The sequence below is a fragment of a genome, unplaced genomic scaffold (assembly GCF_019419815.1).
Source record: "Pyrus x bretschneideri cultivar Hongxiangsu unplaced genomic scaffold, Pyrus_bretschneideri_v1 Contig8, whole genome shotgun sequence".
Lineage (NCBI taxonomy): Eukaryota > Viridiplantae > Streptophyta > Magnoliopsida > Rosales > Rosaceae > Pyrus > Pyrus x bretschneideri.
Genome location: NW_025999820.1, coordinates 3,780,736 through 3,848,131, shown reverse-complemented (window position 1 = coordinate 3,848,131; position 67,396 = coordinate 3,780,736). Strand labels below are relative to the sequence as shown.

The 67,396-nt window shown below is 36.4% G+C and overlaps 5 protein-coding genes and 1 pseudogene across 5 annotated transcripts in view; 4 read left to right on the top strand and 2 right to left on the bottom strand.

Moving 5' to 3' along the window:
* LOC103967743 (LOB domain-containing protein 37) overlaps window positions 1-532 on the bottom strand; it is a 1,318-nt gene extending 786 nt beyond the window's left edge. Inside the window, exons 1-2 of the mRNA XM_009381039.3 lie at window positions 198-532; window positions 1-110 (exon numbers count right to left, since the gene is read on the bottom strand). The exon at window positions 1-110 is cut by the window's left edge and continues 786 nt beyond it. Of these exons, the coding sequence (XP_009379314.2) occupies window positions 1-110; window positions 198-381 (294 nt within the window). The 5' untranslated portion in view covers window positions 382-532. The remainder of the gene's footprint in view (window positions 111-197) is intronic.
* Window positions 533-11,256: 10,724 nt separating this feature from the next.
* On the top strand, window positions 11,257-12,732 carry LOC125473059 (annotated as a pseudogene).
* Window positions 12,733-15,053: 2,321 nt separating this feature from the next.
* Window positions 15,054-18,141, bottom strand: LOC125473060 (queuosine salvage protein-like). The gene is given in 8 exon segments (XM_048575329.1): window positions 15,054-15,448; window positions 15,724-15,755; window positions 15,758-16,051; window positions 16,158-16,266; window positions 16,428-16,505; window positions 16,806-16,903; window positions 17,559-17,699; window positions 17,853-18,141. Coding segments are annotated over 8 exon segments (915 nt in total). The 5' UTR covers window positions 17,923-18,141; the 3' UTR covers window positions 15,054-15,355.
* Window positions 18,142-31,274: 13,133 nt separating this feature from the next.
* On the top strand, window positions 31,275-37,593 carry LOC103929359 (casein kinase II subunit alpha). Its single transcript, XM_009338549.3, is given in 11 exon segments — window positions 31,275-31,400; window positions 31,402-31,649; window positions 31,791-31,920; window positions 32,371-32,565; window positions 34,191-34,348; window positions 35,139-35,229; window positions 35,626-35,691; window positions 35,949-36,031; window positions 36,149-36,212; window positions 36,294-36,362; window positions 37,193-37,593. Coding segments are annotated over 11 exon segments (1,275 nt in total). The 5' UTR covers window positions 31,275-31,289; the 3' UTR covers window positions 37,253-37,593.
* A 2,219-nt stretch (window positions 37,594-39,812) lies between these two features.
* On the top strand, window positions 39,813-42,522 carry LOC125473159. Its single transcript, XM_048575588.1, has 2 exons — window positions 39,813-41,203; window positions 41,438-42,522. Exons 1-2 carry the CDS (start codon window positions 40,815-40,817, stop codon window positions 41,625-41,627), a joined length of 579 nt encoding a protein of 192 aa, XP_048431545.1. The 5' UTR covers window positions 39,813-40,814; the 3' UTR covers window positions 41,628-42,522.
* A 13,134-nt stretch (window positions 42,523-55,656) lies between these two features.
* On the top strand, window positions 55,657-56,636 carry LOC125473147. The gene is made up of 4 exons (XM_048575556.1): window positions 55,657-55,810; window positions 55,901-56,053; window positions 56,141-56,305; window positions 56,404-56,636. Exons 1-4 carry the CDS (start codon window positions 55,657-55,659, stop codon window positions 56,634-56,636), a joined length of 705 nt encoding a protein of 234 aa, XP_048431513.1.
* The last annotated feature ends 10,760 nt before the right edge of the window (window positions 56,637-67,396 follow it).

Below are 67,396 nucleotides of genomic sequence, written 5' to 3'. Positions count from 1 at the left end.
GACGGCGGCCTGGCAGACGTGCCAGTTGCCGGTCCAGAGCAGCCCAACCGCTCCGTTGACCGGATTGACCGTTCGGCCGCAGGCTTCAAACAACAAGGACTGAAACAGAACTGAAAACAAACGAACAAAAATCAGAAACGAAAACATGGGGAAACGGAGTCGTGAAAACGAAGGGTATAATCGGAAAAATAACGAACCGGGTCGTTGGGAATCGGGGACGGCGGAGATGAAGGACATGAGGCCGGCGCGGCCAAAGAACTTGGCGACGAAGACGGTGGCGTGGCCTTGGGCTTCGGGGGTTTCGATCCACTGGAGGCAGGGGCGGAGCATGCATGACTCGCTGCAGCCCTTTCGGAGAACTCGACAGCCGTTGCAACTCATGATAATAATCCTTGTTCTTGTCCTTCGGAGATGTCTGCTTGTGGTGTTGAATCACTCAAAATTTCATGAGATATCTTTCAGTCCAAGGAAAGTACAGAGAGAAACAGAGAGACTGGGGGAGAGGGAGTGGGGGAGAGAGAGAGCAGGGGAAATTAAACTAAGCTGGCCAAGGAGGGCTGGGGAGGGTGTTATATAAGTGGAGTGGAGAGAGAGAGAAAGAGTGAGGTGGTGTGTTGAGAAGTGGGGGTGTTTGGGTACGGGTGTGAAGAGAGAGAGAGAGAGAGATGAGGAGATTCCAAGGAGTTGGGCGAGAGCGGCTCCGTGTTTCCGCGCAGGATGTTCCTCCGCCGTTGGATTCTTTGCTTTTGATTGTGGGAACACTAGAGAGAGGAACGTGGATTATATTGTGATGGGATTGGATAATGGGTAATGGTTGATGTTAGAGACTCAGAGACTGTATATTTAAATCATAATTTGTAAAATTACATCGATTGATAGTTACATTTTTGTTTAAATATTTTTAAAAAATAAATTTAACCAACAACCGCTACATTATATAATCTATAAATTAAAAAAGCCACTAGTTGCTTTTCTTTTCATTTCATTTTTGGACCCTTTGATTTGCCCTTTGGCCTTTGGCTTTTCTTTTTATAATCTTCCACTTGCAACAAAGGGTTGCGTCCCTCACAAAATAAACAAAACCAATAATAAAAAATGTATGGATAATTGGATTGGATTCTTCGTTTAACAATTTAAATGAAGGGAAAATAATTTCCAACCGCTCTTTCTATACTTTTCTTTATTTTTGAATTTGGATTACATAAATTAAAAAAGAATTGAGAAATATAAATAATAGAGATGTGCAAAAAGAGAAAATAAGTGTGTGGAGATCATTTCGTCATTGTTATTTTTTTCTCTTAAAAAGAGAACAACTGGTGACAAGTTACAATTATCTACTAATTTTGTCATTGTTGACGTTCAAGAAAAGAACATTGCTCGACTCTTCACTTGCAAAGCATATTTTTGAGTCATTACTTGCAAATTGCATTTTTCAATCATTATCCGCAATCCAAGATTTAATATACACCAATAAATAATAGATTAAAACTAAAATTTTGAATCGTATGTCGAATTGTGATTTGCAATTAGAAAGCCAAACATTTGTCAAATCATAATAATTAATTGTGATTAGTTTCATTATTATCAAGAGAATGAAATGGATTGGTCCATGACTGATTCCATTGTAATTGTATGGCATGGGGTGCACATGTAGGGATAATATTTAACCATAGCATCTAATTAGTTAATTAGAGAAGATGATTAATTATTGCCTATTTATAAAATAATATTAGATGGCATTTGGTAGTGGGGGAGGTCGAAAGGGATATGGTATTTTAAAAGGGGATTAATCATTGAGGGCTTTGCTTTGTGCGAGATCAGGAAGCAGAGACACACAAATAAGCAATATCGGCATTGTTTAGGGTTTCGACGAGTTTTTGAAAGCTGCAATTAAAATTAAGCATGTATGACATTGCCTGGGTGGGGGTGGTATGGGTGCAAGTCAGCACTCAGGGTTCGTATTTTGGTGTCACGCTACCAAACATGGAGTAACATGGAGGGAGGGAGGTGCATATGATTTAGATTCTCTCAAGCTTTAAAATCTTTTCTGTCTTCCATAAATTTTAAAGTCACTTTATTCTTTTTGAGGTTTCAAGTAATAACAAACATTTAAATGAGTTTTTAAGAACATCTTGGAGTCTTTATATAGGGACAACTACCGTATAAAATGAGTATAAAACAAATATAGGGACAAAATGAATCTTTAATGGATCGGAAAGTGAGTCCCTAAAGTATAGGAACTTGCCGAATACTTGGTGTATGTACCCACATATAGGGACTCTATAAAGACTCTATAGGGATTGAAATGGTGGACCCAATAGGACAATTTAAGTGGAAAAACAGGCGTAGATCTTATTCACATGGCATTGTCTTTTTTTTCTTTTCTTTTTAACCGTTTAAAATGGAGGGTCCAGATTGATTCTTGCTTTTCAAATTTTTTTACCATTGAAAGATCACCGGTTTCAATTAAATAACTGTTTCAATTTAGGTTGCCTTCTCATGTTGGTTTTCAAATTGTTTTGTTTTCTCTTTTCATAATACCCCCGTTGAAATATTAATATTTTCAATTTGGGTTACTCTTTCATTTTGTTCTCTCATCATTCCTATAAGTACCAAATTATCTAACCAAAACTTACCACAACTTCATCTTCACTCGTACTCAATTCACTCATTCTAATTACGTTATTGTGAAGAAAAAAATTAGTGTCAGAATTAGAATTTTCTTTGGTAAAAATGTTCACAAAAATATTTTACGAGAACGTAATGTTAACATAAACAAAAAATGCGCACCTAATCAAATTATCACATAAAATTGTAAAAACTTCAAATTTAGGGATTCTACTATAAAGACTCTCCCATTGGTGGCAATATTCCTTTAGGAACACAAAAATTCCCCTTAAATCCTTAAATGAATACTCAAAATTGGTGTTAGGAGTCATTGGAAATGCTTTAAGTAGTTGTTTGGACCTGAAATATAGGATTTGGACCGCAGAAAGATAACTAGTTGGAAGGCTATGAGTCTCGACCCAATGTTGATTTCTCAGACGAGTTGGGTTTCAACCCCAAAAAAAAACATGATTTGACCGAGTCTTAATATAAGAGGGTTGCTAAGGGATTAGACTTAGATATGGCTCGGCCAAGTCCTTGTTGAATTAAATTTACCAAAGATCATGTTAAGTTCTGATAAGATTTGAATTATTCCAGGAATCGAAACCTATAGTTTCAAGTGCCCACCCCTTTTTGGAATTAAGATTGGATTATAGAATATCATTGTCAATAAAAATAACCTAGGGATATGATACTTGAGTGAAGCAAATTCGACCAAGATTCTAGGTGGGAATTCTTTATGATGATCTTAGAGGACATTAATATAAATTTTATGAGATTAAATATAGTACTCTTCAACACATGAACTTTGACTCGAGTGGGTGTTTGGTGGAATGGGTTAATTAAGGGTTAAATCTATGTAATATCAATCTTGATACAAGGAAAACCAATATGTCAAATATATTGAAGGATCAACTATCTAGAAAATCTAACATTATTAGTTGGTCTAATTAAATATCCAGTCTCTACTTTATTGAAGTCGTTCTTAAGTTCAAATCTCATAAAAGATAGTTGTTTAAAAAAAAAAAAAAAAAACTAATTAAAAATAAATAAATATTAGGAAATTCTTAATTCTTCTATATCGGGAAGGGTGAAGTTAAAATGCTTAAACTTGCACGCACTTCAATCCAAAGAAGTTTACAAAATAAAAAACTTTGGTAAGATGCATGCATGCATGATAGCAGCTGGCATGTTTATATATCCTCCTACACGTAACACTGCGCTTTTCCCATCCATCATGTTTTAAGTGCGACGTTTTATCTTAAAAGACCTAACTTAAGACTTACAACTTCTATATTTATGATGGAACAATTATACTTGAATCTTGATCCATAATTTGTTACAATTACGAATGGGAAGTGTTATTAGTATTCTAAAAATCTCATTCTACACTTCCTATAAGTGTATTTTTTCTTTCCTAATATAAAAAGTTTAGAATGTAGAATGTGATTTTTAAAGTACTAATAACAATTCTCTTACGAATAAGATATATACCAAAACAAACTTTCAATTTTGTATATATGCTGTTATTTAATTGACTTTGTTCTCTTCAAAACGCAGTGCCTTCTTCGTCAAGGTTTCCGCATCATCGCCGCAGCCTCTAAAAAGGTAAGGGCATCAAATTATAACATGTAGAAACATATATAATAGTTCTCTCCTTAAAATATTTAGAAGAAAAAAAGGTTCATTTCATTTAGAAGAAGAAAGCATCTAATTCGAAACTAAAAATGTTTTGTTTCATCAGTTTGAAATTGAATAATATAAGAATTCCACTTCTCCGATTATACCGTGAGTTGGTTGCACACTTATCATTCTGACATTTTGACATCAACTTGAGTCATAACACACCCTCCATCCATAACCCAGCTTTTAAGTAGAATTAATTTTTCTGTAATTAGCCAAATTTAGCTAAAAGAAAGCTTGGATCCTCAAATATGGATGAGGAGGAGTTCCTCCTCAAGATACTTTGTGATTATTCTAAATCACTCTCTAACTATTATCTCTATAAAAATAAATTTAAAATAAGATCATTTAGTCAATCAGCTGTAGCAAATAGATAGATAATTCATAATACTTTTACGATATCTGACCAAATGAACGATAACTATCTAAATTGTTTTTCGTTATTTGGACCTTGTTTAATGAATGTTCTCTTAACAAAGAAAAAGACTTGATTCCCCCTACGGCTTTGGTCCTTTGGTGGGGTATCACATCAGCACAGACCACAATTTGTTCAGTATATTTATGGCACAAAATCCAGTTCTAGCTACCAACAAAATGATCAATTTATTATTGTCCTCAGTCGAGATACGTATCTTTTTATGAAACATTTTTCTGCACAAAGGATCTGCACTGTTTTGGAAAAATCTACGTAGCTGAGCTGGTATAAATGATCAATGATCAATTGCTTCGATGAGATTAGCCTAGAAAAGGGGCACCAGTTGGTATTTGTACTCCTGCAGGCAGAGGGCACCTGCGCAAGCCATGCATTTTCCATGAGGGGTTCTACACAGATGACCCCAAATGACCACTACCCTTTACACCACTCAATCTCCTATTGATCTCACCCGGTGTAACAACGGTTTTAATCATGAATCATGACGCTTTACCGAAGTGCATTGCATCATAGGAGAAGAACAAAAAAAATGGTGCTCGCGTCACTTGTCTTGTTGGACACCGCTTACAACCACATGAGATCTTTTAAATTTTTGTCTCACATAGTCTCACGTTAGTTTCACTTAATGTGAAAACTACCATAATCAAGTGATCATGTTGAGGTGCATTACATAATTAACAAAAATAAAAAGTACGGAGCCTGACAACATTATCCATCAAATACCTCTCATAACAGTATTAAACCTCTTATATTTAGTCTCACACTATCTCAGACCGATCTCACTCGAGATAAGAACTATCTTAGTCAACTGGCCTCATCGAGCAATTTCTCTCACATCAAAGGTATCAATGATGGGGACAAGGTTCTAAAAGGTGTTGGGTGTAGTTAGGCAGCAGTCAAAGGCCTAGTGCTTAGGCGTCTGAACGAGGCTTAGGCGGTTTTTTTAGTTTTAATTATAATTATCATATACCATATAAATAAACGTTTACTTATGCTTAAAATACGTAATTATATTAGGATACGTAATTTTCAAACGTCTAAAAATTAATCGAAACGGTGATTAACCGTTTAATACTTAAGAGAACCTAAACAATAATAGCGAAAATTTTTAGAACAGTAGATATGCACCTAGTAGCTCGAATTTTTTTTCAGCTAGAAAATTTTGGATGCTGGGACATGCGATGTATTAATTTAACACTGCTTCCTTTATAGTTCTTAATAGAAATGAAGTGATTAATTAAGCAAATTAATAAACAAATTTGACAAGGACTTGAACTGTGATTTGACATGTAAATCCATCCAATCATTATTGGTAACCGGTAAGAGTGAAAGAAAATGTTACCGAAAAGAAGGGGTAGTCTGATGAGACGTGGCGTTCTTATCCCTAGCGCGAGGCATGTCACCCTCCAACTTGCTGGTGCCGACAATTTCCAAGCAAATCACAACATGGTACAAACACCAGATTATCCGATATAAATAAAAGCATATCTATTAAGATTTTGCCGTTGTATTGCGAAAGCAATTTATATAAAACAAATTTATTATTAAATGACGTTTTAATTCAAAAGGTATTGTCATTTATTATGTAAATTTTTTTTTATACATAATAATATATTATTTGTCTGAGATATGTGGAAAGGGCGTGTAATTTGGATGAGTAGCTTATGTCTATTGCAACATTCAATCATAAATCTTCTTAATTTTCTATCGTCATTCCAATGAGTTGAAGAATACCAAAAGAAAAAATGTGGAAATGGCGTGTAGAATTTCCACCCTTTATTTATACAAAAATAGAAACAATTGATTAGCTTAACTCCTCCCCTCCCTAGGGATGTCACTTTCGAGCCTAACTTAAGAAACATTACTCCTGCAACATTGCAAACAAAACAAAACAAAAACAGAACTAAGAGGAAGTCAAGGTTAGCGGGAAGGTTAATGGGTTATTTTTAAGGAAAACTAATGAAAATGGTTTGAAAACATTGAGTTTTAACGATAAAAACAAAATAAAAGATAAAGTGAATAATACTAGGATTGACTTTTTAACATATCAAACAAACTTATTACACCGCGAATGTCACTCTAGTAGTGTTCAATCACGTAAAACCAACTCCAAGGCAAGACTCAAAACTCAAATTTTTGGCTTTTGGACGCGAACTGAAACCTAAATTTGGGTTTGTATTTGGCTAACTCAAATTTTTTGTGCCCCGCCATTTTTAAAAAAGCGACGGCTGGAGAATTTGATTAAGTGGCCAATAGTTGGGTTCCAGCTGGCAGAGGGCCCAGCTGCAGAACGGCAACGTTTTAGGGGATTGCAAGTCATTCGATTTCTAGTTCGTTAGCATCTTTTTTGTTGGCAATCTTTAGATTTTGATCTCACAGTTTATATTTGTTTTTTCCAAATCCAAAGTAAAAAAAAAAAAAAAAATCCAACTGTCAAAATAATAAAATAATTTTTTTAGAACCGATCCACTTTAAAAAAATTATTTCAAACTTTATTTATATTATCATTTATTCGTTGGTTGGTGTGTGCATTGCAGTTTGGTTGGTTGGTTTGTATATTGAAGTTTGGTTATTGAAGTTTGATTGGTTGAGTGGTTGGTTGGTGTGATTTGTTCGATTTTGAAATTTTTATCGGAATTTAATTTTTTTAGGTTAAAACATTAGTAAAAAAAAAGTTAAATTAAGATAACATAACTCAAAGATACAAAAAATAAAAAATAAAAAAAATAAAAAAAATAAAAAAATAAATCCTTACCTAAAAAAACTAGGGTTAAAACCATTCCACAACAATTAATCAATTTTAAGTCTTAAAGTTTAGGTTTTGAGGCTGGGTGACATTCAATGTTCACATACCTAAATTCTGTAGTGGACCTAAATATTTGGGTTTGGATTCAAGGATTGAAGTTGGTCTAAAGAATTTTTTAATATGATGGTGCTTTTTTTGTATTTATGTATCACTTGGTCTATATGCAATGACTAGACTCTTTTGTGTGTGGGTCAAGCTATTCACTTGGACTGACTACCAGACACAAAAATTTCTACACTAACGTATTATTTTGCGTATCTATTTTACCATGTAAAGTTGATGATTAGCTTAAAATACTACTAAAACTTGCATGAAAAGAAAATTCCCTTCTTGTCATGGGCTTGAGTTTTGGCCTTTGGCTATCCTCAAAAGAATCTGCATGTTAATTTAGAAATTAAACTCTTAAGCTCAAATTGGACTTGTCACTTAGTATTACGATTTAGTGATATTCCTCTTTATTTGTAAGTAAGAGGTCTTAAGTTCAATTCTTGTCAAAGGTGAATTTGAACAAAATTATTGCTAACCCATTATGAGGTTATCGATTTAAACATTTGAATGACAACAATTCCAAGCTTATGCTGCCATGCATTTGAAAATCTTATATTTGTCATCAGTTTTATTTGAAAACTTAATGCACTGGGTTGTTTATATATGGATTTTGGACAAATGTTGAGTGTAAAGGTTACAACTGTGATACTACTAAGAATTGGATTAGAGAAGCAAATTCACCTTTTTTCTTATTGTCTTAACCATGCGAAAGCAAGGAGGTGAATTGAACATAAGATTTCAAATATGTAAATGCTCTTAACAATTTGAGCTACAAATTCTTGGTCGAGACAAACTAATTTTATTTAGGCCCCCTCTTTGACATCACTTTTTCTCAATTACAATAGTGGATAACCAAAGTTGTCATGGTGACCTTAGCATTATTGAATTTAATCTTAACCCTAATTCTTATTATTTGTCCTTCAAGCCTTGTTAAGAAACTAGAAATTCAATATGTATGGTCTTGGAGATAACACGTATTGAAAAATATGGAAAACATGTGTAGGAGCATCTAATCTAGTACTTACAAGTCCAATGAAAAGAAAGGTGAAGATTGGTGATATCATCGTACTCGATTAGAACATATTCGGATTAATGTTATGAAGAAAATCTACAATATTACCTTGTAGTCAGGTAACATAAAATCAACATATGAGATTAAGAAGAAAAATCATACATCTTTATCATCTCGATTAACATAAATTGATATTAAGCTTCATAAATGGTTTTTTTTTTGTACCACGTTTCTTCAAAGTGAAATTGATCTTCTTTGTTCATCCCCATTCACTCGATTCCTTTTGTTTCATCAATTTTGTCCGTATTCTCTTTTTATTCTAAGAAAAGAGAAGGGAATGGATCTTCATCAATGGATCTCTCTTATTCGTGTTTAGTCCCCTTCGTTTCGGAAGTTGTTTCTAACACGACTATGCTATAATATACAATCGGGTCAGCCGCAAAGAGTGAAGAAGTTGGACTGTGGTCCTGTTGGTCAGTCACAACAAAACAAAGAGAAACTCTAATTTGGTGAATTGATTACTTATCTCTCGGTAGATAGATAAGGTATTTGACAACAAAAAGTCGAAGTCCTTACACATACCTAATCTATGAGATAATGTTTGACATGTAGTTTACTATTGTTGAGCTTAGCAGATCGAGCATGAAGAATAAGTTAAGCGTATGAGAGATTCATTATCACGCTCTGCTTTAATGCCAAATTAAACGTGTTTAAGTCCTTAAGTTTAGTATGCCACAACCCACTACAATTAGGCGCGTGCAAACTTGAATGTAGTTTAATATCTATTATTTTAATCTAAAGGATATATTCACATTAAGACCAAACCCAACCCTGGGCTATTTGCCAAATTTCCCCATTTATTCTCTCCCAAACCTAACCCAACCCAAGCCAAATGCCAAACAAAAGCCAACTACCCCCTAAGAATTAGCCCAGGATTTGGTGTGGACCCCATCGGTGTGATTGAAAAGTGGGTTATGAAGCCCACTTGCCGATCCCTCACTTGTCAACGCACGGAACACGGCAGAGACAATCACAACGGGATCCCACCCACGTGGGCTTGTCCCCCGTGTGTCGGATAGCCTAACGGCTACATTTGTGATCCAACAACCAGATTAAATGGGCCGTTGGTTAATCTAACAGCCTAGATTCAAACAAATTTTTTTTTAGTTTTATATTTATATATTTATTGAATCCAAAGGCTGAGATCAAATATAATAAAATGTAACGGTAAAAAAAAGATTTAATGGTCCAAATTTAAATCTAACAACTCAAAATAATTAAAAAAATTATTTAACTCAAGAATAATTTATGAGATAATGTTTGAAATGTAGTTTACTATTGTTGAGCTCAGAAGAGCAAGAAGAATAAGTTAAGCATATGAGAGATTCATTATCATGCTCTGCTTTAATGCCAAATTAAACGCGTTTAAGTCCTTGAGTTTAGTTTGCCATACCCCACTTTTATTAGGCAGGTGCAAACTTGAATGTAGTTTAATATCTATTATTTTAATCTAAGGATATATTCACACTAAGGGGGTGAAGATCTTGGCAAACTTGATACAAGACGAGTTGACCACAATACTTTGATCATACTTATCATCTACGATAATCAAATCTAAAACCTCACTTACAAGTGAAAGAAAAAATATCACCAGATCGTAATACTAAGTAAAACGCAAATTACTATTAAGTCTTATCTAATATTTCATGTATTATGATATAATTGACGCAATAAATATATCATTTTATCATCCATCACTCATTAGGATAAGTGGCATGCACCATAAAAAATCTAAACAAAAATTAAGATAATATGATGTAATAAATAGAATGATGTAACATGTCGAATACTAAGATAAGATTCTTAGTCTAATTAATCATGTCAGTAATCCCAATTCTCAGTAGTCTACACATCATAATCCAAATTCCCAATCAAATTATTACAAAAACCCTACAAAACAGCTGTTGGGACCAGCCAGAAAAGTAGAAGAGAGTAACAATTTCTCTATAAGAACAAACCAAACCTCAATTCATCATACACAAAATAGCAGCAATATCCTTAAGATTCCGATTTGTAGGGTCCTCTAAGAAGGCAACTTGAGCTAGCCAATTCCCGTCCAAACCCGAAAATTCAAGAGTGCACCAACATTTGACATACATTGCCGAATTTAACAGTTAAACGTGCACTCAAGAATTCATGGGTTAATATAATCCACTAATACATAGTAGGACTCCGAAAACTTATCAGATAGGAATCTACAGTACAAGATTTCAAAATCTTTTAGATGTTAAATCAAAGACCACAAAAAATTGAGCAAGTAGAGTAGAGGGGATTATTCTTTAATTGGTGGCTAAACTTCTTCCATAGTACTATAAGCAAAATGTTCTTATTCTCAAGCAATCCAAATTTTCAAAAGCAACTGTGACAAAATCTCAATTAGTTCAAAGTGGTCCATCCACTTGAAGGAAAAGAAAAAAGAAGAAAAGTAATGACTAATTAGTGGTTACTAACTCCTTTCATGGCTGTCAAATTTCCATCTTAATATGAATTTTGAATGTTTCAAATGATTTTATCCACAAGAAAGAATCTTGCATCTAATTTTACCTTGACTTTCCCAATTGCATTCAGCAAAGATCAAAACATTGAAACTCGGAGACTCGCCAAGTAATGGCATTTTATGGACCGAGACTGGTTGTGCCTATAGACGTGAAGAAGCCATGGGAACAGAAGCTTCCTCTTCACAACCGATGGCACCCGGACATACCACCAGTGGCAGAAGTGGCAGCTGGAGAGGTTTTTCGGTCGAGATGGTAGATTTCAGTGGGGGTGGTATTACCAAAGAGTACACTGCAGAGGACATCAAATATTTCGATCCCTCCATTGTAAGTTCACCTTCATGTTCATGTGTGTTTTGTATCTTCACTTCTACTGAGTTCCATGTAGTTTGGAAGAGCAATGGTTAAAACTGAGTTCCATAAAGTTCGGAAGAGCGAAAAAATGACATGAATTGTATGTGCAAAGTATCATGCAGTTCTACTTTGCAAACAAACAAGCTCAAACATAGTATGATTGCATATCTACATGTTTCTGGGGGAAAAATATTAAATGCTGGATTGGTCAGCAAAGTAAAAATTAAGCAAATTGTTCTGTTGTATTTGTCCTACGTTGAAAACCTGAAAGGTGTCACTCCATTTGTCCCAATAGATGTTATTGAGTTGTCCTAATTGTATAAAACATACTTCCTATGCTCCCTGTTTTTCCACTAGTTCATCAAGAGCTATGTATATAAAGTTATAAACTAACACTTGAAATAGTTTTAAACCGATAGAAAGTCCAATAACATGTTATAGGATCGAGTTAAGATCTTGAGTCTACAAATTATCCTGATCAACATGACGCCACTCATGTATAATCCTATCAGGTGTATGAACAAGAACATGTAGAATGATAATTTAATGTAACAGATAAGAAATTTCAAACTTGTGCAGGCTCACCTCAGTGGGCCAATAAGAATTTTGGATACGGATGGAATTCCAGCACAGCCAGGTGATCTTCTGGTGGTTGAGATATGCAACTTGGGTCCTCTCCCAGGAGATGAATGGGGTTTCACAGCAACATTTGACAGAGAAAATGGAGGGTGTTTCCTGACTGACCATTTTCCTTCTGCAACCAAAGCTATTTGGTATTTCGAAGGGATATATGCCTACTCGCCTCACTACCAGGTGAAATCTCAACCTGTTTCCTTTTCTCATGCTAATAATGCTATTAAACGATTCATAAAGGTACTCATCCCTAGTGCTACAAGTGATGCCACTAACGTACTCTTGTATATGCATGGCAGGAGTGAGATTCCCAGGGCTAACCCATCCTGGACTAGTTGGAACAGCACCGTCAATGGAACTCCTGAATATATGGAATGAAAGAGAGAGAGAACTTAAAGAAAATGGACTCAAGTCTATGAAATTATGTGAGGTTTTGCATCAACGACCATTGGCTAACCTACCATCAAAAAAAAGGTTGCCTCCTTGGAGGGGTATTGCTAAATTGAAAAATATTTAGTTAAGGGTATCAAATTAACAATGAAAAACCTCCAACACGACTAAATTTCTATAATACATTTGCTGCATGCTAAAAGAATTTTAACTTCTGCAGCCTACTGCACCGAGACAATAACCATGCTGTCCAATTTTTACCTATGAAATATTGTTATATTAACACATAATGGTTATTCATAGATCAAAGAGGGCACTCCTGAATGGGAAAAGATAGCCATGGAGGCCGCAAGAACAATTCCAGGAAGAGAAAATGGAGGCAATTGTGACATAAAAAATCTTAGTAGTGGTTCAAAGATATACCTTCCAGTATTTGTTGAAGGAGCAAATTTCAGTACTGGTGACATGCACTTTTCCCAGGGTGATGGTGAAATCTCACTCTGCGGGGCAATTGAGATGAGCGGTTTCCTGGAGCTCAAGTACAAATTTCACATCTCATCTCGATGTTACTATATCCAAACCAGGGGCTTTGTGACGAAAGGCTGGAGCTGGTTATAAAAGCTAAACTTTCTACAACACAACATGCAGACATACACACACATACTGATAAATAAATACACTGCATGATATGTAATACAATTCAGAGTTTACCCTATACGATTATGTTATCAGGTGTGAAATTATAAGAGGTGGAATGAAAGAATACCTCACACCAATGGGGCCAACTCCTCTTCACGTGAACCCAATCTTTGAGATAGGCCCGATTGAGCCAAGATTCTCAGAATTGTTGGTGTTTGAGGGCATCAGTGTTGACGAGAGTGGGAAGCAGCATTACCTAGATGCAACTGTGGCTTACAAGCTAGCAGTACTCAATGCTATTGACTACCTCTCTAAATTTGGATACTCCAAAGAACAGGTTTTCGACCTCTCTCCTTATCACATAGACGATTCCTCACAAACGCACAATCACAAGCATACACCGAGACACCGAAAGACATGCCTACCTAAATATATTATTGTAGTCTTCCATACTGATATGGCATATGTCATATATAAGAGCTATCTTCTGTTGTCACGCTGCCCATGTGAGGGAAGAATTTCAGGAATAGTTGACTCTCCCAATGCTGTTGCAACCTTAGCAATCCCAACAGCTATCTTTGACCAGATAACCATTTCTGGCAAAGCCTCCTACAGATTTATATTACCCTAACTAATACTACAACTATACCATCTGCAAAAATGAGCTCTTCTAGTCAAATCCCAAGTATTCCCAAAATATAAGAACTCAATTACACAGAACAGTTATGGTCTACTTTAACTCGGATGATCCCTCAATCCATATTGATAAGAGGACTCCTAATGCTCAAAAAGGTCTAAGCTATTGACAGAAGTCCGTAATTGATCAAACTTTTTCTGTGTACACCAAGGTAACTAATGCAAGGCTAGAAGCATAAGGAGGCAATGTGCTTTCCCATGACAAAGCTCACAATAAATTATTTATAAACAGAAATGGTTTGTCATAAAGCCTATTGATATGTTTAAATTATTTTCTCTAAATGCACAGGATATTGCCCAAAAGAAAACAAGGTTCCTGTTGGTCCCCGGATAGTGAGGATGCCAGATGTCCTAAAATGTACTTATGATGGAAATTTGCCAACGACAAGGAACCCTAGCTCTGCAACATAACTATCGTCAAGAGTGCTCAGTAAATAAAGGACATTTCAGCGTATATTTTTCATTGCTACCAAGTCATGCATGTATTGGCATAATAGAAAGTAGAACTGAATTGTCAAAGTAAACCATCTACATTCTATATAAGCAGTGCAAGTATTGTACTTGGGCAAAAGGATCACGAAAAAACCATGCAGCCAAAAGTTCAACCCTATTTAGCCTATCAGTATCACTTCAGCTTTGAATAACAAAAAACTATATAGCAGCAGCATGTAAATATTTAGACTGGAGCTGGAAAATCTGAACAAGGCATTAACACATACAATATGCTTTCGTCATCACTCTGATTCAACCATGCTGCTTCCCCTGATCAGCTGAGTTACTTACACATCACTATTGGCCATAATCTTAGGGTTGTTTTTCACTATTCATCTTCTAAACTGCTAAATTGAAAATATATAATAAGTTTAGTAATACGTCTCTAAGTATTTATACCCATTTATGATTGGAAACACACGGACTGTCAAGATAGAACTAATCTTCACAGGGTAGATCAGAGCCATGATATAATTTCATACATGGATGGTAGTTTTTACTGCATATATACCAATTTGAGGAACAGACACCTGCAGAAGTAGTGTTTAAAACTCGACTCTGACTTGAAGTGAGATTTAGTGAATTCATAAGATAATAATAAGAAAAAATCATGCACCAATACGAAGAGCATATCTCTTATCGTGCAATGCAATTCTATGATCACACGGGAAATACTAAGCACCTGCTGCCATATTTCAAGAGCCATATAAAATCGTATGTTCAATAAAATGAAAGCAAAAATTGACACATGGTAAAGAAGTATCAGTTGGAAACTACATACTAAATCATTTAGTTACCATAACCTTCCTATTGATCTTCATTTGTTCAACAATTAAACTAGTTGCACTATGCCAAATTATAAAAGCCGCAAAATTTGCGAAAGGAAATAGGATGCCAGAACTTGTTTCATACTCATCCAAAGACTTTAACTAGAAACTTCAAAGCCAAAAATTTTCCTTTCTCCCAAGGACATATATAGCAAAGGAGTACAATGAGATATAGTGCACTCAATAATATATTGAGAGGGTGCGATGGTGTTGCAGACCAGGACACTGAATGCCAAATGACCAAAGCCAAAGGTCTAACTCAATACTCAGCACCTGAAAAAGAAACCCCACAAGTAAAATCAAAGAGACTTGATTGAAATGATTAAAAAAAAGAAAACTGATTCAGGATAAATGTTCAACGCAGTTTCTAGTGCAGAGAATGACATGGTCCGACAACAGTTCACTTGGGTGAGAGTAAAACTGGTGCAGGACACTTAGGTAAAAGAAAAAATCTGAATTTTCATTACATTAATGCAGCCACGGAAAGAATTTAAAAATTCAAGTACAACACATTACACACTATGACCAGGACTAAAAATAAACCATACCTTCTTGCCTGATTTCATACTGATCAACTCTTCATTTTCTCCACAGCATATATGGAGCATGCTCGCAGTTCAACTTCCTCCTCACTGCCTGCAACTATTTGGCTGTTAGCCTCAATTGTGCTGGCAAGGGTTGAACTATACTTCAGCACACCCAGCTGTCTAAGCACGGCTGGAACAATGTAGTCTGCCATAATAGTGATGGAGCCAATGTCATAAAATTCTCCATATCCTTGGCCGCCGAATGCTCCCCATAAATCTGATGCAAATATCTGAGCTCTTTTATACAAAAATACTTGGTGGCCTTTGTATATTGAGTGGTCTCTGAAACCTAGAAAGTTTAACTAATTACAGTCAACATGCCTGTTTCCTGGGGAATAACAACTACAAACCATGCAGTACAAACCATACAGCTATATTTAAACCCTAAAATATACCAGGAAAGTGACGAGTAACAAGAGCTACAAGCTTAACCGCTGACTTTCCACAGGACTCCACAAGGTTGGATGCTTTGCCGTCAAAGCTTCTCTCAAGCTCAAACCCAACCTAGGCCATAAAAGTTAGCAATAATAGATAGGGCACATCATTAGTTACAGAACCAGTAATAAAAAAAAATCAAACAAAAGTAAACCTGGAGAGCATTTATTAACAGAAAGAAGATAAAATGCAAGAATAAAAGCTTTGGTAAATGTAAAGGTAAATTTCACCTCATGCAGCAAACGAACTCTCTCATCCTCCAAAGGTAATGGCCTAGGCCATTTCAACAGCTCCCGCAGTTCAGAACCTTATAACATAAAGCATTTTAATCAAATTACTGGCCGGTAAAAAAGCATCACCTAAGTCAGAAATTAGGACGCCAAACTTGTTTACAAGAGCTCAGCTTCTCATCCATAAATTTAAGTTTCTATGGAGGCAAGAGTACATTATCTGAAATCTCTTTTTTTATTAATAACATTCATTTTTCTTCTACCAACTGGGACAAAGAAGTATGCTTGATATATATCCCAATTACCGCGTAAATGGCATTGTGTGTGACATAACATTAGTATGAACACAGAGATATGCGTTCAAGAATATAAGTACCGGTAGTATTTCTGCAAACGATCAGCATCAAACACAGATTTGTCATTTTGTATTGCTTCCTTTAGACCGGCAGCCAAATTGTCGTAATTTAAGTCCTTATCTGTCAACAAAACAAAGAAACAATTTAGCACAAAAGTTTTTGTGGATCAAACTACAGAAATTTGTATAAAAAAGGTATAAGAAAAATGAATCTATAACTTGCTCAGACTTTTGTACTAAATCTTGATGATTATACTTTTGCTGCTCTTATAGTTCGATTTTGCTGTCACTGAATCTAGCATTTGCTGACAGTGATATATAAAATTATTCAATGTATAGAATGACCGATCTGTTTCTTCAACCGCATACAGAAAAAGCACACTGCAACAAACACACAGTGCCTATACATGGAAAATTTTAAATCTTGATAACTTTGGGCAGCACATTTATAAACAACACTCTATCTGGCTGAATTGCCGCAACTTGGCTCAGCAAAGGAAAAATGGAAAGTGCAAAAGTATAAACACACAGGTATATATCTTGACCAGAGAAAAACAAAGCCTTGTCATATCACATAAACCCCGAAACAACGGCATTGCATCCCGGGTTCAAACCCTCCCCCTTCCCCTTAGTTAGCTTAGAGCTAGTAGTACTATTAAACTAATCAAGTGCTCTGCATGACTAACAACAATAAAATCCGAGCTAAAAAATGACAAGGAATTACATTGACATGTCCAACAAATTAAAAAAGAATGAAAAGAAATGGATACAAATACCAGGCCAAAAGCAGAAATTCAAAGCGTCCAACACAAGGAGATACTGAACGGTGAGAGGCCCATTGTCGAAATAGTGTATTCCTTCGAAATCCCATTCCACCTTCGGAATTGTGTCTATCGTCTCCGCCACTTTCTCAATCCCTTTAAAAAATTAACAAAATAAATAATAAAAAAAAAACCTAATTAAAATAAGCAAAAAGGAAAGCTAGAGAAACAAATTAAAAAAATGAAAGAGCAGAATAATCAAAATGCGGCATTTTGCTCAGTTGCTCTGAGACAAAAGTGTGGAGAGACCTGAAGAGTCGACGACGACATGAGAAGAATGGCTTGCGACCCAAGCAGAGCTTGCCCTAACGTCGTCCATGGCTGCTTTCACACGGCGGCTCTGACGGCGGCTCTGTGTTCAAACCCTAGAGAGAGAGAGAGAGGTGTACGTGGTGGGGCTTTTCCTGGTTCGAAGTTTCCCGCTTTTGCTGTTGTCTTTTAATAATTAATTAAAATAATATTAAATGTCCTATCAGTCTCTCTGATTATCCTATTTCGTATTTTTCTGGAAATAATAATTATTAAAATTTCCATTTTAGCAGTTGTGGTGGAATCCCATTCCGGGCCACACTCTTTTCCATGTATAGCCACAGAAGGTCTCACGTGTGAAAAGAACCAACTACAAGTCCACAAGTAGGCTGACGACTGAAATCCGAATCTTTTTTGTCTTGTGTTTTTTGGTCGAGTGAATCTTTATCTATTGGAATTTGGTATTTGGTCGGGCGCATTTTCTGCTCAAGTGGGTGGTCTAAAATTGAAAGCCAATCACCGGTAATACTTTGTTATGGCTGTTTCAACTCTAACCCTCGGACCCAAATTCAAATATTTAGGTTTATTAAAAGACATCATTTTAGTTGTGAACAGTGAATGTTACTGTTGCACCTAAAAACTATCTAGTCTACGTGATGCGTAGGCCGAATAGCTAATACGTCATTCGGTTGAATGCGAGGAGTGCCAACTCGTTGGCCAAGCTCGGGCGGAGAGTGAATGAATGTTGATGTGGTGTTGGGCATGCTGATGACTTCTAAATCTTACGACTGCAGCCAAGGAAGGAACACGTCTCGGCCTTCGGGTTCTAGAGCCTGAAGACAAGGCTACTAGTTTTGCGAAGTTCACAAATTGTCAGCACTAGGTTCAGCGACTATAATTATATTTGTGAGAATATAAGTGCGCTAAATCGTTACCAGATTATAGGGACACATGTACCCGAAAGAGATATGTGTCTTGATTGTAAATGTGGTTCAACCGTCTGAGTGTTGAACTCTGAAATGCACTTGTGAATATCCAATCATAAAATACGATTGGCTTTGGGTGTGCTAAATGTCGTAACCTGGTAACACCCTACTCCGCCAAGAAGGCTAATAAGATGACATATTCCAACAAAGACTCAGGAAACCCTTGCTGATCGAGACTTGGATAAATAATCAGTCAGTCGTGAAGCAATGCTATTTATCCAAATTAAAGGTGCTTCTCGGTTGGTTGATTCTACGGCTCTAGTGTTGTTTATCCAAACTGAACATGTTGCATGTTGCCAAAACAATGTTGTTTATTCAAGTTGCCAACACATTGCTGTTTATCCAAACTAAAGATGTGTTGAAGAAAAAAAAAAAAAGTAAAATAAAAATCTCAAGGTGCTTGAGAGGTTTCGAGTAGAGCAAGAGTTTGTGTAAGACAGTTTTGTGTGATGATTTGGAAGGGCTTTGAATGATGCACTCTCTCTATTTATAGTAGCAATTTCTCATGACCGAAGTAGAGTTTCATTTGGACTCCAATTCCTTAATCAAATCTGAATAAGCTTCAGCCAGTCTTGGTCCAGTGCAAGACTCTAAATCTAACTCTATCCTAGACTCAACCCTTGATTCTTGGCATTTTTCCTTATTAGAAGCATAATTGGTCTATGAGGATTCCTTGTTATACTAGCACTTGTCCGTCCCCTTATCCATGAAACCTTTTCCTGATAAGACTAGGCCGAATTCCATTGGGCTAGGCCCTTCTTGAGAATATTTGAAGATTCCCAATGCCACATTCATTGGGCTAAAATTAATTATGGGTCTAACCTAAAATGTCATTTTGGGTCCAAACAGTCACACAACCCTCAAGACTTGAATTTTAGGACCTAAAACGTATTATTAATTGTTGTGGAATGATTTAACCCTTTTTTTTCTTTCTAACTTTGAGTTATGTTATCTTAATATAATTTTACAAATGCTTTAACGTATAAAAAAAAATTAAATTCCAACAAAATTTTCAAAACTGAACAAATCATCTTGGATAGTTCATAAACATAAGTAATTTTTTAAGGGAATTGTTATTGGCATTCCAAACTTTCTAAAATTAGAAAGAAAAATACACTTATGATGAGTGTAGAATGTGATTTTAGATTGCTAATAACAGTTCCCTTTTCAAATTGGGTATGTTCTAAAATTTATTTTATTCTATTGACCATTGGATCTAAATTTCAACAATTGGGTTTTTTTCATACCATTGGATTTGAAAAGGAGTAATGCTAGGTAGGCCAACTTTTCACACCATATTGTAAAGTATGATAGAAAATAAGCACGTTAATCAACACTTGGGTAATAATCAAACCATCAACAACCATGTCATATGGTTTACCAAATATGATTTAAATAGATGGTCTCTCTAGCATTTACCCTTTGAAAAAAACAAATATGAACAAAAAAAGGGTTTTAATCGAGATCATTGATCACCAACAGTTGTGTTGGCCACCTCAATACATCATTTTATGTTGTTTTTTAATAATAGGTGGGGCCCTGAAAATTTTGGGTTGCCCAAATACAAATTCAAATTTGGGTTTAGTTTGGGTCCAAAATCAAATTTTTTGAGTTTAGGACTCTCCATTAGAGTTGGTCTTAAGGGCTCTGTTGGAGTTTGTTTAAACTCAAATATTTGAGTTTAGGCGTTGCTCTTGGAGTTGGTATTTAGGGCTCTGATGTGGTACCTAGATTACATCATTTTGATTGCCTTGAAAGCCAATTATTAGATGAAAATTTTGGAATAATACAAATGATTAGTCAATTAATCTAGTCATAGGGGTAAGATTACTAATTAAGGACTAATCTCAATACTCGTCATAGCCCCAAATACTCACTCATGACCTGTGCAACTGTAGAGCATTGATTACAATTGTCTACATTAAAAGGAGAATAAAATGAGTGTTTTAAAAGGAAAATTTAATGCAGTTGAGTTGGTAAGTTGATAGCGTTCCACTTGGGAAATGAGTTCAAATCTACTAACACTATTTAAACAAAATAAAAAAATAAAAATTTGCTAAATCGATTCTAGTAGTTCTAGTCGCTCATTGTCACATTAATTAAAACCCTCATACACCAATAGTATTAATCATTGAGATGAATATAAAGTAATGAATATTTTTTTAACAAATGATATTATCTACACTAAAGGGGTGGAGGACTGGGTTAAACCTTCATAGACTAGCAATAATGTGGTTCAAATTCGTCTTTGATGAGAATCGACCTAAGACCTCTTACACTTACAAATGAAGAGGAATATCTCTAGATCCTAGTACTAAGTGTCAAAGTAATGAATATTATTGAGTAGAAAGTATGAAATTGTTGTAGCATAATTTACTAAATAATAAAAATGGCATAAAGAAGGGGTGCAACGACATAGAGAGAAAAATAAGAAATGTTTAATTGTAAGGTGTGTGTTATTCCACCCTATTATACCTTTATTTATATTAGTAGTGAAGGTAAATTCTTACCCCAATAGGATTAGAACTCTAATAGGATAATATTTTGTCTAAGAGATATGGTAGAATCTCATAAGATATCCCAGATATGAAAGGATTCACACGATCACATTACTAATCTAATAGGACTGCAACACTCACCCTTGAAAGTGTAAATACTCAAACAAATGGCGCATCAGGTCTTCAGCGATAAAGTCAGTACAGTTGATGAAGTCGTCGACACAGTGAGTAAATATGAGTCTTAAATCAACGGAAGAATTCATAAAAGTAAAACTCACCAAACCTCATTATGGTAAAACCCAAGGTGAGATAAAAACTCTTAGACTAAGAAGAAAAGTAAGAAGTTGCATTAAGTCAAAACTCTACGTCTTATATACACAAGTAGGAAAGCTTACAAGGGTATGATCAACCTAGGATGGGTGTCTCGTCAAAACCTAGTTAGGTAGCAAAAACCCAGTAGGAAAAACTGCTCCTAATCGTAGGGAAAAATAGTACATTAAGATTAAGTGAGTATACTTCTGGATACTCCGCTTGAGTTTAACATAACTTCCAAATGAGAACTATAAGCATTGCATATGAATAGTTAGGCATACCAGTTCCTTAGACAAACTTCTGGAAGGTTGACTTCGGCAATGACATCATGTAGAGGTCGGTAAGATTGACTATGATGGCTTGCTTGACTTCAGTCTCCTAATGCTTTGTTGTTGTGATGTAGACGCAATATGTCTTAGTGTTAACTTTGTTAATATATCATGTCTTGGTCGGGTGGATACATGCGGCATAGTCTTCATGGATCGTCGTTGGGACTCAACGATGGATGAAAATAGCAAGTATTTCGAATATACTCAACAAGAGCTTTCAACCATGTCTCATGTATAGCTTAGTGAAGTAAGGTGAGTCTTGGAACAATTCGAAGATTTCGCAACTAAGGTCATATCGTAGGACCTCCAAGATATTGCGATATCCCTAACGATAAAGACATAACCATTTTGGGGATGTGCCTGGTGCGGGTTTGATAAGTAATCAATGTCAGCATAACAAGCAAAGCAAGCATCATTTTTTAGGACCACGGGGGTTGAATCTGTTCGGGATGCATTGGGATTAACCCAAATTCGTAGTACTTTTCAGGGTAACAGAGTAACGTCTTAATACTAATTTAGTGGTTACATGTAGGCGCAATGCTGCATTTTTGCCAATAGATCAACAACGAAGAACATGTCATTTCTAACGCAATGAGCTAAGTACAACAAAGGGCAAAGTTGAACTCAGTTATAGAACTTCAGATTTCATAACCTCTTCATAGGTCTCATTTGCATATAACGTATGGAAGATCATAAGTATACTCAAAGGTAACACATTCGGGGTGTAGTTCGACTAGTATACCAAAGTACCGTTAGAACAACTCTTGAACTTTAGGTCAAGGTATAAATGAGTTTTCCCAAGATTCACCATCTCAAATTTCATCTTTAGGTGCGAGGCAATTTTCTTAAACTCTTTCATAGTCTTAGTGAGATGCATGTCAATGACATAAACTGCAACTTTAGCAAATTGGAATAACTTTATAGTTTAACATGCAAGGGCATAATTCATATCCCTAACTGATCAAATAATCACTTAGATGAATATACCATATCCGCTGGATTGCTTCAATTCATAAGTGAATGCCTCAAACGAGTTGAGAGGGTGTTCCGTGATTTGGAACTATTTGAATTAGTCTTTGTAATTCTTCAGGAAGTTACATGTAAATCTCCATATCAATATCACCATGGAGAAACACTAACCACATTTCATAATACTGCAGTCAATCACAGGGCAGTTTGAGAGAAACCTTGTGCCATTAGGCATGCATTACTTTGCACTATTTCATTCATCTCATTACGTTTCCTTTCCCACTTGTAACACAACAGGGTTACCTTAGGTAATGTATGAATGAAAGGTCCAAACACACATTTTGTAAGGAATTTTCGCTTGATTGTTTTCGGTCGTCCAATCAATTCTAAGTTGTCACTAATCAACTGGAACACGGTTCGATATCATCGCTTTTCATTTATGTCGGTAGCTACCATATAAGTGAAAACATCACCGATGATAATATCATTCCAATTCCATTATACCATCCAAACTAGTATACTGGACTAAAAATTTCAAGTCTCGGGACTAATCCGAAATAATCTCATGAGATGGAAGTGATTTAAGATAACGATCGAGTATGGATTTATTGTGTGTCATGATCTTCCTCTTCTAGGGAAATGAATCCTATGAACTAAGTGATTTGTCGTGCATCAGGCCGAAAACATATTGATTGGCTATCCGCCGGTGTACCGTACCATTCAACAGGGGTGGCCAAATTGTCATTTAGGGGCGGCACATATTTGCAGCTGGTATATGATCGCGTCACTTTAACTATATTAGAGGAATGCGTCTGGATCAACATTTTGCAAGCTAGAATACATTGCACTAGCGTATCAGACTTGTGCGGTATGGAGATCAATATGAGATATAATGGGCAACGTCCACACAAATTCGCATTGGTCTATAGGAACATTAACATTTTTATCTCCCCCTAAAGGCGGGAAGACTGTCTCATTGAAGTGACAATCTACAAATAAGCGGTAAAAAGATCACATGCAAGGGCTCTAATGAGAGCTAGTGTGAATGAGAATCATGATCGACAAAGATTCACATCACGTAACTTGGCACATGGAATGCACACCCAAATATGTAAATACGAAATGTAAAGTTCGTACCCAGTAACCAACTGTAACGTCGAAAAGGTTGGGTGGCAATAGGCCTTAAAGAGGACCAACATAGCTGCATACAAGATTGCATAGTCCAAGGCAGAAACCAAAAACTTGGTGCGTTCACCAAGGTTCGAGCGATCAATTAAATTGCGCTTTATGATCGCTCTACGAGGCTATTTTGGGGTGAACATGGGAATTTGATGTTTAATTATAAACCCAAAGAAATGCAATACTTATTGAAAACCATTGATATAAACTCTTCGGCATTATCCAGTCTTCTAGACTTTATGGGATAATTGGGATGGTAAGCCATTAAAATTAGCCAGGAGGGTTAGTAGCAATGTGTGTGGACAAATATGTGACCAGTTTGTCGATTTATCTACCAAAACCATAAGTATTATATATGGTCCGCATTTTGGTTGAATTAGTCCACATATATTCCCTTGAATCCACTGTGAAAAAAGGTCGTTTTGTATCTTTGCTAGGGATGATTTAGAAAACCAATTTCCCCCAAAGATCAGGCTTGGCAAAGTGTGCTTGTATGCACAAGATCATTACTTCAAGTAAAAAGATGCGTTGTGGCATCATTGTTCAACCTAAGTGTCTTAAATGGTCCTGTCAAGGCAAGTAAACTGCTTAATCACCAGGCTCCAAGCCTGCCACATGTAGCGTGTTCCTAGTTGGGAGGCAACCCATTAGCCCCAAAACAAAGCTTCAGACTCATTTTTGGAGGTGGTGCAAAAATATTTTACTCTATTTTCCATCAGTGGTTTCATTCATGATTATTGTCATCTCGAATATCCTTAAGACTCAATGATGTTCTTCTAGAATGGGGAAAATATAAGGTCTCTTAAATGGTAATTTAGTACCATTCATATAACGATGATCATGCCAATGCTCTTAATTAGGTTGGATAGACTAGAAGTCATTGCTAGAGAGGTGATTTAGGTATAAAGTTAGTGTGTGTAGTTTCGCATTCATCTAGACAACTAACTTTCCCATATTCGTACCTAATCACGTATTTAATTGAATTCGGTCACATGTATTAGAAACATGATTCAATTAACTCATATTCGAGGACAATATCGATAAGATTATCCATAACGAAAAATAAACACCAAACTCGAATCCAAGAATATAGAAGAATGTTCACAAAGTAAACCAGAGTTAGTAAGGGAAATGCCAACAAGGCCATTGTTAAAATTCTGCTATTCTAATGGTGTTTAGTGGAGCAAAATTAGTCTCACATATTGACTACTAGAATGGTACTCCTCAACGACATTGGTAGGGGCACAAACAGGTGTATAACCAATAATCTATTCCGTTGAAATGGATGTAGATGCTACAAGCTTGAGGTGCAGGAACAATATCCCTTATTCTTGAAGTTTTAGATTTTGGGTGCCAAGGATCATACTTTGGGCGTGATGCCACACCTTGGCAAGCCCTAATTCTAGCATAGATAGTAAAAACAAACTTGAAATTGGATGGTGAGAGAAACAGACCCAGACTTAGGTTCGGAAGGTTCCAGCTGAAGCTGGAGAGGTTCGTTCGGTATGCCTCTGTTGAAGCAGAGCATACATTTCGATAGGCCTCGGCTAAAACTAGGAATCACCATTAGGTAGGTCTTGACCGAACTAGGTCGAGGCATTCGGTAGACTCCAGCAGAACTGGGTCTATTCCGTTCGGTAGACTATAGTCAGAGCTGCGTCTATACCTTTTTCTCACATTTATGGTAGTAATTAGATCCAAGAATTTGGTAAATTTTCGCTTTATATTGCTGCTTCAGGAGCAAGTTAGAAATAAGGAATAACGAGAAAAGTATTATCCAGTCAAAATTCGATCGAATTTATAAACTTTAGAATCGTACTCATTCATGGAGTAATCATGGTGTGCTTTAGGCAATATTGTTCATAATTTGACAGTCCGTAGGAGCGAGCCAAAGAGCCATAGAATCCTTGTTCGTAAGGTATTTCCATTTGTAATGCTTTGGGCATAAGTCTTCAAGTGAAGATCATGGTGGAAGTTTATTCAGCTCTTCCGTGCCATTGTTGGCTTCAACGGTTTCTTAGCTTCTTGATAGTCAAGTGGAGATTCGTGTCTTGTACCTATATAAAATGGTTTCTCTTAGAAACGTCCAACTCAGGGAAATCGAACTTGTGATAGTTCGACAATCCACTAAATGAAGGGAACAAGATTGTGAATAGTGATATGGAAAATACAACATCCATAAGCATCTAAGTTAGAACATTCGGGGTTTTAAGACCTGATTTACATGAAAAACATCGGGTTTTCATGGGTGTATTGTTTTATGAAAAGTTTAGGTTTCAAAGGCACTAAATTCAAAACTATAGGTTCAATTTAGTTTATGAACGTTTAGTTCATAACAGAGAAGTTCTTGCAAGAGCACAAAATACAAGGTACTGATTTAAGTGCAGTAGATTTGAGTTACTTCGGGAACTCAAATGTGAGAGCTTTGGGAATACGAAAGGATGTCAACTGTTCAAAACAGAAAAATAAATTATTGAATCGTTAATATCCAAAAGTGATCTTTGGGTCAATAATTTTGGATTAATTATCAGATTAATGGACTGTTGATCACTTTTAATTTATTCAATAAATCGGGATCAAACGGGGTCAATCATGGACGCAAAATAATGACAGATGGGTCATATTAGCTTCAGTTGGCGGGGGGCCAAGTGATAATTAAATTAAAATTAATTAGCGTAAACCAAATTACCCCAAATAAAATAATTGGGTATGATTTATAACACGTGAATGCCAAAAATTGGCATTGGGTTAAAAAAATCGCGGCCCATCCAAAAGTCGGCTGGCTGCGGTGCGAGACTAGGCCTTGCAGTATGACTGCAGGCTATTGGGGCTTTTCTGGGGTGAGCCTAACAGGATGGGTTGCTAGTTGGTGCCAAAACGAGGCATATGAGGGATAGGCCCAACACAAGGCTGGCTTGGGTGTACGGGGAAGCCCAGCTGAAGCTGGCTTACGGGTTTTGGGCAAGCCCAACATCATAGGCTTCTAGCAAGTTGGGCCTAGGGATTAGGCGAAGCCTAGCAAACAACATGGCTTGCTTTAGGCGAGCCTAAGGCATGGGGGAACCCATCAAGCATGCGGGTTTGCTATAGGGTGGGTCGTGACTTGGGACAAAATCCAACAACACATGGGTTATTGGTGTTGGGCCAGGTCTGCTTGGGAGTGAACCCAACAAGGCTGCAAGTCTGCTGGTGGGCTCAGGGCAACGGGCCCATGAAGGAACCCAACCCAGGCTAAGGGCTTGGATGTTTACCCAATAGCAGAAGGCCCAGATGGCTGCTGCAAGAAGGTTCAAGGCGTTAAACGACGCCATTCCCAAGTGTGCTTCACGCAGCTGGGCTGCAGGCTAGCGATGGAGCCGCGGATTATGCCACAAAAAATCCCCATAAAATTTATTTTTTTTCAACTTTTCTAGGGTTTGAAAAACCCTAAATTGCTTCTAATTTATTTCGATGCTTTGACTCACAAATTCCACATAGCAAAATAATAATTGTGTAATGCATGAAACATATATATATATATATATGTATGTATGTATGTATGTATGTATCGGAAGGTAAATATAAATATGGGGGCTTCATGCATCATGAGGATTGTTTTCATGCTTCATGGTCTTTTCAAATATCTTCTTTTATCTTAAAAGAACATGATTGGTAGAAAACAACAGAGCCTTTGAATTTGTAGAAGATCCTTATCAGAAAGTCAGAATTGCATCTCCAATGCGTTGTATCATGTTCAACATAGAAAAATTAAATTGAATCAATAGCACGTAGATCAATTCAATAAAATAATAAATTAATCATAAAAAGAATGATTAAAACGTAATACTCCCATGATTGAAGAATAAACTCTCTTTAGCGCAGCGTCGAGAGAGTGCGAGTGTGGCGGCATCAAGAGAAAAAAGAGAGAGATGTGTAATTATGAGGAGTGTGTTATTCCAACTCATTATGCCTTTTTGTGACTAAGACTATCTCCAACTTAAAGGTGGGAAATCTCAAATTTTAACTCCATGTTTCCAACTATTCATAAAAGGAAGGTGATGTATCCTTGTGTTTGTGTTTAGAGTCGAGATCGTTATTAGAATTCTGCGAAGCTTAAGAAGAAGTTGAGCTTGTTTGAAAACGAGGTAGCGGTTATCGAAAACCTTTTATTATTACTATGAATATTACTTTTATTTGTCAATTTGATATCATAATGTGTTGAATGTAATTTGAATGTGAATAATGTTTTAAAATGCTTATTGAATATAATTATTGATTCTGAATGCGAATTGGATGAGTATTGTTTCTATGCTTATCATTGCTATGTGCAAAAACAAATGAAATTTTGACTACATATGATGCGAGAATGGTTGGATTATTGAGGAGGGAAAGTCTGAAAATTTTGGTAATGGCTAATATTTTTGTGTAGTTGAATCCGAGTTTGGGTAGGTAATAGATTCTTATGTCAGCCCACAATGCACAAAATTTTTCTATAGTAGTTCGAGGCTGGCGACAAAGAGTTAAACAAGATGATAAGCAAAAAGAAAAAAAAATTATGAATGGTTTGGGCATGGGTTAGTTCATATAGTGGTACAGTTTACTTGTTAAAATTTATTAATTAACGAAATATTAAAGGAGTTTTGAGAATGAATTCTTCGGCTCACCTAAACTGAATTTTGAATGTTTCGAACTAGAGAATTAGATCTCTACTTCGGTTGATGTGTGATATGTAATCCTTGTGTATGAATGTTGCAGGTACCTATAGCAGGTTTGAGGAAGATGTGGCACTAGACGCTTAGATGAATAACTTGTGTGAGGGATGCATACTATAATGGTTTATTTGTAGTTATGTTCCTTGAAACTCGGTTTTAATTTTACTTTGCTCCCTGTAATTTAAAAATCGTCACTTTACTTCCTGAAACGCAAAATTCACTCCACTTTACCTCATGAAACTTGATTGTGATCCCATTTTACCACCTAAAACTCAGAAGTTGTCTCTATAAATCTCAAAGTTCTCTCCAAATTGTCTTGTTAATTTCTTATATGGGTTTGATTTGGGTGCACTAGGCTAATCAATTTTTTTTTAAAGTTTTTTCGCCTCTTCAATTTCTTTTAAACTTAATATTTTTTAATTGTCGTTAACGTATAATGGAGATTTATAATCTAATTTAGTGCATATGTGGTATAGTCTTATTTGGTGTTGAATCCCACATATGTTTTAGGATTTGGCCTATGAGTTTAAGGGAAAAGAGAGAGTACACGAGTAAAAGTGGAATAAATTTTGAGTTTCAGGGAGTAATGTAGGTGACTTTTGAGTTACATGGACAAAGTGAGATCGAAGTTAAGTTTCAAGAAGAGTAACTAAAAATAAGCCTAATATAATTAAGGGATTCAATATTCTACATTCATCAAATCTAAAGTATGAGATAAAGCTTCGAACTCAAATCCTTCATGCTCGCACAAGTACTCCACCCAATATAACTTTGTCACGTTCACATAAAAACAAAATAATTAAATTAGATAAGGTTATTTAATTAACACCCTAAATATTCTTAAATAAACTCCACATAAAAACTTATTATAAACTTACTTGTAAAGGACTGTTTAACCCATTGTGCATACAATATTATTGGAAGTGATTAACAAAAGCTTTCTTCTTTGAACTCAAAACCTCATATCTTCCAACTAAAATCTACCGTCTACAAATGTATTGATGCCGCCATGGTTTCATATGAGAAGGTGAAGGCAAGGTCTAACGCACAAGTGGCTGTATACATACGGAACTTAAAATTTATAATTGATAGAACCCTGTAATTGATAGAGAACTAGAACTTAGAATGAACAAAAAGAAATAATCTACCTATAGTACAAACGTCATGCATGAAATTGAAAATCCATGAACAACAAAAAAAATCATCTCAACAATCAAGAGCATTGCGATTTTTCTTTCTTTCTTTCTTTTGTTGACGGGGAAGAGTTTGATGTGAGATTTAAGTGCAGTATCTAATGTGAGGGTGATATTGAACATTATGTTAGATGTATTAGGATAAATTTTGATTAAAAAAATAGATATAAAGTGTATTAAGTATGTGAATGTGTAATCAATAAAATACGGAATTGGCATAAAATAACCCTTAAATACTTCATTTACAAGAATATTGTAGTTCATCCCTCATCATTGTTCATCATTGAATCATTAGTAAATCAAACTATTATTAAATATACACAAATAACTGTTCCAAAGCCCCAATTATAAAAGTCAAAATGTGAAATTTAATCACAAACAAGTGGAATATGTCTTTCTTATTAAAAACTGTTTGTCATAATTAATATTTAAAATATTAATATGTAGGAATATTGATATGCAAATTTATAGAGAGATTGATATTGACATTGGTTTTCTTCAACTGAAATTATAAAAATTTGTAAGGGAATGTGTATATCAACTCATTCATATTTAAACTCCTAATAAAAAAACCTCATTCATAAATCGAAATTAGAGAAAATATCTCAAATAAAAATATTCAAAATTTGAAATCTTCAATGAATTATGGGCTAAATCTTTATAAAATTGGTAAATATCATTGACATTTTATTATTTTTGTTTACATCTCGACGATATAGAGTGAAGTTTGCATTTCACTCTCATTTCCATATGAATCCTTAATTTTTTAGGTATTTCAATGAAAATATTGACAATTTCATGAATATTTTAAAATGTCTTAATCTCAAACAAATTAAAAAAGGAACAATACTTTGGTTACTCAGAGATAAGTAACTACTCAAAAATTTTTAAAATTGTTCGTTGTCAATTTATATAACCATTTAGTCCTCAAACTATTTAAAAATAAATGAACGGTATTGATAAAAACATTACGAACCCTTTATGAATTTGCTAGATTGACTAAACGACTTTAGTTTTAATTCATTTTTTGCAGAGATGATCTTTACTGATTTATAGTATGAACGGTTTTGATCATAAGTATCAAGTTCTGTAATTAAAACATAAAGAATTTTGAATAAGAGTTCTACTCATCTTTGATTATCAAATATTATTCTTAAAAAAAATTTAAAAAATTATAAAAGAATAAACAAAAATGGAACAATGAGAGAGAAAGGGATATAGAGAGAGAGGGACTGGGGCATCGGTCCTTCTGCTACTTTTTGTATTGGGCGATTTGATTGATGGCCATAAGGCCCTCCTTGGAATTCACCGTCTCCTACCACCACAACCTTCTCTCTCTCTTCCTCGCGCGCCGGCACCCTCCTCCGTCTCCTCTCTCCTTCTCCTCCCAGCCACTTCCACCCTTCCCCGCCGCCTCTAGTCCGCTGCATCGCATCCTCAGCAACTCCTCTCCCTCACCGCCAAACGACCTTTCACCGCCCCCCGAGGCCGCTTCATCCTTATCACGAAACCCTGGCGCAGAAGATCTGTAAATCGATTCGCCGCCCTGGCGCCGCCTCCAAGGCTAGGACTTACGCCGATGTCAACGTCGTCCGACCCAAGGACTACTGGGACTACGAGTCCCTCACCGTCCAATGGGGGTAATAAACTGATGAAATTCTCTTCTTCTTGTTTGGATTGTGAGAAAATGGAGGAAAATCTGGTTTGGGCTGGTGGGAAAATTGAATTTTGATGGAGAAATGTTTTTGCTTTTTTTTGAATTAATTGTGATTAATGTACAGGGAGCAGGATGATTACGAGGTGGTGAAGAAGGTTGGGAGAGGAAAGTACAGTGAAGTGTTTGAAGGGGTTCACTGTACCAATAACGAAAAATGTATTATTAAGATTCTCAAACCTGTTAAAAAGAAGAAGGTAAGTTCTGAATTGCGTTGCTTTTACCTGTTTGATATTTTGTTTTTCTTATCAGTTGGGTAATTCTATTTGTTTCGTTCTTGTTATCATGTATGCCGGATTAATATTTCATGTAATTGCGGATTCTGTACTTGTATACGGCTGATGTTCTCATAGAATTAAGTTACCTTGAGTGGAAAGTTAGTGTTCTTTCATTTGTTAGATACTTAATGAATAAGGATAGTGTATTGGAATAGTTTGAGTGAAATCCTATCATGATTTTTTGTCCTGAAGTGTTGGTGCAACCTATTCACTGGAAACTGAAAAAGATCTTTAATTTGGAGGTTTAACCAACCCCAAGAAACAATTTTGACTGCCCCTGGCATATGAAGTAAAAGTTTTCTTCTGTACAAGAGCTTTGTATTGAATCACTTTGGTGATGCTTACTTTTCTGTTTGGTTCGAAATGCAGATTAAGAGGGAGATAAAAATATTGCAGAATCTCTGTGGGGGGCCAAATATTGTGAAGTTGCTTGATATTGTCAGAGATCAGCAATCTAAGACCCCTAGTCTTATATTCGAATATGTGAATAATACAGATTTTAAAGTCCTTTATCCGACACTCTCAGACTTTGACATACGATATTACATCTATGAACTTCTCAAGGTAAGCTTGCTATTCTGGTTCAGCAGTTCCTAAAATGATGAGTTGTGTGACTTTAACTCCCTTAGAATAAGCATGGATTATGTCTCCATAAAGAGGTGATAATTAAACTGAGTTAATTGTTTACGTTTGCAAGGTTTGAAAGGTCAGTTTCTTTTCAAGGCCTAAAAATGGTCGATTTCTTTCTCTTTGGGGTTTGTGGTGATGGTTGGGACTAGAAGCTTCACTGCATTTTTCTTCTATGCAATTTTTGTTTCTCACTTTACACTGGGGAAAAAAAAAAAACAATTTCATAACTGAAGTGTGAACCTTTTGAAGAATTTAATTACAGGCAAACTTGTGGTAATGGGAAATAATTTTGGGTTGTAGTATGGATCAAGGATTTATTCGGCTGACTGCCACTTAGTTTATGTTCTTTTGGGGAATGGCCTAGGTACTATGCTCACCTTTATGCATCTCCACCAAGGATGGAAACAGGTGGGATGGTCTAGCTTAGGCATCCCTATTTCCATTCTCAATCCTCATCCCCACACTTGCCTTGCTTCCTTAAAGAATACAGAGATTCCCCACCCTGCCCCACAAGAATATTAGTCCCTCTTCACTGCTACCCTTTCCTTAAAAAACAATATTTTGGCTATTAGATCATAAAAATGAAATACATTGTTACAACCATAACAAAATATAGTTCACTTTACACACAATATTTGTATGACTATATAACATCATAAAATAGAAAAAGTTAAACATTGGAATTAGCATATGTGATTCGGGGATTGCCATCCCTATCCTCACCCTGAATGTGACGTGAAATCTCACCCCCAGTTCGGTTGCTATTTATTCCCCCAAATCCGCCACATTAGGGCAGGGCTTTGCACTCTGGCGCTTTGGGTTCATGAGATTATACCCATCACTAATCTCCACCCACAAATTTGGGTGGAAGAAAATATTGACAGAGGTAGATGATTCCAATAAGCCAGGAGAAAGCATATTGTCTTCAAAGTGAGTAACACTAAAGAGTCTCAATGAAATTTGCATGATGTGGTTAACATTTCTGCTTGTGATTATGTGAGTATATGGTAACAGCATGCTGATCGGTTATGGTTTTACTACTTAGCAGTCGTGGTTGAGCCACCTGTAGGACTCAGATATAGGCAGCATCCTTTTTTAATCTTCTTTGTTAAGTGTTCTTTATGTTGGATCTTTTTATTGGTGAACTTTATGTTGGATCTTGAAATCCACTGTCCTTATACTAAAGGAGAAGTTCATTCAGATGCTTATTTCTCAGTTATACTTTCTATTAATAGACACTGAACAGCTCAACTCACAGGAGTTATATAGGACACAACCATAGAAAAAGAAGGAAGGGAAGATTCATCTCTTCATACTTGAGGCAATTGGGCCTTAATTCTATACAATCTTGAAATTTAAATTTTGGAGGTCTCTTGTGATCTCTGTTAATTATTTTTCAGTTTCTGGTTGAACCAATTGGAAACAAGAGCCAGGTTGTTATTGATGCAGTTCTATGTTCTGTGCTCAATGCTTAAAGTGTGCACTTTCATTTTCTAGCTCAAGGTAAAGTTCCAGCTTGTAAGATCTGCTAACTCGGTCTTTTACTGATCTCCTTGTAGGCTTTGGATTATTGCCACTCACAAGGTATTATGCATCGAGATGTGAAGCCCCATAATGTTATGATTGATCATGAGCAGCGTAAGCTTCGCCTTATTGATTGGGGCCTTGCTGAGTTTTATCATCCTGAGAAGGAATATAATGTTCGGGTTGCTTCAAGGTTATTTTCATTTGATCTTCTACTTCACAAAACACAATAAGATTTGTCGCGTTCCATATGTTGTTATGTTAGCTGAAACTTTCATAACTTTATTAATTTTATTGTGGGCTTACTATGTTTGAAACCATGTGCCTCAATGCCCTTATGGGCTTCATTCAATTTGCAAAGGAACTGTTCAATTCTTTGTTTGGCTATGATAAGACATTATGTGCATACTTTAAATACAGACTACAGGAAATCATTAATCATGGATCTCATGCTGAAAAACTAATGTGTTATGGTTTTTGAGATGCCTGAAACATAAATTTCTGAAGCACACGATGATGTAAAGTTATATATGCTGAAATGTAACCAGGAGTTGGATTATCATCGATAAGAGATTAAGTTTTTATTACTTTTCTTTTACAAAGGAGGGGTTGAAAGTTAACTGACTTGAGGTGGTATTCTGGACGAGGATGGATGTGGTATGCAAAATGTATAACAATAGTGCAAAATCATACCTGCAATTTATTTGGGAACAGAGGAGCAATAGTAAAGAAGCAAATAATGCACAATGAAGGAAAGGGGACACTTTTTAGTTTATACTTTGTATTATATGTGCAACATAATGCTTTAAATTGAGTTTTCATTAGCTACCTGCCATTAGCATCAAGAGTCTTGTTTCATGTTTATAGTTTGACGACAACTTAATGTAAATGAGCATTGAGAAACCTTTTTGCTTTAAATTTGGTTTCTACAAATTTTCTTCAAATTTGTCTTATGCTCTTTCCCCATTCACATTTGATTGCAGGTATTTCAAGGGTCCTGAGCTTCTTGTTGATTTGCAAGATTATGATTATTCTTTAGATTTGTGGAGTCTCGGTTGTATGTTTGCTGGAATGGTGAGCATTCCCATCTTTCTGTTTTATTAACTATTAAGTTATATATATCAGATACTCCTCCTCTGACTATGTTTATGCTGGTATTTTGGCCGGGAAATATCAAGTGTTGTGTATCCTGGTCATCCCCCTGCCCAGTATCACCCTGTGATAACTGACACTTGTGCATCTGCTGGGGGGTGCTTAAATATGAGAAATAGTTTTTTGTGTCCCAAAATGATTATTTTAGGTGTGCAGGATAAACTTTTTCTTCTTCTTAGTATCCATGGACAGTGTATCTTGATCTGCTTGCCTATTTATCCATGGGTGGCAGATGGCAAGGAGGTTCAAAATTTGATACCATGTCAAAGTATGTGATGCTCTCTTCTGATGCTTATTCTTGAGCCTTGTGCTGTACAGATATTTCGTAAGGAGCCATTCTTCTATGGGCATGATAACTATGATCAGCTAGTCAAAATAGCAAAGGTATTCATTCTTATAAGAGAGTTCAGTTCTGTCGTTTGTTGTTGTATTTATTACACTGAAAATAGTTTTAGTCATATGCTCTACTCTGTCAAAAAGATTTTTGTGTTGTGTATGTTTTGGAGTATTTCAATTCGTGTAACAAATGTGTGTGTGCCCTATTATCTGTATCATATCTGTATCATATTTAGTGTTGTTTTCAAAAAGAAGAAAAAGCACTTGAAATCTAATTTAAGTCTTGGCATTTTCTACTGCAACAGGTGCTTGGGACAGATGAATTAAATGCTTATCTGCACAAGTACCGCATAGAATTAGACCCACACCTTGCAGCTCTAGTTGGGAGGTAGGTGGTATTTTTCATTGTTTGTTTCTTATTCCTCTATTACCAGCAATGCCGACTTTTGTTTTTGGTTTTTGTTTTGTTTTTTTTTTTTTTTTTTAAAAATGCTTTCTGATGTAGGCATAGCAGGAAACCATGGACAAAATTCATTAATGTTGATAATCAGCACTTAGCGGTTCCTGAGGTAAATTCTTGTCATTGTGTTTAATACTACTTGTATTAAGTATTCCGTAGTCTAAATTTCTTCTGGTGCCTTTTTCTCTAGGCGCTTGACTTTGTAGACAAGTTGTTGCACTATGATCACCAGGAAAGACCAACTGCAAAAGAAGCAATGGTAAAATCCTAGTTTTTCCTCAACCTAGACTATTCAAAGCACGGCCCTTAAGTAGGGGCTAGTGCTGCATGGTCTCTGCCCCACAGGGCCTACATTCAGTTAGCTTGCAGATTTGGAGTTGGTTGTTTCTACTCGTTACAGGGAGTCAGAAATTTGTTTGTGCTTACATTCCAAATTGTTACACTATCACTTCTTCCTCATATGAGAGATGGTTGGAACTGAAGCTATAATGTTTCCTTCACATTAATGGACAGGAATTCATTTGAAGAGGTACTACGTTCTTCCAATGACAAGCTATTACCAAACAAATAGAAGTTATTTAAAACTTATTTCCTTTTTAATTTGGTAGCCATAGTTTACACCAAAAGGTATTTTGGCAGTGGGATGAAGAGCATAATCTTTTGGTGTTTGTGTGGCTAACAGATTTATATCTTTTCCTCCAACCAAAAGAGAAAACGAAAGAAGCTTATAATTTCTATTGGTTCCGTAATTGCTTGTCATTTGAAGGTAGCATCACTCTTTGAGATGCTTTTCCTGTCCATTACTGGGCAAAGACAATTATCATGTTACAGTTCTTTCCCGTCTACCAAGCATGTGAGGAAAAAGTAATGGTGTACCAAGTTGGAACAGTTCATACAAATAAGTTCAGACTCCCCACTTTGAAAGAGCCAGTCCAGAACACGGGCACTATGCTCATTACTGGGAAGGAACTTTAGGACTTTTTCCAGGGCGGCTGTGCTTTGAACAGTCTGGGATTCTTAATCCCTGTAGCATGGGCACTAAGCTCGTTGTGTTGTAATGACATAAATAACCTTATCTACGTGATGCAGGCCCATCCTTATTTCTACCCGATCAGAAATGCAGAAAGCAGCAGAACTCGCGCCCAGTAGATTGAGTTCTAGATGCTTGTCGAATCATGCTCTGTTTTGTACTCAGTTGAGCCCTCCCTCTGTAATCTTACCTCAGTTTTTATTGCGGTGGTTGAATTCAGATGTAGGGTTACCAGCGTTTGCGTTGTTATAAGACTGCCAGTTGTATTCCCTCTTTTTGGTTCATTTTTACCGTTGTACTTCCAATTTTTACTTGTTAGATTTCTGCGGGACTTGCTTGTTTTACTTGTCATGTGTGCCTCAAACTTGTGTATGCATTTGTAATCTGATTTCAGGCTGGACTCTGTAATCTGATGATATACTTGCCTACCCTCTTTTGAAGTAAGCAGTCTCTTGACCAATTCTGGCTGAAAATTTACCTAGCGCACACTTTGAACTGGTGATGTTTGGTGCAAGTAAATTGAATGAGTCTTGGAACTCAGCCATTCTATTGCTCCTTTTTATCCGTCCGAAAAAGGGATATGTATTTACATTATTTTCAAGTGTGTAGATTGCCATGTTGAATGGGGCATTTCTCAACTTACTGCATTCCGAGTTTGAATTCGCCATTTTCTTACTTATTAACAAAACTCTCTGTCAATTTAAAGAGGATGAAGAAAAAAAAAAAAAATCAAATTAACGATGTCAATAAAACTAAAGAAAAAGAATCAAAATAAAAGTTATGGGCAATACATTAAACACAAAATAATTTTACTGTTTTTATCAAAGCCTCACAATCAGGTAATCATATCAGTTGACCTTATTTTTTCTTCTATATTTTTCTTCCAAATAAAATAAACTTTTAGTGACAAAATAGTTATTAAGAAAATGTTGCTAAAGATATGAACAACTTCTTTAGCAAAAAAATTGTTTGTGGTTTGTTATAAAAAAAGCTTTAGCAGTCCTTTTTTATTTTCGCTTTTTGCAAATTTTATTTTCAAAATTTTAGTAAGTGCATGCATAGGTATAACATGTGTATAATTTCTAGTTTAGACTAAAATTAAGACGAAGAATTTTTCTAGAAGGATTGGATTAAAAAAGTTATGGAGAAACTTAGATAAGCATGACATATACTAAATCTTAGTCACCACATTGGAGTAACTCAAAAGGAGTAACAACTACAAAAAGGAAAAGGAGGAAAGGAGAGGAGTACTAACTTTCCTCCTCCCTTAAGCTTAATGTTATTGTGTTAACTGTGTGTTACTTGCTAGTATTTATGTTTAACTTGTTTTGTTTCGTTTTTGGTGCATTTTTATGGGTCAATTAAAATTTTCTGTTTACTAGAAAAAAAATTCTTTATATTACTTGTTGTCTCTCCTTTGCTTCTGTTTTATAGCTTCGCTTCTGTCTGGAGGCTGGGGTTTTTCTATTAATGTAGTGTCTCCATTTCGAAAAGGTTTTGCTCGGATCGTATATGTATTTTTATTTTTAAAAACAAATCATATTATCTACACGAAAAGGAAGGGGTAGGTTTAGCATCGTAATAGATTTAGCAAAAATATGGTTTAAATGCTTCTTGGGCAAGAATTGAACCTAGTACTTCTCATTTATAAGTGAAGAGAAATACCAATAAACCGTAATACTAAGTGGCAGATGGATCGTATACGTATTAAACCATCATATTAACATTTGTACGTCCTAATAAACAATCATATAACATTTAGATCATCATATTCAATGTCAATATATATATATATATATATATATATAACTTCTCTCTCTAATCCACTTTCCTTTTTTCCCCATTTCTCCTTCCCATTTAAAAATAAAAATAAAAAATATTTTCACATACAAAGTGTGGGACATATGCTAGTATCGTTTTTACGAAAACCTTCTCACTTGTACGGTTATTTCTCAACTTATCATCATTTTTTTTCCAAAAAATTTAATTTTTGCACCTATCAAACTGCCAATGTCTTGCTCCTACTCTTATACAAAAGATATTTATTTACTCTAATTTTTGCATTCTTATAGTTGTTAACTGGGAATCGTTTTATCTAGAACCATATAGTATTGTAGTCCAATTTATATATTCGTATCAATTTGCATATGATTGCACGTCTATTTCAGGTACCTGCAACCTGGAAGAAGCAAATTAATTCATTAAGTAGGCTAAATGAATATTTTGCTTCAGGTTCAATGGCCTTTCTTCAATACCCTAACATGTTTATGATCTGTATTGAATATGTATACTCATTCAACTGATGAATGATGTAGATTTTTTTTTTTTTTTTTGTCAAAGGTAAACTTTATTAGATTCTAACAGAAACGTTTACATCTTGAGCAAGAATATTAAATAAAAACACCGGCCCCATTGCATCCCAACGAAAAGCACCTCCATGTGAGGCCACATATGAGGCCACGACATGCGCAGCAACATTTCCACACCGCTTAACAAAACCAAATGTCACTCTTCCAAATTGAGATACCAGAAGACGTATATCATGTAAGATGATGTAAGGTGTTAAGTGACTGTTAAGAAAGCTGTTAGTAGCCGTTGGTTTGTTAACTCTGTTATCAAAAGGTTGTTAGGTAGTTAGTTCTGTTAAAACAGATATCTTGTGTAAGCCATGTGTGGCTATATAAAAATGTAATAAAGTAATACAGAAATACAATTCACATTCTCTCTCTAGGTTTCTCTGATCTTCTCTCTCTCAAGAGTTCTTCTTTCTTCTTTGCTGATTATTACTTTCTCTGCAACATTGTTACATTCTCTGCAATTCTTCACTTCCGTTATCATGGTATCAATCACCAGAAGGTCTTCTGTGCCGGTCTTTCGCTGGGTTCTTTGAGCATTTGTGCTTTTTTGTGATTTGGGTTAAGATTTCGACTACCATCAGGTTCTTTTGTTTTTTTGGTTTCTACAATGCACATCATCTGTTTGTATCAATGTATAAGTGAAAGATTTCATGAGTTATTGCTTAAAATTCAAGGCCGCTAGCCAAGATTAAGTCTTTGAAGTAGTGAGTTTTTGATAAGGCCGACAGCCAAGATTAAGTATGTAAAGTACAGAGTTGGATAAGGCCGATAGCCATTTTTCTCTGAAGAATTCGATAAATTCTGGATTGTTGCACTTTTATAAGGCCAATAGCCAAAATGTATTGTCTGATAAATCTTGGGTTCAATTGGGTGCTGGATATAATTTGCAGTTTGTTTAAAGATTCTTGAAATATCATAATGTCTGAGTCTGTGAAAATTGAGGGGTTGCTAGGAATGCTTACAGTTATGCTTCAAGATGGAAATTTTGTGAAGTGGAGCTTTCAATTTCAATCTGTTTTAAGAGGTTATGATATGTTCGATTTCTTTACTGGAGATTCACCATGTCCACCGAAGTATGTGATCAATATAGTGACTGGAATTACCAAGGAAATTACTACGGCTTACAAAGATTGGGTGAAGAAGGATCTTGCTTATCGCTACTCTTTCCGATGATGCTATGGAGCATGTCATTGGATGTAAGAGTTCACAAGAAGCCTGGAACTGCTTATGAGAAAGATTTGCATCACTATCAATGGTTCGTGTGGATCAACTGAACACATAATTCCACACTACACAGAAATGAGGAGATTATGTGGACAAGTTCATGCTCAGACTCAAGGGGATTAAAGATCAGTTAATTTATGCTGGTGAAAATATATCAGATAATGATTATATTATTGCTGTCTTATCTGGATTGCCTACTAATTTTGAGGTAATCAAGACAGTGATTCTTGCAAGGGACTCTACGATGTCACTTAAAGATTTCAGAGCACACTTGTTGGGTGTAGAAGCTAGCATTGAGTTAAGAATGCAATCTTTATCCAATTCCATGTCTGCCATGAATGTGCAAGGAAATGGGGCAAGTTCCAGCAGATTTCAAGGAGGACATCAGAATTATGAGCATGAAGAGAGTTCAAATTCACAAGGGTATAACAATGGCTCAAACTTCCAAGGAGGATCTGGTGAGCAATGGGAACAAATTTCAACAAAGAGGTAATTTCTCAGGCAATAACAAAAAGTTTAATGGGAGCAATGGAGCCAATTTTTCTGGGAATAACAACTCAAAATCTTTTTCTGGAAATTTCTCAAATAGATCTAGAAATAATTCATTCTCTGGAAATGGAAAAAGTTCTCAATTCTCTGGTAACAATTTGTTCAAGAAGGATCTTAAAATGGCAATACTAACTACAAGAATGCTAGCTCACCCGAGTGTTAAATTTGTTCAAGGAGGGGGCACACTACTCCAAACTGTTATCATAGAGCTGACAACAATGGACAATATTCAGGTTTTATGACCTATCAAATTTGTGGAAAAAGGGCCATATTGCACTTGAGTGCTATCATAAGCACAATTTCTCTTATCAAGGTAATCCATCAGCACCTTCTCTTATTGCTTTATCTGCACAGACCAACATGAGGCAATCAAATATCAATGTAGTCAATGACAATGGTTTTAATGCTGTTAAAACTTGGGTTCTGGACACTGGTGCAACATACTACATAACTGCCAATGCTATCAACTTGAATCAAGCTGCACCAAGCAACGAAGATGAGAAGATCATTATAGGCAATGGTCAAGGTTTGATAGTTGAGCATTGTTTCCTCAGCCATTACTACTTCTTCAAACCACTCTTTAATATTGAAAAATATTTTACATGTGCCAATGATAACTGTCAACTTATTATTTGTTAAGAAACTATGCAAGAATAATGGTTGTTGGTTCATATGTGATGATGTGATGTTTTTCATACGGACAAGGCCACGAGGGAGATTTTATACCAAGGAATGAATGATGATGGGGATCTGTTCAGAATTCCAGTCAAAACTTTTTCAGATTCATTTGCTGAAAGGTTGAGTAGATGTGCTGCATTCATTAGAAAGAAGGTCAGTACTTTAGTTTGGCATCAATGATTTGGACACCCTTCATATGAGGTTTTACAAGATATGTTGAAGACTGCAAACATATCTATTAGTATAGATACATGTCCAACCATATGTTCTTCTTGTATTCAAGGAAAGATGAATAGGCAACCATTTCATGTTAGACAACATAGAGCTAGTTATCTATTTAAGAAAATACATAGTGATGTATGAGGTCGTTCTCCAAGTCAATCTGTACAAGGTCATAGATACTACATAAACTTTGTAGATGAGTATTCAAGGTTCATGTGGATATTTCCCATGACAAATAAATCAGATGCTTTCTCAATTTTTGTCAAGTTTCAAGCTTTTGTGTTCAATCAGTTTAATACCACTTTAAAATGTTTGTAATATGATGGTGGAGGTGAATACATGAGCAAAGCATTTGTTGATTTCTTAGCAAGTAAGGGTATTACTCATATGATTTCTTGCCCTCACAACCCATAGTAAAATGGGCTTGCTGAGAGGAAACATAGGCATGTTGTGGAAACTGCAGTTACATTAATGTCTCAAGCCAATCTATCTCCAAAGTTTTGGTATCATGCATGTGCATATGCTATTTTGTTAATTAATAGAATGCCATGCAAGGTGCTAAATATGAAATCTCCATATCAGTATGTATTTGGTCATAATCCTGAGGTTCAACAATTCAAGATATTTGGGACTGCAGTGTATCCATTCTTACGATCTTTCAATAGTAACAAACTTTCAACCTAGATCCACTCAATGTATATTTCTGGGATTTTTCATTGGTTATAAGGGGGTGATTTGCTATGAGAAACAAACTGGAAGATTGATTGTGTCAAGACATGTTATACATGATAAAGAAGCATTTCCATATAAGTCTACAGTAAAGCCACAGAACAGTAATCAGTGTAATTCAGTTTCTAATAAAGAAGTTCCTTTTATGATACAAATGCCAATTCCAAGTGTACATTAGTCTCAATCAGTAATCAGTACAGTTCAAAATCAGGATTCTAGTTCCATGTCTATAATAGAAGGTGAATTGCAGTATACTAATATCAGTATCTAGATCATTATTAATGTTAGATATTCATCCCCATCACCATCACTTCACTACAATAACATATATATCACCCTTGTTGCCTGTCCATCATGACTCAAATCTTGAGGTACTTCTTCCCATATCTTCAAATTCTACTGATGTAAATATCAATTCTTCAGTGTCAAATTCAAATTCTCAGATTGAGGTTGTTTTCTCTGCCAATCAAGGATACTTTATGTTTGATCTTTACATGTTCTTCTTTCTTGACGTGTTCTCCACTCATTAATGTCTGGTAATGAACATTGGGTGAATGTCAAGTGTTCTTAGCTATATCTCAGGTGAGTGGTTTACGGGGATAAGATGACCTACCGACATTTATCCAGGGATTACAAAGTCGAGCAAAAGGTTTTCATCTTAGAGGTGGAAGATAAGTCTTTTGGTGAAAGGATTCTGTTAACAGAGAGAACTAGATACAGAGGGTACCAGATTTCTTTCGATTTGGGCTGCGCTGCTTGGCTCATTGATCAGTTAAAGGAGGCGGTAGTTACAAGCGAAAAGGATGGTTTTGTCAGGAATATCTTCGTTCCTAAAGGAAGTAACTTTTTCGGCTGGAGAAGTTTGGAGGACCTACTGTCTAAAATTCTCCGAGGGGGAAAGAGAGCCGGGGCTTCTCAGAGGAATGTGAAGAGGGATGGAATTGAGCTTTCGAGCAGCCACTCGGGGATTGGCCCTCAGGTTTCGTATAGAGATGCAGTTCTTGGAGGCAAGAAGTTGACAAATGGGGCACCCCTTCGAAACGCCAGAGAGGAAAGATGGATCAAGAAAAACTGGAATATGAGAGATACTTCCACGGAATCCTATAGTTGGGGGAGTGTAATCGTTTGTGAGAGACTTGTGGTGCATCAGCCTTGGAGAGTTGTGGAGGCCTCACTTCAAAATCTGCTGGGAAAGAAAATTTGGCTTTCACCGTTCCAATGCAACAAGGCCTTGTTTGTTTGTCAGAACGAAGAGGAAGCAACAAAAATTGCACAACTTGGAGTTCTAGCCATGAATAAGTTACCAGATGTGGTGTTGTCTGGATGGTGGGACAGTATCAAATCAAACGACAGAAAGGTGGTTAGTTATGGTGGATGGGTTGCTCTGGAAGGTTTACCGCCGCATCTTTGGACCAATGATTTTTTCCAAAAGATTGGCGATGCATGCGGTGGTCTGGTAGAAGTTGATCGTAGAACTGCTAACTTTGGTTTTTTGATTGAAGCAAAGTTAAAAATCAAACCCAACAACACTGGCTTTATTCCAGAGTTCGTAAATGTGGTAGATGGAGAATCAGTATTCAGGGTAAAAATCCGTCAACTTTCGCCAGCAAAGAGACCTATTCTTTCGGCGGCTGGTTGTGGAGTAACCACAATAACAAATGGCTCTTTGAAGACTGAATCGAAGTTACAAAGGATCATCGGAATTATCCCTCCGGCGAAAGCAGATTTTCAGCAGAATGCCCCTATATCAGGGACACGTGTCTGTTTTCAGATTGGAGATTTTGAATGCCCTGTCATTGTTGGATCTGAAAGAAAGCAAGGTGAAAGCATGCGCGTGACAGAGAGTGTGCGGGTCGAGAAGCCTGTAATTAATGACTCTACTTTTTCTGTAAGAAAGCAAGGTGAACAACAGAGAGTAGGTAAACTGACAGGAGCGGTGGAAATGACAGAAGCGGTGGATTTATCAGAAGGAGCAGAAAAAGCAGTTGCAGGGGATTATTTTAATAATTCAATAGAGAAAGGAAGTCAGAAAGAAGTGGTCTATTCGGATAAAGGCAAAGGCTTGGAGGCATGCGGGACAGTTGGTGGTGGTGGTATTCCCACCGAAGGAGCACAAAAATCAACGAAGGGGTTTTATTTTAATAGGACAAAAAGGGAGGTTAATCTCAAAAGTGGTCTATTTTGGAATAAAGAAATGGTGGTGGAGGCATGTGGGTCTTCCATTAATAAGGAGAATTCTTTATTTCACTCTGCAAGGATGGTGGGTCTTGAACCACATAATCTTTTTGCTGGGTCATGTCTAGGCCCATGTAATCTAAAATTCAAGGGGCCGAGATTTCAACTACAAGAAGGAATGGTTTTGTCAACCATGGATAATATGCAGACATCTTTGTTGGCGGAATCAAAACACTCGAAGTCGTTGACAATTGGAAGCAGCATTTCAAAGTATTCAACAGTGAACATTTCTCAATGTCCTTCGGCTATGAAAGCTCATCACAAGGGTGTTTCAAGTAAAACTCCAAAGTGTTTCAATTTAAATTTCCTTGGGAGATTTGGCGATTCTGATATTTGTGGAAAAAGACTGAAGCATGTTCTCCCAGATGAGTTCGGATCCTATCTGAATCCTTTCGAGAGGCCTAAACTGAAGGAAATTCAATCTCCCAATCTCACCTTCTTAAATAATGTTTGTGAACAGATGGATGAAAAGGAGAGTGATGTCGATGATGTTCCAATTAGGCCATCGGGCAGGTTGATTGAAGAGGAATCATCTGAACAAAGGATGAGGTTGACAGAGGATCTTGGTCTGGATTATTCTCAATTATCAGATTTTGGTGAAGACGAATACATGTCACAATCATCAGTTTCAGAGGAGGAGTTTGGCGATTCTTCACAAGACGAAAAAGAAACTTTCGATGTTTTTGATCGCTTTAACGATGTGTTTCACAATCTCTTCAATGATACAACAATGGAAACAAGGACGACGTTGGATGAGGTACCTTCTCAGTCGCATCATATAGCAAATTTAGACACTGTGGAACAAGTTGAATACAAAGATACTGGAAAAAACAAGAAACTGTTAAAGTACAGCAGAAGGAAAAGGTCGGCTAGCGTATCAGTCAAACGTGAAGCACAAACTAGAACTACCAAATTCATGTCAAATATGAAAGTTTCTTTGGTGCCACTGAAAAGGTCTTTATTTCTTGAGAGGAGTACTGGGAAAGGCATTGCTAGCAAGCTTGTGGGTGGAAACAAGGCAGAAAAGAAAATTCAAGGGGGCATTGTCAGAATTAATGAAGATAATTAGCTGGAATGTTAGAGGATTGGGAAGTAGGCAGAAGAGGTTGATTTTGAAACAGCAATTCAGGCGATTAAAGCCCGACATTATTATCTTACAAGAAACAAAGAAAGAAACAATTGACAGATCGCTTGTGGCTAGTGTTTGGGGAAGCAGATTTAAAGAGTGGATTTACGCCCCTGCTCAAGGAAGATCTGGGGGTATAGCTGTGATTTGGAACACCAAACATATCTCGGTTATTGAATCTTTGGTTGGAGGTTTCTCTGTCTCCATAAAAATTAAAGCCCTCAATGGGTTGGACTGGTGGTTATCTGGTGTCTATGGTCCCTGCAAAAATAGAGAGCGAAAGGAGTTCTGGGAAGAAATGGCTGGCCTTTACGGTCTTTGCGGACCAAGATGGTGTGTAGGAGGAGATTTTAACGTGGTGAGATTTGTAAATGAGAAATCAAATGGGGGAAGAATGACTACAAGCATGAGGAATTTTAATGATTTCATCCAAGATACAGAACTCAAGGATTTGGAGTTGCTCAATGCTCAATTTACTTGGTCAAACTTCAGAGAAGAACCTGTGTGTCGGAGGCTAGACAGATTTTTGATCTCGGTAGGTTGTGAAGAGATTTTTCCAGAGGTAAGACAAATGGCTTTGGCAAGGGTCACTTCTGACCATTGTCCAATCCAACTAGATACTAACAAGGTGAAATGGGGGCCAAGTCCTTTCAGATTTGAAAACATGTGGCTACAGCACCCAGATTTCAAGAACAAGTTCAAACAATGGTGGCAATCTGAGCAGGTGGAGGGTTGGGAAGGGTATAAATTTTTGTACAAGTTAAAAGCTATCAAAAGAAAGTTGCAAAGATGGAGTAAGGAAAGTTTTGGTGATGTCGAGAAACAAATTAAGGATGCTGAGGCTAGCATAGAGGATTTAGATAGGAGAGAAGGGTTGGAAGGGCTAGATGTTGCGGCTAAAAGAAAAAAGGAAGAGTTACTTTTCCTTGTGGAAGATCTAGCTTATAAGGAAGAAGTGAAGTGGAGACAGAGAGGTAAAGTGGAATGGGCTAAAGAAGGGGACGGTAATACTAAATTTTTCCATAGAATAGCAAGTGGAAGAAGGAAGAGAAACTATATAGAAAGGTTGGAAGTGGAAGATAGGGGAGTGGTAGAGGATGCAGAAGAGATAGAAAAACATATCGTTAACTTCTTCAAGTCCTTGTTTAGTAGTAACGAAGAGGTATGTTGGGGCTTGGAAGGCATCAATTGGGCCTCAATAAGTGAATCTGAGGCAGCTTGGCTTGAGAGGCCTTTTGAGGAATCGGAAGTACAAAGAGCAGTCTTTGATTGTGGAAGGGATAAATCGCCAGGACCAGATGGTTATTCCTTGCAAATGTTTCAACACTGTTGGGAATTCTTGAAAGTGGATATTTTGAAGGTCATGGAGGAGTTCTTTGAGACCGGAATAATAAATGCGGTGACAAATGAAACATTTATTTGTTTAATTCCGAAAAAGTCAGATTCTTTGAAAGTGACGGACTACAGGCCTATAAGCCTAGTTACTGGTTTATACAAAATTGTGGCGAAAACCCTAGCTTCAAGATTAAGGGAGGTAATGGGCAGCACAATCTCTCCGCATCAAGGAGCTTTTGTTAAAGGCCGTCAAATTTTGGATGCTGTCCTTATTGCAAATGAGGTGGTAGAAGAGGTGAGGCAGAAGAAAGAGGAGGGATTGGTGTTTAAAATCGATTTTGAAAAGGCTTATGATCATGTCGAGTGGAGATTTTTAGACGAAGTTTTACAAAGAAAAGGCTTTGGCTTTAGATGGAGAAAATGGGTGCAGGGATGTCTAAATTCTGCAAATTTCTCCGTTTTGATCAATGGGAGGCCTAGGGGAAAATTTCATGCTTCAAGAGGTTTGAGACAAGGCGACCCACTGTCACCTTTTCTTTTTACCTTAGTAGTGGACGTCTTGAGTAGATTAATGGAGAAGGCTCAAGAAAATCAGCTGATCAAAGGTTTAGGCATTGGGCAAGAAAGGGTGGAGATCTCTCACCTTCAATTTGCTGATGATACTATATCTTCTTGGCGGATGATGAGGAAGTTTGGAACAATTTATTAGAGGTGCTCAATTTATTTTGTACTGTTTCAGGGTTGAAAATCAACAAAGCAAAGTGTTCTTTGGCTGGAATAAACTCAGATTGTGAGAAATTAAAAAGGTTGGCAGATTCTTGGGGTTGTGAGGTGGGTAGTTGGCCAATAAAGTATTTGGGTCTCCCTCTTGGGGGTAGGCCAAGAGCACTTAGTTTTTGGGATCCAGTGGTAGAAATAACGGAGAAAAGACTTCAAAATTGGAAGAAGGCATTCTTATCCAGAGGAGGCAGATTAACTTTGATTCAATCTGTTTTGGGAAGTTTGCCAATCTACTACATGTCCTTGTTCAAAATTCCTAGCGGGGTGATTGGACGCCTAGAAAAACTAATGAAAGGATTTCTTTGGGAGGGGGTGGAGGAAGGAAAGAAAAACCACCTGGTGAAATGGGAGATAGTTATTAAAAGTAAGGAGGAAGGGGGTTTAGGAGTAGGGAATTTGAGGAATCAGAATGAAGCGTTATTGGCAAAGTGGTTGTGGAGATTCCCAAAGGACCCAAATTCTCTCTGGCACAAGGTGATAAGAAGCAAGTATGGGCTGCAGGATAATGGGTGGAATGCAAATCCTCCATTGCGGGGTTCAAGTTGAAGCCCCTGGAAAGATATTTCGTGTGGTCTCCAATCATTTCTACAATGTTGCAAGTTTGAGGTGGGCAATGGGGAGAGGGTGAGGTGTTGGGAGGATGGTTGGTTGGAAGGGGGACCATTGAAAGAACAATTTCCTAGATTATTCTTGCTATCGAGAAGGCACAACCAGAACATCGCAAGTTTTGTGGATCTTTCTATCAATTCTTTGAGCTGGAATTTTGATTTTAGGAGAAATTTGAACGAGGTGGAGATAGAAGAGGCGGCTAGATTACTACAGAAAGTGGAAAATGCTCGATTGTCTCAATCAAGAGCGGATGACAGAAGGTGGAAACTGGAATTATCAGGATTGTTCACTTGCAAATCCTATCGCTCTTTCTTGAGCAACAATGGGATTGTGCAACACTTTCCACCCTCTTCTCAGATTTGGAAATCAAAAGTTTCGCCGAAGGTCAAAGTTCTTGTGTGGCTAGTGGCTATTGGGAGGCTCAACACTTGTGATCAAATTCAAAGGAGAAGTCCTTTTATTTGCATCTCTCCCCATTGGTGCAGTTTGTGTAAAGCAAAGGAGGAAAGTGTTAACCACATTTTTCTTCATTGTTCTTACACGATTCAACTGTGGTGGAAATTGTTTCAGGAGGTTAGAGTAAGTTGGGTCATCCCAAAAGGTTGATCCGAGCTTCTAAGTACTAATTTTGAGGCTCTAGGAATTGGGAGGAAAGCTAAAGCTTTGTGGGGTTGTCTGGTGTCGGCAGTTTTTTGGAACGTTTGGTTGGAGCGTAACAAAAGAATTTTTGAGGATTATACTGGTGTGGGGGTAGCAGATCTATGGGGAAGAGTAAAATATTGGGCAGCATTCTGGGCTTCAGTTTCAAATGAATTTAAGAATTACTCTCTTTCTCACATACTGTGGGATATGTTAGCAGTTGTAAAATGATTTTGGTTGAGGTTGTCCTACTTGTAATCTGATCCTCTGGAGAGTTTTTCTTGTTCTGTTCTTGGTGGATTTCTTATCCACTTCTGTGTATTACTCTTTTCTTTTCTAATAAACTGTTATAGTTTCTTCTCAAAAAAAAAAATTCAAATTCTCAGCATCAAATGCTAACAAGATTAAAGAGTGGAACTATTATAAAGAAAAATTATGCAACTTATTTGGCTACATTCCCTGAGTTACAATCTTTACAAATTACTGAAGATGAGCCATTCTCTAATGGCTTCTCATTTGTTACTGAAATAAGTGACTGCACAAAACCTTCTTCATTTAGAAAAGCTTCTAGTATACCTCAATGCCAACAAGCCATGTAAGAGGAGTATGATTCTCTTCAAGCTCAGGGAACATGGAGTCTTGTTCCATCACCGTCAAATAGGTCAATTGTGGGAAGCAAATGGGTGTACAAAGTGAAAAAGAATCCAAATGGCAGTGTGTCTAGATACAAAGCTAGGTTGGTTGCTTAAAGTTTTTCTCGTAAGCATGGAGTAGATTATTCTAAAACATTTAGCCCTGTTGTTAGACATACAACTATGAGAATTATTTTAGCATTGGCTGCAATGAATCACTAGGAATTGAAACAATTGGACATTAAAAATGCATTTCTACATGGAGATTTGCAGGATGAGATTTTTATGAAACAACCTCAGGGATTTGTTGATCCACAACATCCAACATATGTATGCAAACTTATAAAATCTTTATATGGTCTAAAGCAGGCACCAAGGGCCTAGAATTCAAAATTCATAAGTTATTTCCTTGCTATGGGATTCACTGCCTCATTGTCTGATACAAGTCTGTTTACAAAGAATGAGTGATCACTCAGATATTGTCATTCTTTTACTCTATGTTGATGACATAATCTTGATTGGATCTAATCTTGCAACAATTCAATTAATGATCAAGGAATTGTCTGAAGTTTGTTACTTGAAGGATCTAGGAAAGTTGCCATATTTTCTAGGATTGTAGGTTCAATATCATGACAATGGAGACATGTTTGTGAATCAGGCTAAATATATCAAAGATCTCATTCACAAAGCAGGAATAGATTCATGCAAGCTTGCTCCAACTCCTTTCAAAGCTCACAGTTCATTATTGATAAAAAAGGAACACTACTTGCAGATCCCAATCTTTATAGGAGATTAGTTTGATCATTGCAATATTTGACCTTTACTAGGCCAGATATTTCTTTTGCAGTAAACTTTGTATGCCAATATATGACAAGTCCAATTGATATACACCTTGGGGCAGTAAAACATATTATAAGGTATTTTCAGGGTACAATTCAAACTAGTGTTGACTATTCAGCCATTGCAGAACCATGTCTCAGTGCGTTTTTTGATTGGGATTAGGTTGTTGATCTTACTACAAGGAGGTCAGTGACTGGATATGTTGTGTTCCTTGAACCCTATTTGTTGGCAATCTAAGAAGCAAAACTCAGTTTCCGGAAGCTTTACTGAGACTGAATATAAAGCTCTTGCACATACAGCTTTTACTATTGCTTGGGTGAGGATTATTTTGAAAGACTTTGAGGTTTTTCTACCTAATCCACCTGTGATATTTTGTGACAACATGTCAGGCATTGCATTAAGTGAAAATCCGGTGTTTCATTTAAGAATTAAACATCTGGATACATATTACAATTTCATTCGAGAAAGGGTTCAATAAGGAGATTTGGAAGTCACATATGTTCCAACTGATGAACAAACAACTGATGTGCTCACCAAAGGTCTTCACAGTCCTACTTTTGTCAAGCATTGTTTTAATCTCAAGCTGGGAAATCCAGTTGTGATTGAGGGGGGATGATGAATTATGTAAGAAGATGTAAGCTATTAAGTGACTATTAAGAAAGCTATTAGTAGCTGTTAGTTTGTTAACTCTATTATCAAAAGGTTGTTAGGTAGTTAGTTCTGTTAAAATAAACATCTTAGAGTGTAAGCCATGTGTGGCTATATAAACAATGTAATAACTGATCATTTCGATTAAGTAATATAGAAATACAATTCACATTCTCTCTCTCTCTCTCTATAACACACCCTAACCTAAAATGTCCACTTGGACTCTGAATCGAGCTGTGCTAACCAACACCTGGAAGGTGACAAAGTCATAAAGTGTAAAACGGTGGAATATGTGAATAAATTTAAACCTAAAAGTGCCTAAATATAAAAGTGCGCTTGTGAATGGGAATGAACCCATTTCACACGTGAGCATAAGAACAGTAGAGTACAGTAAGATGTGGTGAGAATTATATCATTGAAGGTAATCGTCTGCACCAAGATTTGCTAAGAATCCTTATTGATAAGAAAGCTCAGCTACTAAAACCTGGAGAGGCAAAAAACAAGGGTGAGTGGGCCTAAAAGTAAAGTTTTATAAAAACCTTTTGAAAATGTTATAACCTCTCGCCGTAAAACAAGTATAGTTTCCAAAATATGCATACTATGTATAGTATGAAAATACCTACCGTAGCCTGCAAAATCACAAGATTTCCATACGTCGCAATATTGCGTTAATGAACATATAACAAGCCATAACACATAATCTTGCCTAAGCAAACATATCATATCGGGTGCTTATCAATCTATATTGACACACGAGTCAGAGTTGTCTAACGCAACCTGTACGATAAGACTGGGTGTAATCATAATATACGCTTTAGTGCTACAATCACGTGAAGAATAGCGTTATTCCCGGTCACATACGAGTCGGAGTTGCCTATTGCAACTTGTACGACAGGACAATCACCTATTTGGATCCAAGGCGAGCTTGTGGTGTAGATGTGAACATACACGTGAAAGACTGGCTCTGGCCCTGGGCAAGCACTAACATCAAGTGCAACAATGTATGATAAGCAAATAACATAACTATAATCATGCCACAACCATTCAACAATTCTAGCCAATATTATACTATTCATGACCATAAATATAATTAAGGCATCCCCTTATAGTAAGCTTACCTGTGCATCCCGTAGGATTGTTTCATCATTTTCCAACAATAAGGCATTTCTTACAAACATTAATTTAATTATGGCAATCACATAGAGAATTTATTAATAATTGTATATATGGAAACTGACCTATATATATATCAAAGAAAAGACCCACTCAAAGATCATGTTGTCGAGTCGAACCCGCCTCGTAGCATCAAGAGTCCTTGCGAAGCGTTTCACCTAGAAACAAAACCATTTAGGTAATTACAACGTACTAATGTAATCATGCGTTTTGTACAAGTATGGCTAATAAAGGAACTATCTTAAAATAGTTGAATTTTGGAAAATGGACGGCGGATTTGAAATCAGGGCGTCGAAATATGCTAAGGAGGGTCCTCGGCAAATTTTACAAAAAGTCAACGGTTAACCCTAAAAGTCAACTGAGACGCCCCGGTAGTCAACTATGTTAAAACTTTGGAATTTCACTAAATGGGTGTCAAAAATGGACTTGGAACGTCGAAATTAGCCTAAGATGGTTCCCGAGAAATTTTGAAAACGACAATAGAAGGAATATTCTAGCCCAATTGGAACCTAGCTAGACTAAGGGTTTGGGCCGAGCTTTGGGCCTAAGGCCCCCAATTTTGCTGTTTTTTTTTTCTCTTCTTTTCCGGCAGGTCGTCGGATTCTGAGGAAAAATTTGGCCAGGAAATTTCAAAGGGCTACATTATGTTCATTTCTCAAACAAAATAAAAAATTCAAAAGCCAAAGTAAAGCTCAGGTGTTAGGGAATCAAAATATACCAATCTGGTGTTGAGTCATGACCGGAAATGTTCGGAAATGGCCTACACAGTGCTGGACTCTCGCCGGAAAACTACGGAGTTTTCCCCCGTGTCGTTTATGCACCAAAACTCCTACTAAAGACCTTAGAAAAAGCTAAAAATACAAACCAAAACACGATCCACTAAGTTTTGGGTTATTTTCAAGACTCACCCACACAAAAATCTGAGAGGTCCTCATCAGAAAATATGGTGGTCAAGTTCTAAAGTTCGAGTTTTAACCTTGGTTCTAGTTTTGTGTTGGAATGTTGATAACCTTCATCGATGTGGCAAGATTCGATGGCAGCTTGAAGGTTTGGCTCGCCGAAGACGACGAGTGGTGACAGTGGCGAAGCCACGTGAGAGCGAGGAGTGGTGGCCACTACTCCCCTCGTCGGAAAAACAAGACTGGAGCGTTGGTTTTGCCCCTCCCCTCGCTTGAAAATCCACTGGTTCTGCTACTGCTCTTCGTCCTGATCTGTTTGGATTTGCTTTGCTCGCAGCAAAGCTTTCATTTTTTTTTCTAAAACAACCAGGCCAAAACGACGTCATTTTGGTCCTGGTAAAAAAAATTAAAAAAAACCAGAAACGGTGCTGTTTAGATTAGTTGGAAAATATATATATATATATATATATTTTTTGGGGGACCGCGTGTCCCCTATTCTGTTTTCAACCCCCAATCAGAACAGCAAAAGGTGCAACCTTGCTCCCCAATTTGAAGCGGAAAACGGAACAGAAATCCCAGTCACCACCTGGTCCACCCACCCACCGTTTGGCCCTTAGGCAGCCATTCTCCACTCCTGCCACCGGCTTCTAACCTTCAAAGTCACTCTTTAGGTAAATTTTTTAATTCCTAAATTTATAATCTCTAACCCTAATTAATTATTTAAAACGAATTTTGTTTAATTGGTATAAAATCATATGTTAATGCACTCAATGCACTAATATGATTATTGGTTATTGGTTATTGATATGATTCTATGATTATTGATATGAAATTATGAAATTATTTTTTAGGGTTAAAATAAAAAATTGAATTCTTGATTATTGATTAATTAATTGAATGTTACATAATGTATTATGTATACAATTATTCATATGATTAGTTGAATTGAATTTTTATTTATCGAATAATTTATATGCTTATTGGTATTGATCAATTGAATTGTTGGTTGGATTAGTTAGTAAGCATACTATAGTATAGTCTACTCTAGGATTAAAAGTCTAAGAATGTTTTTTTCTTTCCATTTTACAGTTACGTAGTGGAACGATAATATAAGAAACAATGCTTAAATCCTCCTTCAAACATTTCGGGTAGTCATTCTCCTTCAAATATTCCGAGTAGTCCTCCTCCTCCTCCTTCAAATATTCCAAGAAGTCATCCTTTGAATATTCGAGTAGGTCACAACAAAGTGAGGCCACTGAGTTGGATGAGATATTGGCTAATCTTCTTGCAGACCCTGCACATAGACGTCGAATGCTTGATTATTCACCTAATTATCGTGAAGCAATTCGTAGATACTATCTCCAAAATGATCCTTGTCAACCTAAAGACCACATTATGCCAAGAAAAGTTAGCGACAAACGATGTTTTATCATTGGTTGGTTTGATAAGTTTAAGTGGTTGGAGTATAGTACATCAAAAGATGCTGCATTTTGTCGTTATTGCTATCTTTTCAAATGTGATTTTAATCAAATGGGTAGCACTGGAAGTGATGTCTTCACTGAGAAAGGGTTTACAAATTGGAAGAAATGACCCAAAAATCTTCGAGTCCATGAGGAGGGTGTTGGAAGTCTTCATAATAAAGCTGTACCATAAGCTAGAGATTTGATGACACAAAAACAACATATTGAAACATTTGTGATTAAGCAAACCAATGAAGCTCACAATAATTATCATACTTTATTAAGTGCCTCACTTGAGTGCACAAGATGGTTGTTTGGACAAGGTTTGCCTTTTCGTGGCCACGATGAATAATTGAAGTCAAGCAATAGGAGTAATTATTTGGAGCTTATGCAATTTCTTTCCAAGCATAATGAACAAGTTAGGAAGGTTGTATTTGAGAATGCTCCCAAGAATCTTAAGTATACTTCTTCCGATATTCAAAAAGATCTTGTTCGTGCTTGTGCCATTGATACTATAGATGCAATCTTTAAAGATATGGAAGGTGCTTTTTTTCTCTTTTAGTTGATGGAGCACGTGATTCTTCAACTAAAGGGCAAATGGTAATGGTATTGCGTTATGTGAACAAAAAAAGGAGAAGCAATTGAAAAGTTTTTGGGTGTTCAACATGTTTCCTCTACAACTAGTAGCTCGCTTGAAGAGGCCATTGAGAGATTGTTAGCTACAACAAATTTGAGTATGTCCAAGTTACAAGAACAAGGCTATGATGGAGCTAGTAATATGAGAGGTGAGTTAGATAGTCTTAAAACAAAGATTTTGAACAAATACCTTCAAGCATTTTATATTCATTGTTTTGCACACCAACTCCAACTAGCTCTTGTATTTGTGGCAAAGGAAAATGAAGATGTTGCCAATTTCTTCATCAATGCTAGTAGTTTGGTGAATCTTATTGGATTATCGTATAAGCGTCGTGATGCATTTAGAGAGAAACAACAAGAACAAATTCAGAAAGCTCTTGATCTTGGTAATCTTGAAACCGGTAAAGGGTTAAATCAAGAAGGCAGTCTCATGCGTCCATGTCATACACGGTGGAACTTGCATTATGTACTATAATTAGTGTTATTGTTATGTTTGAAGCCGTGGTGGAGGTGGTTGAGTGGATAAAAAGTCATTGCAACCAAGATAATCTCGGTAAAGCAACTAGGTTATTCAAAGACATACAAACTTTTGATTTTACATTTCACCTTTTCTTGATGACACTTATATTGGGAATTACAAATGAGTTATCACAAGCATTGCAAAAGAAAGATCAAGATATTGTGAATGTGATGACGTTAATGGAGTATGCAAGCAAAGACTACAATCTTTGAGATATGATGACTTTGGGGACTTGTTTCATGATGTAGAAAAGTTTTGTGAGGAGCATGATATTATCATTCCTAACATGGAGGATTTGCATTTCGAACTTGGAAAATCAAGGTGTAAAGCTTCAAAAATCACAAACTTCCATTACTATTGTGTGGACCTCTATTTTCAAGTCCTTGACATGCAACTAAAGGAATTGAATGAGCGCTTCAATGAGGTAAACACCAAGTTGCTTCTTTGTATGGCATGTTTGGGTCCGGTGAATAATTTTGCATCTTTTGACAAAGCAAAAATTGTTCGTTTAGCCCAACTTTATCCTTAAGATTTTGATCATATGGACCTCATGAATCTTCCAATTAAACTTGACAATTACATTCATAATATGAAGATGCAGAGTTTTCATCATTGAGAGGAATTAGTGATCTTGCAAAAGCGTTAGTGAAGACTAAGAGGTGTGAAAGCTACACATGTAGTGTATAAGCTTCTTACATTAGCTTTGGTGTTACCGTTGCAACCGCTTCGGTGGAGAGAGCTTTTTCTGCTATGAAGATTATGAAAACACCATTGCGTAACAAAATGGGAGATCAATGGTTAAGTAATAGCATGATTGTTTACATTGAGAGAGATGTGTTTGCTTGTATTGATAATGAGCCTATTATGCGACGTTTTCATGACATGAAACCTCGCCGGCAACAATTGTAATTTGTTTGTATTGATTAATTATGGAAGACATTACTATATAAAAAGATTTAGTTGTTGCCGTTTTTCTTTAACCTTGCACTCTTTTAAGTTCGCCCCTCCTCTCGAGAAATCCTGGCTTTGCCACTGAGTGGTGATGGTTCAAGCGGTTGTACCCTCTCGGTGCTTGCCGAGGAAGAAGAAAGAGAGAGTTGAGAGAGATAAGTGAGGAGATAGAGTTGAGTGGTGAGGTGGCAGTCATCCATTGGGATAGTGAGGTGAAAGAAATTTGTCCGAGGAGTGGGAAGAAGAGGGCATAGGATTGGAGAAGGAGTGGGAAGTTCCACGTGGGTGGGTCCCACTGGATAGAAAGTTTAAAGAAAATATTAAAACAATAAAATACCCAAAATTCAAATTTCATAAAACACCCTTAAGTTTCGTAGTTCCGTAAAATCTTAGTTTTAGCTCAAAATTCGATCCTGTTTGCGCCTATGCGTTCGTATTATCGAGTACTTCGAGAATATGCTAAAATAGTAGCTTATACACGTCGCGAAAGGACGGTCAACGAAAGTAAAAAATCTCGCTTCTAGGGCATTTTCATCAATTCACGCTTTTAACACTACTAAAATTGTAAAATTAGGGACGGGTTGTCACACTTTAAGCTTTCTCTCTTCTTCTCTCTCTCTCAAGAGTTGTTCTTCTTTCTTCTTTGTTGATTACTTTCTCTGCAACATTGTTTCATTATCTGCAATTCTTCACCTATGTTATCATCAACATCATATGTACATTATAAATGATCTTTTGTAGTAACTTTCTGGCATATTGCAGTTTATGATTTTCTAATATGCTTCAGGACATTGTATATTTCAGAATTTTTGGTCTTTAGATTCTTTGTTAAGGATATAACAATGACTAAAATCTAACAGGAAAAAAATATTCAGAATATAAATAAAAAAAAAAAAATATATATATATATATATATATATATATATATTGTGGAGAATAATCAGTTCAACAACTAAAGGAAGGAGAAAGTGTATACATTCCTCCAACCAACAAAAATCCATGGTGCTCCGGAAGTTAATTTAACAATTAGATCTTGATTTTGTATTTTTAACCAAATTTTAATGATTTTAAAATTTAAGGTATCAGATAATTCATCCTTTCCTATTAAAGACATTTTGGTCAAATTTGAAAAAGAAAGGGAAAAAATAAATAGAGGGACATGATCATTGACCCTGAAAAGACAAAGATCCACCCATTCCCCAGCAAGTAATAGAAAGTGAAAGGACATCATCATATATCTAACGCAAATTTAGATTGAGGGGCATGCATGGTGTCCCTAGTCTCCTTAGTTTGATGGGTCCTTGATGCCTTTTTCAAGAATTTCCCAGCAAACTAACATTAGAAAAATAGAAGCCTTGGGGTCCTCCCCTAGTCTCCCTTCTGTTTCTAGGGTTTTGGGGTCCTCCAACCCCTCCCACAAATCCACCAGCTCAAGGGATTTGTCCCAATTTAATGTTTTCCAAAGGATATATTTCTTCCTTCTTTCAGAGTCACTGTTTCCCAACCTTACAACAAAATAATTAAAGTAAAATGACTACAGTAAACCTCAAATGGAGTGTATAATACCCACCTTGACTGAGGGTGGGGAATGGGGATGGAGCAAAACCTAATAATTGGAGACAAGGTTAAGACATAGGACTTAAGATTAACTAAGCTTATGAAACATTTGGCATATAATCCGATATCGGGAACTGTTATAGAGGGGACCATACACCATTAAAACTCATTGTCACACTATTTTTTACAATATCTCTATTTTTAATTTTTAATTTAGTGAGTAGTTATTTTTTCGTTTTCAGATGATACTCGATGCATGACATTATTAAGGATCAAGGCATCAAGCTATACACCAAACCAATTTACAAGAAGAAGAACAAAATTGTTTTCATTTTCTATTTGAATTAGGTCAAAGTATGAAGACTGCCAAGTTGGAACTACAACGCAATGCCGTCAAATTTCTGTTCAAAAATACTTCGTATCTTATAATTATGTACATGAGATAGTAACACAATTCTTGGAGCAATGCAATTTTCCATTAAATAAAAGGTTAGGTAGTTGTTTTGTTGGCATTACTATACTGTCCAAAAGGTCAAGGATTGGTTGGATATTTAGGTAAATCCACATGAAGTTTCACCAGTAATGTGTTAAAAATCCCATCATTTGGTGTAAAAGCTACTTAAAATATGTAACTTACTTGTTTATTTAGGGTAACTTATGCATGTTTCGGTGAAACAATGATAAAACCCTAGATTAATGAGTAGATCGAGACTTAACATTTATTAAAATGAAAGCTAAGCTATGACTAAATTTGTTTGCACCTACCCCATGTCGTTCATCCCCACTATCTCCATGCATGACAGTGATCATATGACGATGAGGGTGTCTGGTATCCATTATCCATGCATGGGAACTGATGATGATGCATGAGTATTGTTGATGGTGATGGTGTGCATGCATGCAAGGTTTAATATTTGTTCTTTTCCCGATACAGATATATCTCAACTCAATGTTTGATGTTCCATGCTTGCCGTTTCAGAAGTAGGTTTCGTTTTGGAAGGCAGATTGTCTACCTCTTTGGATGCCCTTCTCATTTTTTTTTATTTTGTGCAGTCATGGTTAAATCATATCAACATTTTATATTAATTTTGTTATAAAGATAATAAGATAAAATACAATAAAAATATAAAATATTAACGTGATTTAATTATAATCGTACAAATAAAAAAAAATAAAAAAGACACTTAAATAGAAGGGCAGACAATCTGTCTCCTTCGTTTTGTTTGTATGTTATACCTGTCAGCTGATGACCGAACAAAGGACAAAAGGAAACATTAGTATTTACAGGCACAGCCATACCTCATGTATGCATGCATGTCTTTCGGGTCACACTTTTGATTCACCTGTGAGCGCATATAACTTATTGCATAAACAATTATTGTTATTGAAAAGAAAGGAAGACAATAAAACAATAGTGAAAAGAAAGGAAGACAGTAATAGCTGTCACTGGCAGAGTGCAGTAATAATATATTTATCATTCATCAAGTGATCTGGAATTTTTTGATTCTGAATTGCTGTGCCCTAGTCAAAATGAACCCCCTTCTCCAGCTGTAGACGTTTTGATTGGACAGACAATCGATCGCAGTTTGTCTCAATTCCTTGAGGTTAGCAAAGGCAACTGCATTGCGTGTTTGTTTTTACAATTGTCATTTCTCTTGCTTGTAAGAAGATGAGAAGGTTATATAATGTAGTGAACCGCATCTACTCTAGGTAAATGGGAAGGGAATTTGAATCAATTCTAAATCTGAGTGAATATACATAAATGTTCTCTTCTAAAACTTATACTTGAAAGAATTAGAGTTCTACTGTAAAACTAATAGGTAACATGAGAGTAATTTAATATATTATAAACACATGTAACATCCTTGCTTTCCCAGATGTGAGATTTGCTCTCAACACGTCCCATTGCATGTGGCGTTTCAAGCTTAGTACGTGGACAATACAAACAGAGTGACATGTGATCGTTGGGATTTACACATGTGATAACCTGCTCTGATATCATAAAGTAATTAGGGTTCTACCTTAAAACGAGTTGACAATATGGGAGTAGGTCAATCTTTTATAAGCACATGCAAGATCCCTTATTTTCCGACATGAGATTTGCTCTCAACAATACTGCTATATAAATGATTATGTTATTAAATTATGAATCTAAATAATACATTTGGATACAACTCACAGCCTGAAAGTTAAGTCTTGAATTTTCCATTCCTTTTGTTTATATATCTATAGTCAATAGTTTGCAACTAATTACAGCTCCTCAGCCATCCAAATACGTACCCCGACCCTTACATGCACCCCAACACACACACCCTCCTACCCGCGCTATCAGTCTGATCCACCACCCAAAGCTGCAACCTAAACAAATTGACATGGCATTATGACAGGCAAAGGTTTAGATAAGGTCAAAAGAATACTGTTACTAGTTATTAATTGAGCAAGGGAACTACAGTAAATTTTAATAGTTTTTATTTAAGCATGTCATATTTGACTATCATCTTTTACCAATGCAGGATTTAAGCGACAAACTTGTACAGAGTTGTTACATATCGCAATAGTACGTATTGAATTTTTCTTTTTGTTAGTGTTGACAAACCATATAAGTATAGCAACTGGTATAATCCTTTCATACAAAATTTTCTTAGGTGATGATTAGGGTTTAATACAAAATCTTAAATCTTAGTTTATAAGATACGAATATTTTTTTTTTCTCCTTGGGTTTTGCTAGATCATATTAGGTCATCATATTTACGGATAGAAGATCAAGCTTCTAGCTTGCATGTCACCGACCCTAAAACACATGTTACGAGAAGAGAACAAGGGTCTGTTTAAGGTATGGCTTTATAAAATTTACATTTTCATGGATCTTTAGACCATGAAAACCAGTTTCACTGGAGTCAATGTTTAAGGTCTCGATGCCAAAGAAACCCTAGCTAGCTAGGTTGACCAACTTGACCAAGAATTTACCCAAATATACAGCACATAATAATAAAACTGAGGACAGTGAGGCTGCATGGCAAACAGAACCTCCATATTCCTCGAGCCACACTCTCCACTAAAGCATCAAGGGTCAACTTCAAATTCTACTTTCCAACTGTCTTAATTATTTTTTTTAATTAACCCCAATGACAATTTTGCTATTTGGTCGCTCCCATTGGGGCAAAAGACAATTTGGAAATATTAATTTTGAACTTATTTGCCTAGTTGCACAAATTTAATATGCTGCTAAATATCACTTAAAGCTTCAAAATTTTGACACGATTTCGTCCCTCTCGGCTCCAATTTCCCAATGTGATATCCAAGATGAGACATAATCTAGTTCTGCTAGGACTTGTTTGGCACCGGCCCTACAATATTGGTTGTGATTCACAACCCTAAGCCAATTGTATATGCAATTATAGGGTAAAAAGGCACGTACGGATGCCTAAGATTGTTCACAATGGAAGGGAACAAGATCCCTGAACACAAATATTTTCGAGGCATTTGTCTTGACATATTTGTCCCTAACTGTTTTCTTTCTCCAAATATTTTATCATCGTGGTGAAACATATAAACATGATACGTGTCGCAGACCCATGTACTTCTTTTTTTGACCAGCTAGCTTAATATTTAATCAAATATATTAAGTATATATTTTACAAAGTGATTTTGTAGTTTGCGCATGAGCCATGAGGAGGGCATTCTATCTCTTCAAACAACAATGTGGTCCTGCATTATATATGCCCTAGCTGCTAGGTAGCTAACTCTTGTTATTATTTACAGCTGATTGGCGAAACTAGAACAATCTGTTTTGAAATGAACATTGGTTTTGCCATCATTCATCGACCTAATCAAAATTATAATGCTTAATCAAGGAACTAATTGAGTTTAATATGCAACAAAAGCCAAAAACTTCGCACGAATCATGTGTCCACATTTATACGATGGTTACATTTATAATATGCTCATAATCTTTTCTTTCGTCATGGAATGAAAATTATCGAGATCGGATCAAAGCCTAATTCGTATTTGTTCACTAATAAATGAGATTCTATATAAAATTCAAAGTAAAAGACATTAATCCTGTGAAAAAGAATTATTCTTAGATTAAGTACTTAATTAGTCAATAATTCAAAAGTTTGAACACTTTTTATTAGGATGAAAATCAGTCCAATATTTCCTATGATTCCCAATATTCAATTGAGTCTCCACAATCGCATTGACAGAATAATATGGTGGTTACATATATATGTATAGTTGGATTCTTAGGATCAACTTAATTGAGCTACAAGGATAATTTAATGGTCAAGAGCAAGAGAATCCCATTTATTTACATCATTGTCACTTTATTCTAATCCCACACACATATTTATATACATTTTTTTTTCTCAAAAGACATACCTGTAATATGCTTCTTCTATTTTGACCACCAATCATTTGGGAAAATCAAACTCAAAATCATTTAAAATATTTTTAATTAGCTACAAATCTTAATAGTTAACTCATATTTTATGGATGTGTGTGACTGATATTCTACCAAACAGTCACGTCGTCGTCATCTTCTTCTCCTTCAATATTTCTAGATCGTAAGTTCATTATTGTTAATTTGTTAGCATCAATTGTCTTAACGATTTAATTACTATATTTCTAACCAAAATTGATAACTAAAGAATAGTTGATATCTGTACATTCAAATTGGAACCTTTGACAAGATTAGTGGCTATATGTCAAGATTAAAATTGAATATTATGGTCCATTGGTGCTTGTTCTTGCAATGTGTTGCATTCTATTAGGATTTGTAGTATATGTGGCTTGTGGAAATGTTCTGCCCTTAACTACAAGCAAAATCTAGATTTTTATGTGGCTTTAGAGAGGGGTTGGTATTCTGTTTGGATTGAGTGTGATTCTAGTGGCGATGCTTTTACTTTCTAATGGCTCTTCTCAGGTTTCTTGGCGTTTATTGGCTGATCGGGCAAATTGTTGCACCATTCTATCTTCCATGCATATTCGGTTTCCTCACATTTATCACAAAGAAAATAGGTGGTGGATTGTTTTGCAAATTTTATTGTTGATCACGTTGAGTTTCATTGGTGGGATTCTTGTCTGCCATGCATAGCTGCAGGATTTGCTGATAATCTTTCGAGGATTCCAAATTTTTGTTTCTCTTAGGAGTTGTCTTAATTGAATTTTGTTTCTAATAGTTTTCTTCATCTTGTTAGGGTAAGGCTTCATGTCTCCTCTAACTTATTGTATCTTTTTTTTTTTTTCCTTCAAAACATTCACAACAATAACTTTTTTTTTTCTTTTTTATGATAGTAATATTGGAGTTGAAGTGACATTGTCATTTTAATAAAAAAAATGGCTAGATTATTCTTCTATATTTCGAAGGATGGATGATGTCAAGTGCAAAAATTAGACGACTGAATAACATGCATCTTTTGCTGCTGTAATTGGAAAATTATCGAGTGATTTTTTTAAAAGAATATTACTCATGTGTTAGAATATATGAGAAAATACTAGTTATTTTACTATTTTTTAGTGAAATGCTTGGAATGCTACATTTGTAGGCTAAAGTTTGTAAATTGAATGAAATTGAAGTTGATGATTGGATTATTACTAAGTGTTGATTAACGTGCTTATTTTTTATTGATGACACGTCATTTAGTTTGTAAATTTAGTCTACAAATTTAGTTTACCTAGCATTACTTTTTTTTTTTTTAATATATATGCAAGTTGTGATGGAAAGTTGAATACAACCTCGTGTGAATGGGTAAGTATTCTTTGGCTAGTGCAAAATTCATCCTTCCAGAACCATCAACGACCTCCATGAAACCATAAAGCGGATGGTGGCAACGGGGTTCCGGAAGGAGCAATCGCACATACACATTAGCTATCGGAAATCCATGAAATGGACACTGCAACACAATGTCTGAATCTAAATGTAGAAAGCAGAACCAGAAAACGAACACAAAGTTACATCGTTTGAATCTAAATGTAAATATAGGAGTCGCGCGAGGTGTGAAGTGCTGTAAGATCCCACATCGCCTAGGGGAGTGATCCTTATATGTATATTCATATCCCTATCTAGCACAAGGTTTTTTGGCACTGGTTTCGGGTTCCATGGGAACTCTTAAGTTAAGCGAGTAGCGCGCGAGAGCACTCCCATGATGGGTCACCCACTGGGAAGTTCTCGTGTGAGTTCCTAGAAACAAAGCCATAAGGGCATGGTTGGGGCCTAAAGCGGACAATATCGTGCTACGGTGGAGTCGAGCCCAGGATGTGGTGGGGGCTCGAGTCAGGATGTAACAATTTGGTATCAGAGCCTAACCCTGGCCGTGGTGTGCCGACAAGGACGTCGGGCCCCTAAGGGGGGTGGATTATAAGATCCCACATCGCCCAGGGGAGTGATCCTTATATGTATATTCACATCCCTACCTAGCATAAGGCTTTTTGGGAGCTCACTGGCTTCGGGTTCCATGGGAACTCCAAAGTTAAGCGAGTAGCGCGCGAGAGCACTCCCATGATGGGTGACCCACTAGAAAGTTCTCGTGTGAGTTCCTAGAAACAAAACCATGAAGGCATGGTCGGGGCCCAAAGCGAACAATATCGTGCTACGGTGGAGTCGAGCCCAGGATGTGGTAGGGGCCCAGGTCAGGATGTAACAATTTGGTACCAGAGCCTAACCCTGGTCGTGGTGTGCCGACGAGGACGTCGGGCCCCTAAGGGGGTGGATTGTAAGATCCCACATCGCCCAGGGAAGTGATCCTTATATGTATATTCACATCCCTACCTAGCATGAGGCCTTTTGGGAGCTAACTGGCTTCCGGTTCCATGAGAACTCCGAAGTTAAGCGAGTAACATACGAGAGCACTCCCATGATGGGTGACCCATTAGAAAGTTCTCGTGTGAGTTCCCAGAAACAAAACCATAAGGGCGTGGTTGGGGCCCAAAGCGAACAATATCGTGCTACGGTGGAGTCAAGCCAAGATGTTACAATTTGGTATCAGAGCCTAACCTTGGCCGTGGTGTGCCGACGAGGACATCGGGCCCCTAAAGGGGGTGGATTGTAAGATCCCACATCGCCCAGGGCAGTGATCATTATATGTATATTCCCATCCCTACCTAGCACGAGGCCTTTTGGGAGCTCACTGGCTTCGGGGTCCATGGGAAATCCGAAGTTAAGCGAGTAGTGCGCGAGAGCACTCCCATGATGGGTGACCCACTGGGAAGTTCTCGTGTGAGTTCACAGAAACAAAACCGTAAGGGCGTGGTCAGGGCCCAAAGCAGACAATATCGTGCTACGGTAGAGTCGAGCCCAAGATGTGGTGGGGGTTCGGGCCGGGATGTGACAAGTGCGGAGGCATGTGAGTGATGGAAAAAAAATATAAAACCAAGAAACTAACACTGCATTAAAGTGTCTAAATTTGTGTTGACCTATTCCAAAATTTAAAAAATATGAAAAATGAGGAAGTTAGTTGAAGTGGGTGTCATTCGTAGTGGAAGATTTTGTAATTTTTGTTTATTTTAAATGCATTTTAAATAACACCTACATGATTGATGCTCTATTTATAATTAACATAAATCTTGTTGGTATTGTTTATATTGTTTATATTGTAACTTTTATTGATTTTATATAAACTCACTCTTAATGTAAATATATTTTGTATTAGAAAAAGAAAAAAAAACTTAATTTGAGTATGTGCATTAGAAATGATTAGAATATGACTCGAATGTTACTTTTCTTGTTAGCATATTTCCATGTTGGAGTGGACTAATTGAAACCCAAATGCAAGTTTCAATTTAACGCAAATGCTATGTGTAGGTTTTTAATTTTTCAGTTTGCAAAAGGAAAAATATTATAAACACTCTCGTACATTATAGGTTACTTACCAAAAAGCACATTGCACTACACGATCGAGCTACTATTTGACACTTAATTTATCTAATAACATATAAGAATTTTAGGCTATCTCCAATGTTTTTGCATAAATTAAAAGTGATAAAGTCATACTTGACTTTAAATTTAACTTGGAAAATTATACCATCTCTAATGTCACATTTTACTTTAGCTTTTAACTCTTCTTCATTAGAATTGGTTGAACTTAAAGAATTTTTTATTTTAGTTTTAGTTTATTTCGAATCATAAACCACCATAACACGTACATTTTATTCCATGACATAAAAATCCATCTTCAATATTCTCCTTGTTGATTCCACAAAGAAGAAGCATCTGGAGTGATACAAGTCATGCCTTACAAATAGCAATATCTTCTTCATGAGAAAATTATAGACCTCTTGGCTTCTTTGGTTTCCTAGCTCGAGTATTAGTGTTTTTCATATTGCATGTGATGAAGCTAATTGGATTGAATGTACTTTGAATGAGAATAAAGTTAAGTTGAGAATTTCTAATATATATCATTAATCTCTAAGGTGGAATATCTATAAGGATTACAAGTATTGTTACATGGATCTTTCAATGATGTGG

Coding starts and splice junctions, on each gene's coding strand:
- LOC125473159 (XM_048575588.1), top strand. CDS start 40,815: ATGCTCAGACTCAAGGGGATTAAAGATCAGTTAATTTATGCTGGTGAA. Junction 41,204..41,437: donor GAACAAATTTCAACAAAGAG/GTAATTTCTCAG, acceptor AATTTGTTCAAG/GAGGGGGCACACTACTCCAA.
- LOC125473147 (XM_048575556.1), top strand. CDS start 55,657: ATGCAATTTCTTTCCAAGCATAATGAACAAGTTAGGAAGGTTGTATTT. Junction 55,811..55,900: donor AATCTTTAAAGATATGGAAG/GTGCTTTTTTTC, acceptor GAACAAAAAAAG/GAGAAGCAATTGAAAAGTTT. Junction 56,054..56,140: donor TGGAGCTAGTAATATGAGAG/GTGAGTTAGATA, acceptor AACTCCAACTAG/CTCTTGTATTTGTGGCAAAG.